This window comes from Molothrus ater, chromosome 3 (assembly GCF_012460135.2).
Source record: "Molothrus ater isolate BHLD 08-10-18 breed brown headed cowbird chromosome 3, BPBGC_Mater_1.1, whole genome shotgun sequence".
In the NCBI taxonomy this organism is placed as follows: Eukaryota; Metazoa; Chordata; class Aves; order Passeriformes; family Icteridae; genus Molothrus; species Molothrus ater.
In genome coordinates, this window is record NC_050480.2 from 16727735 (window position 1) to 16799823 (window position 72089).

Here is a 72089-nt window from a genome sequence, read left to right on the forward strand (position 1 = left end):
TGCTAGGACAAGAAACTTTGCAACCTGAACACCTGGAAATCCCTATTGAAGGTATATTTTGACTGAGGTAATAAAGGTATTTTTTTTCCTGGCAAAAAGGAAAAAAACCTTCATCCCACTGCTCAGCAGGCATGGCCTTGGAAATAGAATTTTCATTGCAAGAGTGAGATAAAACTCAACTAAATCCACCCTCCCTGTCTGTATATACACAACTGCTGTTTTTAGAAACCTGCATTGAAATCAGTGTAAAACATTGCTCCTAAATGTCTTTAACATCAGAACTCCAAATGTAAATTCCCAGGCTGGTCTTGAAGGATTTCTAAGGTATTTTCTCCCATACTAACAAAAGAGGTGGCCCAAGCATCTTTTGGCATTTGGGGAAATGCCATGACAGGCACTCAGAGACTGGGAGGCACAGAACTGAGCTCCTGAGCCCCCACTGCTGCTGCTTGCTTCAGCATCTCCCAGACACCAGCATGTAGCAACAACAACAACAACAAAAAGACCCAAACAAACCCAAACTAAACTCACTCTGATGATTCTTTATTGCTTTCACAATCTTGTATTTTCAACAGTTTCCCAAGAGCTTGTGAAAGAAACATGGACAAACCACCTCTGGAGTGGAGTAAATGCATGCTTGAAGCCCAAGACTCGTTCTCTGACTGCTTCCATCTGAACTTTCCCACCTGGACAGGCTCAGGGGAATTGTGGGAAAGCAAACAGTGCTCCTGGATGGCAGCAGTGACGTGGATGGCACGAGAGAGCTCCTGCTGCCCTCCCTGGAACTCAAACCCAGACAGCCTTGTCTTGAGCCAGGCTTTCCCAGCTGCTCTGAGCTGGAGACACCACGGCGGGCCCGAAGCTGTCAGCACGCCGCCCGTCTGACACCGGCCCAGGGGGATTTCAGCATTCCCTGGGCTTCCTTCACCTCCCTCCACTCCAGCTTTGTGTTGGGAACCTCATCCTCAGGCTCAGGCTCCTCACGGACAGGCCCCTGGGGCAGGGCCACCACGATGGGCAGGGGGCCCTGCTCCTCCCGGAACTCCACCACGTAGAGGCTCTTCTGGTCCGCCAGCTGCTGGTGAGTCTCCTGGCAGCAGGACAGGGAAAGGACAACCAAAACTAGGATGAAAACTGTGAGGCTTTACTTCAGGCCAAAACCTACACAGGATGTGGGGCAGGGGAAAAAGGCCCCAAAAAGTCATTTCCTAATAAACAGTTAAAGCACTGTGTAAATGAAATGCCTTGTCAGGTTTATCTTACAGGGCAACAATTCAGATAGCCAGACCTCAGGTACACTGATCAGCCCTGCAGTGTCATCCCAGAGGAACCTGCTTCTGGAAAGACATACCCTGCTCATAAACATGCCTGTTGGCAGGAACATCTTTATGTCTTTATGTGGATATAAATTTTGCTTTGGTAACAGAAAAGTGCCTGTTACTGCCCAGACAGGTGGCATTAACTAACATAAAGGTACACTCATAAAGATATGAATGTAACATTATTTTCAATTACACCTGTCCCTTGCCTACAAGGTGTTTTGATCTCATTCAGATTTTACAGAGTAAATGTTTACAGGTGACAGGAAAGTTTTCCTTCTCAGGGCAGTGAAGAAAACATATAAAGTGCATAACTCCAAAAGTAGTAATTTATACAGCAAACCTTTCTTCTGTTTGTTCTGTGGAAGATTCTCAGAGACATTAATTAAAAATACAATGCCAGACTTCCCCAAGTGTGACTGCCCTGAGGTATTGCTAAGCTGGGAGATCTGTGACTCCCAGCAGGCAAAGAGGATCACAACCCCCTCACCTCCTGAGGCTGAACTGATGACATTGGCCAGGACAGGGTGACAGATTTGACAGCTACAGCTCTCAGGGCTGTAGTGGCAATGGAAGCAGCTAAATCTTGGCAGCCACCAAAGCTGCAAACAAGGGAGATAACCACGAATTTCCAGAGGGCTGACTCATCCTGAGGCTGCTGTTCAAAGGATATAATGCTGCATGTTGGAGCTTCTCCACCAATTCCAGGCAGCTGGCTCAGACAGAGACATCTCCACTGTGAGCACTCAGAGGTGGAGGGAACACCACCATCTCCCTGGCTGAATTCAGAGATCTCAATTACAGCAGCAATAGAAGCAGCTGGGGCTTCAGTCCTTGCTCAATGAGAACTTGGAGCACAAACAAGCAGCAGCAACCACACCTGGCCCACAATTGCCTCTGCCCAGGATTTTTCAGTAGTCACCAAATCCCCACCAAATGAAAGCTCAGGAATTCAGATGTCCCCTGCAGACACCTGGCTGTGGAACAGGCAGAGTTACACACAGCTCTTCCTGACTGGACAACTCAATAAAACTGCTGAGGAATGACCCCCTTTGCTGATTTTGTTTGTAAGATCACCTCATTTTAAGCGTGGAATATAAACTGTTTGCCCATAAACCATTACAACATCCATCCCCTCCTGTGCCCATACCTAATGGGCACTGGGAGTGTACCCACCTGTAGGGTCAAGCCCCTAAAGAGAGCTCTGGTGATGTTAATCAAGTTTTTGGATCCAGTGACCTTGGCATACATGTCCTTAATGCCAATTAGCCTGCAGAGGGTGATAATGGCTCGGTGGCAGTGCAGACCATACCCTGGGGGGAAAACATAAATGAGCACTGTGTGATTATTTATAAGCACACAATTTACTCAGAAGAGAGCACTGAGATGTCTTTGTTGTTTTTGTTACCCAGCATGGTAGAACACATTAGATGTTGAAAATGGCTCCAGGGGCTGTGCAGAGGCATCACTTCCCTTTGCCTGGCCCAGCAATTGGAATGAGTTGGACTTTGTCATAATTTTAGTGGCACAGAGTGAAGGAGAGACAAACATATTTCAAAATCCACAAACACAGAGGTTTGTGTGTGACCTGCATCCCTCTCCATCACAGAGATGGAGATTTTATCAGCTCCAATGCATAACTGTACTACACTGGCATTAATTGCAGATGGTTTCTTACACCTGCCAGGTTTTAATGGGGGAGATATCTTTTGAATAGTCTACTTTTGATCCAGAGAGCTTTGTTTCACATGGCTTAGTCCTAGTGATCTTTAAAAACTGCAGGACAGTCTTGCTGCTGCTGAGTAAAGGACACAAAAAAGAAATAAATCCTGGGGACCAAATGGCTGGAAAGTTACAGAAAATGTTTATTTTAGTGAGGTTATCTGATTGGAGACCTTGCCAGTTAGGAAACTGAGGGGAAAAGGGGAAACCAGAAACAAAATATACAGAGACACAGATCTGAAAGAAACCCAAAGAGACAAAGAAAAGAAAAAACCACCCCCCTAACTGATGAGCTCTCATGAAACTTCAGGTGCCACTTCCAGGAAGATCAAACTGTCTTCACAACCACCAAGGCTGTAAAGGAAGAGAGACCTGGAGTGGGAGGGGTGTGAGAACTTACAGCTCTACACAAACCCACCAGTGGCTGGAGCAGGACCAGAGTCCATACCCAGGTAATTTAGGACTGAAGGAATTACACAGAGAGCTCCCACCAGTGTAAAAGGGACAAATCCCAATTTGCAAGAGCAAAGCCATGGCAGCAACAGTAGGTATTTCTAAAGAAAAATGATTGATGATTTTCAACATTTAAAACATGGTAGATTAGACACTACATAAGTTCATCAAATAAATACCAGTCAGTAATCATGAAAAATTCAAAATTTAAACTTCTTTAATTACCTTTGTTTTGTTTCTTCATGCGGATTTTTGTCCTTTTAAATTTCACAGAAATGTCATGGTAAACTGGAGGGGGGGAAAAAGGTATTATAGATAAATTCTTCCTTCTAGAAAAGCTTTAGTTAGTGCCTTCCTTTTTCTGAACTGTGAAGTTGGTTTTATTCTCCCCTGATTTCTTTAAAGAGGATGATTAGTCTAGGTACATTTCAGGAATAGATTATGAATGCTGAGATACCTGTGAATACTGTTGAAAAGTAGGTGTGCCTCCAGTGAGCCACATTTAGTTTTGACCTGAGCTCACATGACACAGTTTTACTCATATTTTTTAAATAATCTACTTTTTAACCTAAGATTTCCCCATAGGCATCAGCATTCTTGGATTTTCCATAGAGAATACTAACAAAAAACTACCAGGAAACATCAGGCTGACCCTCCAGCCCAGGCTCTCCCTGCCTGCTGGGTCAGCACACATGGACTGAGTCACAGGGAGTCATCTCCTCTGACACAGTAAGGGGAAAAGCACAGGAATTCACTGTAAAGAAAAATGCCCTGACAGTATCTGACTCCCTTAACTCAAACTGTGCCAGAAAAGATCTAATCTTGCTATTAAGAGCCTGAAATACTGTGCATGAGGTATCCAAATTTTAAGCACAGCACCATGGAATTGTTTGGGTTGGAAGGAACCTTTTAAAGGTCAGCTGGTCCAACCCTCCACAATGAGCAGGGAAACCTGCAACTAGACTAGGTTGTCAAGAATTATAATACAATGCATCAGACCAGAAAAACTTGATTTAACATTTTTTTATGCTTTGCAAGTAGTTGCAACCAGTTCTTGCTGGCATATTCAATGCTTACATTGAGAGAATAATACTTACTTGTGTGGTTCTGATACAGCTCTATAAAGTGTAAGGAACTTATTGCTTTATTCTTTGCCTAGGGAACAAAAGCAGAAAACATTTTTCCCCTTGAATTCTTCTGCTAAGCATTTGCAATTTACCATTATTCAATTAATTAGACATAAAAAAAGAAAGAAAAACAACTTAGGAAAACAGATTTGCCACATCTAAACTCTGTGGAAATGAAGATGTTTGGTCTGGAGAAGAGGAGGCTCAGGGGAGACCTTACTGCTCCCTACAGACACCTGAAAGGAGACCCCAGTGAGGTGGGGGTTGGTCTCTTTTCCCAAGTAGCAAGGGATGGGATGAGAGGAAATTGCCTCAAGTTGTGCCAGTGGAGGTTTAGATGGGAAAAATTTCTCCCCTGCAGGGGTTACCAAGCACTGGACAAGGCTGCCAGTGGAGTGGCTCAGTCACCATCCCTGGAGGTGTTTGGAAGATGTGCAGACAGGGCACTGAGGCTGCTGGGAGACTTGGCAGTGTTAGATCAACAGCTGGACTGGGTGATCTTAAAGGGCATTTCTAACCTAAATCATTCTATGATTATCTGTATCAAGACAGGCAAAGCAAACACATGGATCTACTTCTTTGCAAAGACTACAAATTATAACTGATTATTGGGGAAAAAAACCCATAAGTTGTAGGTATGAATTATTTGTAATTGTCATAAAGTAAAAAAAATTCAATCAACATACTTTCCTTAAAGCGTTTGTCCTGTCACCTGCCTTCCCTATGGCAAAACCTGCAAGACAGAAAGAGGCATTTTATTGCTGAAAAACAGATGATGCAGATGATCTTCAGAAAGAAAACTGGAAAAAACCAAAGAACTTCACAGCCAAGTTTAGCATTTAAATTTCCACTCCATTGCACAAACCATACTCAAAAAGTGGTTCAGAGAAAATCACAGAGACAAACAGTTAAGGAGTTATGAACACCTACATGTGGATGCCAACTGCTTGTTGTCAAAGGAAAAAAACAAATAATAAGGCTTAAGCTGTTTTTATGTGTTTGACCAAACTTTGTTTCAAACAATTGAGTAGTGATGACTGCTCCAGACAAAAGAAAGTCCACTCTGTTTAAAGATAAAGAAGGGAATGAAGAAAAAAAGCCTGGAACAACTTCAGTCCCATCATTTAGGACATCTGGATTACAGTGATAACACATTCCATGAAGAAGCTTTCCAAAGAAGAGGCAGGAAGAGTGCAAGCAAAATCCAGCTGGAGGAACACACAAGGCCTTGAATCTTTCACAGAAGCAAAGTTCAGCAAAACTCTGGCTGACCATGAACACAGCTGTCTTACGAAAGCTGCCACAAAACATTCCATCATCAGATGTTACCTTGTTCATACAATGATTACATACATACAATAAATACATACATACAATAAATACATACATACCTGCAGCCCCTTTACCATTCCCAACAGCCACTAAGGCACGGACTGATTTTTTTCTGCCTTCCTTTGCCTTCATACAAAACACATTTCTCACCTGAAGAAAAAAAAAAACAACCATACAAAGTTTCCTGTTATTGCCCATAGTCCAAATGGGTTGGGTTTTGTTAGTTTTTCTTTTTTTTAATTTTTTTTTAAAGAGAGTCGAGTTTGCCAAAAAAAGGTACTGGAGGTCTGTAGTGTACACTTAAAATATCTATACTGTCTTTGTCAATGGGTAGCAACTGCAGTGGGACACTGGCTTCAAGGCATTAAATACATAAAGGTTGTTAAAAATCCACACTCAGAGAGAAAGTTACCTCATGAAAGTTACCTTTCATGAAAGTAACCCCTCTGTTGTGTTCAGCTGCACAACAGATAATGCTCTAATGCTGCCAGCTTTATGTGTGATTTCAAGCATTATGAGAAAACATGGTAAAGAAATGGAAAGTAACACTAATATTGAAAAAGTGACACCAATATTGAAGTGCCCCACCTCATATTTTAACCTAATTTAGAAGCACTCTCAGGAATTGCTCAAGGTCTGTTGTTGCTCTACATGAATTAGAATTTAGGACTAAAATCTACTTGCATGCTGCAGAAGGCAGTCTCATTACAGAGATAACAGCTGCTGAAAAGGAGATTCCATTTAAGAGAGGGGAAGAAGAAGGAAATAGCCTGAAGCTCTGTCAGAGGAGCTTTAGTTTGGATATCAGGAAAAACCTTTTCACCCAGAGGGTGCTTGGGCCCTGCAACAGGCTCCCCAGGGCAGTGCTCACAGCACCAAGCCTGACAGAGCTCAGGCAGTGTTTGGACAACAGTCTGGGGCACTTGCTGTGATCCTTGGGCTGTTCTGTGCAGGGCCAGGAGCTGGACTCAGTGATCCTGATGGGTCCCTTCCAAGTCAGAATATTCCATGATTCTATCAGCAAGTCACTGCTTTACAGCCCCCACCTTAGATGGTTCAATACATCCCAAAGTGGACAAGAGACAGATGTACAGGTGGGAGGGAGAGCATATTCTGGGAAAAAGGAGGACAACCTGACCTAGAGAATGCAGAATGTGGCAAAAGGTCACTAAAATGATGAGATAAGGGGAAGAGACTGGTTACATGTCAGCCCAAACCAGCTTTGGTCTGCTGGGGTTTAGAAATACTTCAGAGTTTGTCCTTTGGTGAACCTGGCTCATTTTGATGTGTAAACCACAGCTCTGAGGCTGAGGCTACCTGCCTGTGAGTGGGGACCCCTAACACCAAACAGGAATTCAGAATGTGCTATACCCTTAAATCCAGGTGAGAGACAGCTAAGCAAGGAGCAGCTTAGCCAAGCAGTGATGTAGATTCGTGATGCAGAACTGTAAATAATCAAACTGGATAAATATGTTTGTATTTTTGGCTTTCAGTGTGCTAGCTTTACCCACAGCACCCTTGTTGGAGCAGAACTATAAATAAATCAAATGGCTCCACTGTGTGTGCACTGACTTCTTGCACACTGGGTGAGAGAACCCAATTTTGGGACAACAACCTGAGATCCTTTGTCCATCTGATCTAGCTCCCTTGGTTTGGTTTATATATTGCACTAAATGTTTATTTAAATACAGACATACAGTTTATATGCTGTATGTAGTACATGAATTATATACCAAGTATCAAAAGATAATACATAGCATACATAAAAATCCTTCTCCCTATATGTAATTCATCAGTAAGCTGCTCTGCTTGTAGTGCTATGCATCTGAAAGTAGATTATTAGAAAATACTTGGTCATGGTTTAAACATTCTTACTAAAATTCACCATAAGAAATCCAAATAAAAAAAAACCAACCCGAAACCAACAACCCCCCCCAAAATTCCAGTGTCTTCACTAGGTACAGATTATGGTTAGGGTTTCAAAAATTTCACCTTGTTTTCATCAAAATAAAGATGCTGTTTAATTCAAGGTGCCCACACATTCTAGAGAGCACTTTGAAGAAATATCAGCCTTGCCAATTGCTTATTCCAAGCTATTTTTCTTTCTTCAAACTCATTGCTGACAAGAACAAGCTAAAAAACCACACCCCATAAGATGAAAGTGCCTGTGTAAATGGGCTATTTAGAGAAAATGCAAAATAATAATGGAAGGAAAGAGAGTGAAGCAGAATCATCTCCCCAGGAGCATCAAGAGAGTACTATTTTTGCTTTGCACACACTTTTATCTTCTGCTGCCAATCTCAGTAGGTATCTGTACAAAAATAGAATCAGCACATCAAAAATAAAGGATGTAGAAATCTCCTCATGGATTATTCCTCTCCCTTTCCAGAATGTGGCAATAAAGACACATGCAAGGAGCTTCTGTGCCACTCTTCAACCAGCACAGACTCTGAAAAGTGACTGAAACCCAGGCACAACCACCTCTATGATCAGACTGCCACTCAAGTTAGACTGAAAGCCAAGTTTTAAACTTCAAAAGCAGATGCAGCACATGCTCAACCTGAATCACAGAGTACCTCAAATTAACTGTCTCCTTGTATCCAGCATCCAGTGGTGAAATGCTGCAAACTCAGCTTTCTTTCTAGACTTGAGGGAAGAGCAGCACCTCAAAACCAAAATGAAACCACCTCAAACATCTATCAAGAGGAGAAATGACAATGTGGAAGCAAGTTACACTCAAAGAAAGGCTGCTAAACATTCTTATGCTTTCAGCTCTTGCACTTGGTGAAAAAAAGGGTCAAAATCCAACACTTCCAGTGATGTTTTGTTTTTGTAAAAGCCAAATGGATGACTGGCCAACTTTATTGCCCTTGGGAATCCCTCCTTTCTAGAAATCCTATTTTAGCCATGATTTCTAGGAACCTGCCACCTCTAGGCCACACTACTGACCCTGCCACTCTTTTGCTGCTGCTCTTATGCAGAGAAATGTCTGCACAGGCTGATCCCCTCAGGGGACAGCAGCTTCTGGTCCCAGCAGCTCTCCAAGGTACAAGGGGAAATGAGATAAAATGAGAGCAGGGTGCAGTGCTGAAAGAGAAGCACTTCCATGCCAATGAGCCCAGACAGGGTCAGGGGCACAGCTAAAAGGTTTGGGAATCCAGTTACCTAAAGAATTGAGAAATCAACTTGTTAACAAAAGCCAAAGCCATGGCAGCTACATCACGTGCCCATCAGCACTCTGTGCACCAAGGGTAGAGCAGACTGGTACCACAATGGCAGAACACCTCCCAGCTGCAGTGTTTACACTGAAATGGCTCTTAACCTTGCACCCTCAGAGCAGGAGATGCTCTCCCCATCCAAGCACTCTTACAGAAAGATGGGGATGCAAGCCACACTGAGCCCTGCAAGCCAACACAACAGAAATAACAACACTCACACAAACACAAGCAGCACTAATTACCTTGTCCTGCTCCTCTCTCTCCTCTCTCTCAGTGTGGCCTCATAGTACAGCTCCCAGCTGAGTACAGATCCTTTGGACTGAGCCCCCAGTAATGCACCCTCACAGTCACTCTGCATCTGCAATGGCTTTATTTCCTTTTCAAAGGATGGGCCATAATTATGCCCAATTAAAAGTCACTCAAAAGCTTCTGGGTGTTCCAAATGTCAGTTATTTCTTCCATACAGCCTGACAGGTAAGAGATAAAAATCATCAAGTATTTATTGAACAGAACCAGTTGAGGATAGCATTCCTAAACTCTACTTTTAGGGCAGGCCAAAATCTTTTGAGTACTCCCAGAGTATCAGAAATAGTGCACAGCTCTGACCTCTCATGTTTTCCTGGGACAGGGAGTTTCAGGTGCTATGTTAAAAACTTTCTGAAATTTTCATTGCCAGTCTAAAGACACTGTCAGCATCCTCTAGGGAACAGAAGACTTCCCTGTATTCTAAAAGCAAAATTTAGAGCCTACAAATACCCCAGAAGTACTTCTGAGGCAACATCTCATTAGAAGTAAATTATTACTCAAAGAGTATCCTTTATACCATATAATTTTTTAGTCAAGGCTGTCAAACAATGGATCTCAGACACTGTAATTCATGCAGTATTTCTTTCTCACAAGCCGTTTTTTTTTTCCCTCTTTGCAAAAACAACTTCCAATGACTTATGAAGAGAAACAAAGGGGTTTAGCCCATGCAATAAAGAACATTCTCTTTGTCACAAGTAACAAGTCTACCAAGCTGAGTAAAGAAAAGGCCTGATGCAGGCAGGGAAGCAGCTCCCTCATGTCAAAGTGACAGCAACAAGGCAAACAAGATGTCCAGGAAGGAGCAGAAGCCATCATGCAGCCACTGACACCCAGGGCTCTCTGTCCCCTGCAGCCACCATCCCTTCATGCTGCGTTTCTGGCAGTTCCTCAGAGCCCCCTAACTGGTGGCAGTGGCACAGATGACATTTCCAAGCTGTGTGACATCAATGACAGAGGTGCCTCCCAGGGCCACACCTGCACTACAACAGAGGAGGAAGGAGGAACACTCTGACTGTTGGTTTGGCAACTGTTTTCCTCACAGTTATCAGTTATGAACTAGGAACTTTTCAGTTAGAAACCTCAGGAATTAAGTGAAGAACTAATGAATTCCTGTGCTAGATGAGTCAGTATAAATGGGATGGAGTGGTTGGTTGTTTTCCTGCCTAGCAAGCTCATAAACTGAACTTTAATTTACAGGTTATATTGCTCTGCAAATCTGAGTGGTCCAAATGGACTGAGACAAGAACACCTATTGCTACTTTGCATTCTGTAGTTCAACACTCAAACACAAATCTCTGACTGTTTTTGTTGGTTTATTTAAAAATGCTCCTACCATACCTGAACCATCTGGCTCAAAACCAGATCTATTCTGACCCTGGAAAGGTTGCACTGACCCTGCTAAAATGGAGCCGGGCTTGCCCAAAATTCTTCAAGTTGCCTTCACCAGAAACAGGCAATGGGAACAAAAAACCATGAACAAACCAGCAAGTGATCACGAAGATCACAGTTTTCACAACTGGTAGGAGGCAATTTCAGCATTGGACAACACCCCTTTGAGATCTGTTTTTTACAAAGGGCTTTATTTATAACTTTATCTTCTCCTTTAGAAAGCTCCCCTTAATGAGAGACTCAGAGGGCCACCAACCTCATGCTCTGTGGATTCAGGCCCCACTGAGCACAAGGTCTCACTTTCTAGTTTTAATTGCACTGCAAGGCAATTACTATTAAAGCACAGGATGTCAGGTAGGCTACTTTTTTTTTTCTATGTTACTATGTTCATTTTGGAGAAAAATAAAAGGAAAATTCATCTGAGGGTTGATGACACATGAAATGAAGCCTTAAAGTGAAAATAATAATGGCACATGTCAGCTGCACCTGTAGATTTTAATTACCACTGTGATTATATTATGTTAGAACACCAGTTAAGCATTACCATCAGTTCTATTTAAAGAGATTGTTCTTATCTCTAATATATGAGTAGAACTGGAAATGTTGCCTTAGGCTGGCAGGGAAAGTAAGAAAAGTTAACCCAAGTTGTCTACAATAACTTTAGTTCTAGTTGACATGAAAGTCTGAGCTTGTCTGTACTCTATTTTTCAGTCAGGAGAAATCAAATTACAGCTTTTCTGTTCCTACATTATAAGAAAACACTTTAATAAGCAATTTCTCTTTGTTTAGCAAAACAGCACAGCCTTTTCAGTAGCATAATCACAAGAGAAAGGGCCTATTATACTTTTGTTCATGAGGCAGTCCTTTAAAAATTGTTTTGAGTTTCTTGCTGTGAAGCACAACTTCCCAGCAAACATTTAATCTCCTGTACTGTTGTGAAGGCAAATATAATGGAAAACACATCCAGAAATAGCAGCATGTCTCTCACCTATTTAAGCCAGGAATGCTAAAATGATCTATTTATTTCAAAACTCATACTTGTTATCAGAAAATTGTAAGACTCAATTATCTTGAGCTCACTGCTGATTTTGAACAGAGAACTTTTGCTGCTGCTATTTTTCTGCAAAACCATTCCACTTTCTCAGTTCACAACTGTGGCAATCTCATGTAACAACAGAGCCCCAGCCTGCTTCTAAAAGCTTTTTTATTACTCAAATATAATAAAGCATTGAGACAGATTTCTACAGCACATGGAACCCCTGCAGAGCAACTTAGCTCTGCTGTTTGTAAATAATTCTGCCACTACAGCAGGGCAAACTCCCCTGCTCTGGCACCCAAAATGAGAGCCAGCTGTGACATGGCACAGCAGCAGGCAACATCCTCTGCTCTGCCATGAGCCCCTTCAGGCAGCAGAAGGCACTGCCAGCTGCAGGGCTTGGGAACAAAAATCACTTCTTTTAGAAACAATTCCTGTGCAATTCAATTTTTACAAATGGCCTTCAAACACAGACTCAGCTAAAGGCCAAGTGCTCCAAATGGTCTTTGCTGCATCAGTCAAAGCCCATAGTGTGGTCCAGTGCACTCCAAAAATCCACTGAGATATGAAAATGGGTTAACAGGTCACAGATTTTGTCTCCCCATCCCTTCTGACAGATTATCTAACTTGTTTTTAAAAAGCTCCAATGACAGACATTCCATATACTCCCAATCCATTCCAGTATTCAAATTCCCATTTGCAAGTCATTCTTTATGTCTAAATTTACCTTGCTTTTTATTTATATCCATTGCTTTTTATCCTTTGCTTTTTATCCTTACAGCAGACATCTAGAAAGCAACTCATGATTTTTAATTACCCAGACTGAGATTACAATACAGCATCACTGTTTTCCACATCTCAGGAGGTACCAAAACTCACTGCCACAAGCAAAGATTTGGATTTATCCAGAAAACACTCAAGCCACTGGATAGAATTCCAACTGATGGTCATCTCAGCAAAATGCAGAAAGATAATCAAGGACAAGGAAACCCATTTGCACATTACCAGAACCGGAGAGAAGCCTCAGATGCTTTTCTGGAGTACAGCTGTCAGGTAGCTCTGCTTCTGACTTGCCTGGTTATTCTTTTAACTTTCAGACAAGGAGCTGTTGTGAATCAGGCTATTTTGTTAAGAAAATGTTTCTCTTAGCCCTTCTCTCTCAAATGAAGAGACAAGGTAACTCACTTTCTCATAGGTTGTGCAGCTGAAACAGAAAACCAGATGAATTCCTACTGCTACAATACTGACTTAGCAAAGACTTGGTAAATAATTCCAAGGTCAATGTAAAGTAGTGATAATTCTTCAAAGTCCCTGGAAAGATCTGCAATGCTTACCTCAATGACTCTTGTTTCAAAATCTTCATAAGTTTCTGTAGGGAGAAAAACAGGGTGTTACATTTCCTTGTGTTCCTTCTCTATCAGCACACCCTCCTGTAGGTGGTACAAATTAAGAAGGACACAACTTCTATGGAGCTGTAATTTATAAAGCAGTCTCAGCAAGAAGTAGAAATGGTAAGATTAGAATAATTTGAACCAGCAGTGTAAACTGCCTTCTTCCCTATATACTGTTCTAAAACTCCAAATAAACCTCAAATTTCATATATACAGAGCAAAAGCTGTAAATTATTAAAATCACCAGATGGGTCACTTCCATTATGACTAAAGTATTATCCAAAATTTTTCAGAATATTCTGAAGCCCTTATCATATAATTAACAGGGATTCAAAGAGATTTGGGGTTTGGACTAGATGACCTGTAAAAAGCTTCTTCCAACTCAACCTATTCTTTGATTCTATGATTCTGTGGAAATGCAAGCACTTCTGTATCCACACGTCTGTGAAATTCCAGAAAGGGGAGGGGGGTGCATGAAACAAAACAATATATGACCACTTCAAATAACCACAGTCCTTACAAACTCTTGCTTTTCCAACTTACCCCATGAACAAGAGCATTTCAGTATAACACAGAAAACCTTTACTTTGTGTTGTTACTTGTGTTGTGAGATTTTGGAGGAAAGCTTAAAAAAGCCTTTAATAATGTAGAACTGGGGCCTCAGTCCTTGACCAAACATTGGTTTATTATCTACACAAACCCTCCAAGATGTTTATAAACATGATCATCTTGGCACAGTTTAGAGATCTGTCAGTTCAGAGATCTGTCAGGCTGCACAAAGCAGATTTCTGGCTGACAGTAAGGATATGAATCCCAGCAGGCACTCTCTGATCCCTCTGAAGCTCTTCAGGTTCTGAAGAAATACTGCAAACCTGGGAGAAAAGTAATTTGATTTCTAAGTGGAAAACACTGTTCCTTCTGCACTCCTAGCTAGCACAAAAAGTGACACCAGGGAATCCAGTCATGCCACAGTCTCAAGCCAAAAGGATTCTTTGGGTTTGGCAGTTTCAGGTCTGCTCTTCCTATCACCTTCACATTGCTTTGCATACAGGGATTGTCCCAATTCCCCTGCAAAATCATTAATCCTCTGAATAAAAAGAAAGAAACTGAAAGAACTATGGGGGCCTGAAGATCCCCAACATTTTTAGCAGACTAAAAAAAAAACCAGTGCATGCTAACCAGAAACTGCTTTTTCTCAAACTCATTTATAATACAGGCTGACAGCTTCATTCTCCTATTTTGATTGCAGTGCCCTTTCCTCTTTTTGGCAGAACTTGATCTGACTAGAACAGGCTCCACACTGCCAACTTTAATGCAAGTAATCCATATCAGTAGTACCAGCCAAAAGCAAAATCAAGGAAAACACCGGAAGGTAAAGTTCACAAATGCATAAACACTGTTTACAACAGCTGTCACTTCTTTTAGTGGGATAAACTCAACACAGTCTTGTGTTCAGAGTATGGAATTAAAACCATGGCACTTCTTGACTTGTTCCATGTTCCACCACTGACTTATGAGGAATTTGGAGCAATTAATCTCTCAGATCTCCTATTTTTACATTGACAGATTCAGTGACAGTTGGCCAAGTCCATTGTCCCATCACTGCCTTCCACAGAATATTTGCTTTTAGGGTAACAAAATGAAATGCAATAGTGCTAGAAAATACCACCTGTTTTTCTTAGCTCCTCTTACTATAAAAGTGTACAGAAAGATGTCAATAAGCAGAGTTTCACAATAAAAACTCAGCCCAACAGGAGCTGACAAGTCTTTTTAATGTTTAATTAGTTGAAAAAGATTAGGTTTCTAAATTTTAAAGCTACTGTAGAATCTTTAGTAGTCTGAATAACAGCATTGTAAAAAAGTCACCTCTCTGCTGTACATGTAAAAGCTCTAGCTTCACTATATTGAACTACTTAGGAAATAAAAAATAACTTTTATAGTTATTATGGTAGTTATTTATTGCAGCTTCTTCTAAAAGCTACATTCAAACTACATAATCTTTAACCCTATTTCATTATTTGAACTAGAATTTCAACAAGATTGATTTATCCCACAGGATCCTTTAAGAAACTATAAAAAAACCATGACTATACTTCATACTCAAGACAATTGATGGTGGACACAGAAGAACATTTCCATCCTTCAAGACTCCTGTAGCAGTCTGACAGAACAGAGTACTCTGTAATGCCACATAAAATCATTCAGTCTGTAATGGAACAGAACAGTCTAACAGCTGCAGGAAATAAAGCAGTGTTTTAACAGATATCACTGGTGTGAGCAGTACCTGCTCTTTGATTTAGCTTGCTTGCGTGTGGGCCTGGAACAAAGTACAAAACCAATTTTCAATCACAGAAAAAGTCTGGATCTCACTTTCTCCAAGTCTCCCCTCAGAAAGGTGAAGGGAGAGGCAGAAGATAATTGGTTTTCTCACCTCCATTGGGACCAGGGTCAGGAGGATCCAGAATGACACCTCCCCAGCACTTTCCACTCCATCCTCCCTCTCTCTTAATTTTTATTTTCTTTTTCTTCTCAAATGTATCTCTCTGCTGAATGATTTCAGACTGAATTCTCTCTCGTTCTTCTTTTTTTCGTTGGGAAACTTCCTGCACTTTCCCAGTTTGCAGCACAGGAGCATTAAGACCAGGCCAGAGGAAACCAGAACGTCCTTAGAAATAACAGAGAAAAATTATGCTTTGCTCCAAGTGAGAATTGCAACTCTGCACTCAGGAAAAATGCAACAAAATGGAAAATTCTCACATATTTCAAATGCATTCTATGATGCAGAATTTGTAACTGGAAAAGCAAAACCAACATTAAATAATCATATCAAGATTTTTTTGTTTAAATACAAAAATATCTCAAGCAGTTCTGGCATCACAGAAAAGAAATTTGTCCACTTATGAAATCAAGAAGCACTGTACACAAAAACATCAAGATGTGTCTTCAGCTTTGTATTTGTGATCTACCTTCACCAATCTCCTGGCCTCTATTGAGATTCTTCCTTAGCTTTTTCTTCTTTTTCTTTCCTCTTCCTTTCTTTACTCCCACGCCAGTCTCTGCCAAAGCTCCTTTCCACAGCTGATCAGCTGTCACTGAAATGAAAAACAAAACTTCCTTAAGTTATATTCAAGTACAGCTTACACTGGAAACTGAAGCTGAACAAAAAATAACCCCCAACTTGAAACCTGCTTGATCTTTGCTTTGCTGGAATTTAAACTGTAGCATTGCTGCCTTGCCAAGAAAGTAATTTCCTACTCTGTGCATATGTATTTGGTGCAAAGATGTGTCTGTACTCCTGATTACTGCACTGAGAGATGCCCACAGCCAAGGGCATGTTTTTTACAAGGTTTTTCAAAATTGATTTAAAGACAAGTAACCAGTATGGTATTCATTTCTAGGTCATGAAAAGAAAATTATTCATTAGTAACTCAGAGCAGCAATACCTTGCAGTACATATCCAAGGACATTGATCAGTGACAGTCAACTTAAATCACCCCTAAAAATATCCAGGGGCTACCCTGCTTTAAAAGCCACAAAACACAAAATAGCTGGCAAAACATAAACCTGCTGCTCTTCTCAAGTACTGAAAATATAATGTCTCCCTTATTGCCTGTGTGAATGGAAAGGAATGTAAGGAGAAAGGAATACAAAACACTTCAACAGCATTATCACAGACCTCTGGCTCTGTCAGGCCTCCTCAGGCAATGGCTGTGGGGAGGATCATGCACTGCCTTGGGGCTTCACCCAGCACAGCAGAGCAGGACTTAGGAAACATATTCAGTAATTATCTGCAAAACTCCTGCTCACCCAGCTGATGGCAATAAAGGATACCACAGCAGCTTAGACAAAAAAAAGAAACAAAACCCAAACAAAAAAAACAACAAAAGAAAAAACTATACCAAAAAGAAACTGATTCTGTGAAAAGACACCATAGATTATATTTCACAGAATCAGAGAGGATGGGTCAGGCTGGAAGGGACCACTGTGGGTCATCTGCTCCAACCTCCCTGCTCAAGCAGGGCCATCCCAGAGCACAGGGCACAGGATGGTGTCCAGGTGGTTCTTGGCTATCCCCAGCGAGGGAGACTCCACAGCCTCTGGGCAATCTGTCCCAGTGCTCGGGCACTGCACAGGGAAGCTCTTCCTCATGTTCAGGTGGAACTTCCTGAGCCTCAGTTCCTGCCCCATTGTCCCACTGCCTCTGGACAGAGCCTGGTCCATGCTCTGGCCCCTCCCTGCAGGCACTGACAGACATGGATGAGGTTCCTCCCAGTGTCTCTTCTCCAGGCTGAGCAGCCCCAGCTCCCCCAGCCTCTCCTCAGAACTGAGGTGCTCCAGTCCCTTCATCATCTCTCTGTCCCCCTCTGCTGGACCCTCTCCAGGAGCTCCAGGTCTCCCTTGTCCTGAGGATGCCAGAACTAGAGCCAGCACTGCAGACTGGCCTCCCAGGGCTGAGTAGAGGGGCAGGATCACCTCCCTGCCCTGCTGCCAATGCAGTTCCTGATGCAGCCCAGGGTCCCCTTGGCCTTCTTGTCCCCAGGGCAGGGCTGGCCCATGGACAGCTCCTTGTCCAGCAGCACCCCCAGGTCCTTCTGTGCAGAGCTGCTGCCCAGCAGGTCACCCCAGCCTGTGCTGGTGCCTGGGGCTGTTCCTGCCCAGCTGCAGGACCCTGCACTGGCCCCTGTGGAATTCCAGGAGGTTCCTCCCTGCCCATCTCTCCAGCCAGAATGCAGCAGCATCACCAAGGTTCTGTTTGCAAACCAATGCTATTATGTGCTTGACCTAGGGGCAGTGTAAATCTTGTCTTCTCTGATTACAAACTGATTTTATTTATTTAAAGCAGACAAAAAAGCTCAGTAAAAACTTTCAACCAGGGGAATTAAAATAACCATAAAATCGCTACCACTTCCCACCAGCAATTAATTATTTTCAGAATGATGTGGTTGAGAGATCCTGCCCCACAGACTGGAAAATGCTTTGGAACTGGGCAAGCTCTGCCATGCTGACAACACAGTGAGATGCCCAGAGATGCCACTGAGTGCCCAGGTTTATTTTTGTACTAAGTTTGTTTAAGGTGTCAAGGTGGTTCTTCCAAAAGTTTGACACACACCTATTCACTCAAATATCTTTTTCCAAGTAGGAAGCATAACTGATTCCTTTTTGAGACTCCTGAATCCAGCAATCAAAGCTCAGTACACAAGGAAGGACACACGACTCTGCAAGTCCAGGGAGCTACAAAATAATATTACCTCAAGACAGCCAAGAGCAGGGTGGCTTCCACATACCCAAAAAACATGGGCTATGAACAGCTCAACAAGGCAAAAGATGTAACAGGATTTTGGCTCTACTGCAGACAAGTGGAAATCTGTGTATTACAGACCAGCACAAATGCCCATGGATAACAGCAAAGTTTATCCCACTTCTTATATGCTCTGAGGCAAGAATTGAAAAGCCTCCTGGGTAGGTTTTAGTCCCTGTAAAATACAAGTTTTTGTCTGAAATTACATGCTCTTTTCTAGACATTCAAGTGAACCCCAATGTCCAGAGGTTTGGAAGTTAAAAAAAAATCCCACAAACAGCAGCTGCATCAAATGTCTTAAAACCAGGGTCAGAACTGTCAGCCACTAAAAACCTTCCAGCTGATTACAACACACCAATGCATGTAGCTGTGAGCTAAGTGTGTGGGGGAAACAAAACCAACAAAAAACCCCACCAAAACCAACAAAAACTTATATATAAAAATGCATTACCTCCCTAGTGCAAATTTTTTTGGGGGAAAAAAAAGCAAATTAAGTAGGTAATGTGTTTTTCAGTAAATTCATGCTAAGTTAACTATGGGGCTGTTCCATTAGGTGGAATGCTGATCATCAATACTGTTAAGCTTCTTAGCTGATTCAGAAAACACTGTGTAACTAGCAATTCTTTTTTAAAAATGATAATCCTGCTAGCCCGGAAACATGGAATCACAATAAAGGTACTTACATTTTTCTTTGCAAGGCTATTTTTAAGCTGGAACAGTCCCTCAATCTGCAGTTTGGGTGACCCTACAAAGGGTCAAACAGCTACAAAAGAGGCTGCAGAGGGGCAGCAACAAGCAGCTAAGAGAAAAGAGCAGTTCTGGAGCTGGTAATATATGCCAAAAAAATCCTGCTCTTTGAGCTGCACTCCAAATATACATACAATCAGATCACTTTAATTCCAATAGAGGGAAGTAGCAAAGGTCACAGAGTAAGGACATTGTGTTGCACCAGAGGAGAGCATTCAATGTCAACATATCCATGAAGAACAGGTCAGGCCAAGTCAAGCTTTGGCCTCAAGCACTGCACAAATCCTGACAAAATTAGAACCAGATGAAAACATCACATTTGGTCCCAAAGTGCAGTTCATCTCATCAGTCTATAATAATACCATCATGTGTTTGGAAAGCAGCTGCATTTAATGAAACACATCAGAAGCCTGCAGGCTGCAGAGTTCTTTATAGGATGGAGGTATCATGCTGATTTTAAGACAAAGTGACAAGAATGGGATGTGAAAGGGATAGGCTGTCATCAGGAGGATTGCAGTGGTGGGGACATTGCTTGTGACAGACAGACAACACACCACTGCAGAAAATAAAAATCTGTGTGTAAGAAAGGTCAATCTGACTTGGCAGCAAAGCACCAAGGTGATTAGTGAGCACACACACAGGCAGAAGGAGTGGATGATTTTGAGGAAACAACTGCAGACAGACAGCAGGACCAGTGCACTGCCTTCACACTTGTGGAGATGCTCTGGAATGAAGACACTGCAGCAGATATGCAGTGTCTCTGAGATTTATGGGCTTATTTTATTTTGCCTTTGTGAAAGAGGATGTTGCATGCCTTCCTCAAGAGCTAAAATAAAACCAGTCATAAAAGCCACTACACATTTTTAGTCAGTCACCCAAAAGCACAGAGCTACTGAGTGGGGGGAAAAAGTGTAATCTATAAGATTTTATTTTATAGACTAGAAAAAGATCCACTACTGAATGGAGCTGAAAGCATGCTTCCTGCAAGCTGATCACTAAGAACAGTAAGTCTGTGTGACATCACTCCATTTTGCTTAATCTACACAAAAGGTATTTGTAATACTCTGGAAAGGATTTGGGTTTTGTCTTTTTATATTATCCCTGAATAGCTGGAATGAGACAGGTAATTATCAGATTAATATTTGGCCACACCTCAGTAAACCAAAAGTACTGAAAGACTTGCTGTAAGCCCCATCAGAAACCAGTATCCTAGATACTCATTAACTGAGATTAAAATCAGATTTCTTTGTCTCCTGGAAGATGAGTTCACAGCTTGCTGAGCACACAAAGAAAGACAAAGAGCAGTAAACTGGAAAACTGAAGGGAATAAAAGGAGAAGAAAGGATCAATTTTGTAAAACAGCTACGTAGGCTCACTTCTTTCCAATACAAGTAATCTTTCCCTAAGGTTTTTGGTGACAAATAGCTTGTGGCAGCACAGCAGCAGAGATAGAAAGACATTAATATTGACATAATAAAAAGAGTAAAGAACTTGTTATAATAATCATACTTCTACTTACATTAAACAGTGCCTCAGTGCACTGCTGTCCACTAACACCATTACATTTGTGCAGCTGTACTACCTAAGGAGCTCAGTAAGGTCTTTTCCACCACTTACATTCTCTTCCAAGTTTCAGCCTGGAATACATACTTTTATTAACAGATGAAATCTTAGAAAACACCAATTGCCACCATCTCCAAACAAAAACAGGATTTAGAAAAAAATGCTTCATGCATATGAATTGTGAGCAAGCAGAGAATGTGCTGCTACAGATTTAATGATAAATTACAGTCTATAGACAGCTGCTTAATGACCACAGTGAGACATTTCTTCTTGGATGCAGGCCTTTAACTTCATTAATTTACCCCTTTTACCTAATCCAGAAGTTTAACACACTTATCTGGAACCTGGAGACCCACACACTTCCTGATTTGAAGGACTTCAGCCTTGGTCTCCCATTTTCTGCAGGAATGTACATCTCTCTGTTGCTCTACAAACACCATTCCAAAAAACAACTTTCTGCTTTCAGCTCCCTTTCCACGTGTACTTCAAAGATTCCTAGGACAGAGGCTGGCACAGAGCAGGCTACATCAACCACTCTAACCAGGATTTGGCAAAGAACTGCAATTTAAGTAGCTTAGGTTAGGAAAACGAGTGATCCAAAAATCTAAGCTTATGATGTCATATTCTCTCTCCAGCATCTTACAAAATGTGCCTGACAACAATATCCTTAACTACAAAGCATTTAGGGTAAAGCTGCTAGGAAAAAACATACACAGAGCAGCTGTCTTAAGAGCAAAACCTACAACACAATGCAGTGGCTGAACATGACTCAAATAATTTAGATGTCATTTCCAATTGCATGTATTAACATTCAACTTCAAGCTCAATTCTTATGAGTGGCTGCAGTCATTCTCACAATTACATTAAAACCTACTTCCAAAACAACAGCAGTGAACCATCCAAAACAAAGATGGAGTTTGACTTTATAGACCTTAATCATCTTCAGCTGAACTCATACACTGCTCAAAACCTGTCAACTCAGTTCACACCATCTGTTATTCCTGAGGAGTTATCTTTCTAATGAATCTTCTGCTTAGCTTTAAACATGGAAGTCTTTCATTCCAAGACCTACTCAGGCTTTGTAAAGTTACTTATGGAAAATGTTTAACTCCTCTAGGTTGAATCCTCTCCTCCATGATTCAAAAGGGAATATTCTGCAGATGAAAATACAGAGATTTATTAATGAGAGAAAAATGGAACAATGGCATTCTAATACCAGAGGGATCACTTTTAACATGTGAGATTCTACAGCAGACTCATCAACATCAGTGTGCCCATGCCAAATGAGAACTGCTCTTGCCACTTGACCTCTGCAATGCCACTGTCTGCCATCATATGACATCAGTTTCTTATTTTCTGTCTAACCCATGAGCAGAAAAGCATGGATCTATATGATCAATAAAAAATGAGATATAGTGCCAGATTATTCTCAATTAAGTCACCACACTCAAAACATTGTTTTCTTCAAAGAAAAAGACCCTTTCTCAAAAGTGCCCTCTCAGCCTTGTTAAATGGCAGCATATGATGGATATCTGATACTGAGTTCTGCTGGAAGATAATGAGAAGACAAAAATCTCCCCCTCCCTGGTGAGGCCATTAAAAACCAGGGCTGCTTAGGCAAAATACATTCTCCTCTTTGCCATTCTGCCTCCAGGCCCTGCAGATGTCATCTTCTGAGGGTATCATCTGTGAGCTCTCCAGGGCTTTCCACAAACCTGGGAAGCCCTGAGGACTGTGAAGTGTTCAGTCTGGACAGCACTGCTGAGTCCCACAGCATTAACTGGTGCAGCATCATCCAGCTGCCAGCATCTGGGCACTGGAAATGTCTCACCGGGACAAGGGCTACAGCAACACCACAAAAATCAACATGAGGCCACACAAGGAATCACTACCATGGGACAGATATAAAAATGGTTTTAGATAAAAGTTAACAGGTTAAAAATAAGAACTGCACATACCGGGTATGTTTCCACTGAAAACTTAAGCTCAGTTCTACTTCTCACTGCTAGAGGGATTTCCACAAGAGTGAAACAGGGAAAAAACCCTCATCTGCTACCAAACTTTCTCTGTTTGATTTTATTAATACAAGTCTGAAGCTCTTGGGGCTACCTATTTATTCACAGTAATTTAATAACATTGTTAAAAAATGCAAAAGCTCCAATTATGTGGATTGCATGAAAATTTTGTTTAGGTGGGTCTGCAAATTTGTTGACACAAAAAGACATCTATAGTCTAATTATTTTCCCCTCAAGATAGAATGGGAAAGTTTTGGGTATTTTCCTCAAAATCCAGAAACAAAACTTGCATCCTGATAGTACAACAAAACCTGGAAAATATTCTAAAAGATGCATTCACAGTGCTACACTGACACAGGGAATAACTCCACTTAACTGCAAGCCCTGAGCACACTTCCACAGTGCACTCAGATTAGAGTTTCATATTTTCTAAAACTGGCAATTTGTCACAATGTCAGCAGAAGCTGCAGACGTGGGATTGTCAGGTTGATTGTCAGTCTCAATTCAAACCCTGAATAAATCCAGCTACAATTCCAGCAACTGAGAAACTGTATTTTTTTTCTTCATAACATTTTATGAAAAACAAGGACCTTAAATGTGGCTAGTATATGTTGCTGTAAATGCTACTATCTTTTGAAGGTTGCTTTGATATTAAAGTTTTAGTTTTTTATTTTTAGTAACTATCATGTCTCAGTGTCACCAGATGGATATGGAGAAGAGAAATTTCAGTGAGGTTTCAGCAAACTAAACACCTTTGGCTTAGTTCAGTTCCTCAAAACAAAATGAAAATCAGGTTAAATGCCTTTGAAAAGTAGTATCATAAAACTATCAAAATAAATACTGTAAAAATAACCCAATCAAATCAAAACCCAATAGAAGAATTGTACCTCTCCAGGTACAATTAACTATAAGGCATTCAGTCCCCTTTCTTTTGACTAAAAGCAAATAACTAACTATTTTTCAACATACAGACAACTCTCTTGTAAAAGGAAAAAGCAATTTAAAAAAGCAGTGGTAGAGATGTAACTCTTTACAACCTTAATGCTGAAACATCAAAACTCCTCTTATGGTACACTGATAATGACAAGAGGCAGCTCTGTAATTATTTATCTGGAATGCTCATATTTCAAGAAAAATTCTTTGTAAATTGAAAAAGTAAGTATTTTTAAATTCTGATCATGGAGTTAGACATGGATGTCAAAATGAACAATTTATCCCAAAGAAAACTCACATAAGACTACAAAAACATGGTACAAAATGTAATTAAGGAGCAGCCTCAAGGAGCAGTGGAAGGTGTAAGAAAGGTCACAGAAGTGCCTCTGGAACAAGGTGCTCTTTAAGGTCCTTCCTACCCAAACCATGACTGGCTCCCAAGGGTAAATAATGGAATCACCTGTGAGTTGGACAGTCTAATTTTCATATAGTCCCAGTATCAAACAAAAGCTCTTTATCTCACAGGCACTTGGATCCATAACAGATGTTGAGAAAATCATGTTTCTCAGATGTTGAGAAAATCATGCTGCTTTGGATTCCTGGGGTCAAAGAAAATTCCTGAGGCTGGGAGACAGCCAAACCAGTAAATGAAAACTGAACTCCTTCCCATGGTCAGGAGGGTGGAAAGGGGAAAGAATAAGGTTGGAATAAGAAGATAATTTTACATGATTTCATTAAAAAATCACTGAAATATGTCACAGGACAGGAATAAATCCCTGTGTATGTTTTTGTGTCAGAGCTGAAGGAGAGAGCTACCTGGGTAAGGATCAGAGACAAATGCCAAGGGTAATTGCAATTCCTCCTATTTAAATGAATTCCTTCTCTTTAAACCAGTCAAACCATTAAAAATAATAGTTATGTTGGAGGTACAGATGACCCTACCAACAAGAGCATGGTGATATTGCCCAAGGAATGATGGAAGATCATTAAGCATTCACTAAGGAGAGAGACAAATCCAGTCACCCTTCCCAGGCACAAAGCTCTGTCATTTGGCTGACATTTCACTTGACAGCTACTCCACATAAAATGGTCATATCTGCATTTTAAATGTTGCCACTTCTGAAGGAACTGCACTGCTAAGAATTTGAGTGATTTATACTGTTTGTATCCACTTCATTTGAATTGTGAAGATTTTGCTTTTTACTTCTGTAAGAGAAAGTGTTCTTAGATTAACTGTACTTTGAAATACAAAACCCTGAGTCTTCTGAATCTCATGGCTACTGTCCCTGCTTCATACATAAAGGAGGTACACTTTCATTTTTCCAGGTTGCTACACCTCATTAAATAAGGCAATAGTTTTAGGTAGTTTGCCTAAATATATCAAATTTTACTAAACAACATGGATGCCATCACAGCAAATATTTGTAATTCAGTCATTTAACCAGACATCTGGAAAAGCTCCTGGTAAAACAGAGCTCATCCAGAGCTTGTGAGTATGAATACAAGTCTAATTAAGGAAATAATCTAACCTACAAATCCTAATCATGCTGCAATCATGTGGTGCTACATGTTTAATTTAAGATAAACAAAATAACAACAGAGGGTGGCTTCTTACATATTCTCATCTTGTTGCTGCTTGTCTGAATGAATTCTCCCTGCAGGTGGCAACCTTAGAAAGCCTTTTCCATGCAGAGCCTGCAGCTCACACTGCAGCCTTTCCAAAGCCTTCGGAGACCTCTCCACCCTCAATTACTTGGAATCTGCCAATGGTCAAAATTTACTGGATAAGATGAGCAGCAAGCCCAGCCTGACTGGTTAACCCCTTCTCTTGAGCAGATGTAAAGAAAGCAAATGCAGTATTCTGCACCCAGGTGTTGAGAATGGGAAGAGACCACCAAGAGAGGTTGATTCTGCAGAGCTCTTAAATTCTATGGATCAGAAACAATCAAATTTTGACTCTCTAATTGCTGCAGTTATCTCTGCCAGAGATTGTGTCCTTACCATTTCTTCTCTTCCCCTGTGGGACAGGATAAGGGAGCACAAAGCAGGTGAAAAAGGCCCCCAGGTACCTCAGCTCACAGCCCTGAGTGTGGATTTAAACAGCCAGCACTCCTCAGCTATGGCAAGCATTCCTTTCAGGGCTGAGGAAAACACTGCTCCAGAGCAGACAATCTGCAGGTTGTTATCCTTGCAGCAATTTCACCTTTGAGGCAGCACAGCTTGAACAGCAGGCCTTGCCTGTGGCTCAAAATTAACTTAGGAGATAAACACAATTTATACTCTGAATAAAGGCCTAGGAAACAGAGGCTTCCTCCTCCCATCCAATGACACACATTAGATGGAGTCACTGTGACACAAAGCAAACCCTTGTTTGCTATTAAAAGATGATAAATTGATTTTGTGCACACACTTCTGTCAACACCTGCAGCTGCCACTGTAATCTCAGGAGACACAAAAAAGTCAGCATACACAGATTTTCATGTCTCTCCAAGGCAGTGTTTTCTTTCCCTCTCCTGATGGTTACAGTTAATAATTTTTATCCACCTCAGGACTTACAGGTATTGAAGAAGCTGCTTTTCCTGCACTGCTCCAGTGTCCCAGTCCAGGGGGCAGAGAGGGAGCACCGTGTCTGGAGAGCCCATGCCAGGCTGGAGTAGGAGCTGCAACTCCCTCCCACTGGCACAGGAGCAAACCCTGGGAACAGAGACAGACAGGTGTTTATAGACAGCACATTTCCTTCCTTAAAGCTGTGGTTTCTGCAAATATAGGCATGGGAAGAGAAGCCAGTGATTTTCAAAGGGAATCAGACTTGAACCTTTTGTCTTGAAGTGCAAAGCAGAATGTGGGAGGGAAAACATTGCAACAGAAAATGTCACAAAGAGAAGAAGGCACTCTATCTTGCTGATAGAGTGATTTTAATGAATTATTAAGAAGTAGTTGCAGCCTTTTATTTTTCCTGGTTAACCTGCAATAAATTATTGGGGTTTTTTAAGGATATTCTCGTGACTAGACTGTGGAAATGTTTTCCTTCACTAAGGGCAAAACCACCAGCCTGTTTTTAAGCCCTTCTTAAAGTTCAGGCTCCAATCAGAGTTTGGCACCACTTCATTACAGATTGCCCTGAGGATGAAAAGAGACCTGAAATTCATTACCTGCTTAGATTTGGCTGAAGAAAAGAAAGGCAAGAAAGTTTTCAGAGGACTGTGAAACATAAAGATGCGTTTTCCCTTCCTTCTATGTATACTTTAAAAAATAATACATTTGAGTTTCAAAAAGTGACTGCAGAGGATCCATGTGCCCATGGATGGGGGTGTGCCCATGGATGCCTGGCTGTGCCCATGGATGTCTGGATGTGCCCGTGGATGCCTGGCTGTGCCCATGGAGAGATGTCCGTGTGTGCCCACGGATGCCTGGATGTGCCCATGGATGCCCAGATGTGCCCATGGATGTCCGGATGTGCCCATGGATGCCCAGATGTGCCCATGGATGCCCAGATGTGCCCATGGACAGATGTCCGTGTGTGCCCCCTGAGCGCGCTCCCCTCGCCCTGCGGGGATTCCCCCCGCCTCTCTGCCCGTGCCGGTGGCCGCTGCCCTCCCCGCGGAGGCTGTCCCGTCTCCCCGCTGCCCCATCACCTCTCCAGGCCGCCCGGAGGGCGCCGCGGGCACACGCCCGCCCGGCCGCCACCACCGCCGCCGCCATGCCGGGCCCGCGCCCCCTCCCGGCCGCCGTAGTGAGGTGCCCCGCGCGGTGCCTGATGACAAAGCGCAGGGAACGAGAGCGGCTGGGGAAAAAGCGGGCGGAAAGCGAAGGGCAGCGGCTGCCGCTCAGCTGGAGCCTTTTCTGCCGCTGTAGTGACGCCTCTGCTGACACTGTCCCTGCACCGTTAACAATCCCGCAGGCAGGCGGGCGCTGAACAGCCGCAAAGGGAAAGGGCCTGGCAGGTCCCCAGTGCCGCCATGGCGGGGCCCGGCCGTGCGTGCGGAGCCCGCTCCGGGTTTGTGTTCTGTGGGCACTGAGGCTTCTTTTGGAAGCGATTCTTGTTAGGTGCTTCTGTTCCAGCTCCGCTGGTGCCTCATCGTTCGAACTGCGCCTTTAAAGTTGTTAATGCTTCGTTCCTCGGTACTCAGAATAAATAGTGGCATGAGAGAGGCGTTCGGGGCTTTGCTCCCATTGCAGTGCTTCTGTTGGCCACCAACATCGCTGGGCGAGCCAATAAATACACACTCCATAGAGACATCCATTATTTATTTCAGAGTGTCACAAACCTGGGTGCTCGGTGATACTCCAAAAATCAAGGAATGAATGCTCACTGGCTACAAGTTACACAGTTCTGTTGTTAATTAGTATTCTCTATTGTTTAATGACTCTCACTTCTCAGCTGATTTGTCTGCATGCTCAGGCTTTCTCTTGCTCTGAGGTGGGCTCAGCTGGTGGCTGATGTGGAAACCCAGAGCACCGGGAATATTCCTCTGGCTGCTCTGGGGTGCCCTGACCGCCAGGGCAGCACTGACTTTGACCCTCATCCATGGAGAAAGTTTCCCGGACTTCAGGATAGACTGGAATCCACGAAAGCGTGAAATTGATTATAGAGGGTAGTGTAGGTGTATCACTTGGTTAGAAATTTGGGTTTTGAGATTTTTAGTGTGTTGTGGGTGGAAGCAAGATGGAGGGCACAGGGTGTCGTCCTGGGTTTCTTCTTCATGCTTCTTCTTCCTTCTTCTTCATGGGTTTGGGTGGCATTTTGTAACTGGGCAGAAAATTCCCCATTGGGGGCTCTTTGGGGTCAGTTATTGGGTTACAAGGGAAAATAATCTAGGTGTCAGTTCTTAATTGGATAGTTGAGTCTTAAAAGACCTTGTAACAAGAGATTGTTGGCCATTTTGTGCCTTCTAATGAAAAGCTGCCAGACTCACAGCAGTGAGACTGTTTTACTGATAAAAATAATAAACACCTGAGTCGAAACATGAGCTACTGTCTCCAGTGCCTTCAATCCAGACCCAGAGAAACCCATGGTTGTGATCTCTCCCTGCTGGAATTACCTTTTACCCAGGCAGAGCTGATTCAGCACAGTCCCTGAGTTGTCTTTATTGGTTTCTTCCTTATCTTGGGAGTTCTGCTAAATGTCCTTGGGGCCCATAAATTCTGCATTCTTTGTGTCCACTATCTGTGGTACATCCTTCTTCCCAAGCCTGGTTAACAGAAATAAAAACTGTGAAAACCTTTGCCAATCACTTGTTTTTAAAATCTAAAAAGTTTAATAGTAATAAAATGGTTATAAAAATAGAAATATAATTAGAGTAATAAAAATCTTGGACAGTTTGGATTAGGACAATTTGAGACAATAGAAACAAAGAGTTACAGACATCTGGGTACCTTTTTCTGGGCAACATAAGCCTGAAAAAGGACACACACGTTAACAGAGGATTAACCCTTAAAAACAGCAGCCTGTTGCATATTCATACACCTCATACATGATGCATAAATTCCATTCAAACACAGGATTCTGTCTGGTCAGAGTCAGCTTCTTCCTCTGAATCCTAACGGCATCTTCAGGGCTGAGCTGAGTGAGGCAGGAAGAAGTTCCCAGTTTCTTCTGATAATGGGGCAATAAATTCTCTTTCTCTGAAAGATTTAGGTGCCCTGTGGCTGCTATCTGGTGCAAGTCCTCTCCTCTCTTTAAAAAAATATCTTACATGGCATAGCTTCTATTTTAACCTTATGTTATAACCTAAAACTATATTTAACACACTACTTAAGAGAATTAATACAGCATAACTTTCTAACATAACACATACAATATTCATTTTAATATTTGTGAAAAGCCAATCATAAAATACGTATTTTTCACAAATAGTTATATAATTAGAGTAATAAAAATTTGAACAGTTTGGATTAGGACAATATAAGACAATATTAGGGATGTCTGGGTACCTCTTTCTGGGCAGCATGAGCCCAAAAAAGGAGACACGTTAACAGAGGATTAACCCTTAAAAGCAATAGCCTGTTGCATATTCATGCACCTCATACATGATGCATAAATTCCATTCAAACACAGGATTCTGTCTGGTCATTGTCAACTTATTCCTCTTAATCCTAACAGCGTCATCCTGAATGAGCAAGGCAGGAAGAAGTTAATTTCTTCTGATAATGGGGCAATAAATTCTCTTTGAAAGATTCAGGTGTCCTGTGGCTGCTACCTAGTGCAAGTCCTCTCCTCTCTTTAAAAAAATATCTTACATGGCATAGTTTCTATTTTAACATTATGTTAGAACCTAAAATATATTTAACACACTACTTAAAAAATTAATACAGCATAACTTTCTAACGTAACACATAAAATATTCATTTTAATATTTGTGAAAAGCCAATCATAAAATACACATTTTTCACAAAACTATATCTTTATAACAAAGTTACTTTAACACTACACATATAAAATCCATTTTAATATCTGCAAAAAGCCAATATTATAATATGTATTTATAACAAGCTGTGAAGAGTGCTGAGGTCACTGGTCTGAGCCTCCTTTTCTCCAGGTTAAACCCCCCCAGCTGCTCCTCACAGGACTTGTGCTCCAGCCCTTTCAGCAGCTCCATTGTCCTTCTCTGGAGTCTTTCCAGCCCCTCCATATCCATCCTGAATTGGAGGGCCCAGAACTGGACACAGCCCTCCAGGTGTGACCTCAGTGCCCAGTACAGGGGACAATCCCTGCCCTGCTCCTGCTGGCCAGGGACACTATTCCAGACACTATTCCAGATCCAGGCCAGGTGTCATTGGGCTTCCTGGCCCATGCTCAGTCTGCTGTCACCTGTGGGAAATGAATTTGTAGAGAGTTTTTCAAGTCTGCTAGAAAGTTTATATAGAATGTATTTGTATGCAAATTCTGAGATCAGAAAAATTGATTTAGAAGTGTTATTGAATAGGGTAGATATGGTTGAGAGAAAAATAGAAATAAGGTTTAAAGGATGGTTTTATAAATAAGATGAGTAATTTTGTGAAGAGTAATTTTAGATGATTAGCTTTAAAGTATTTATAGTATAGTGCAGTAAAAGTTGATAAGCTATGAAATGTTTATCATGTATTGTAATTAGGAAATTGTTGGTTTTTGATTGTAATGGTATGAATTATAATATTTGTATTATTTTTTATATGAGATTGAAAATGGAATAAAAGTTTTTAAAATGTTTTTTAGTTTAGATACTGTCTTGAGTTATCTGTGTAGTGTAAAATTTTCGATTGTGGGTGTTTTTGTTGGGTTGGAGATAAGGTTTTTGTCATGAAATATTGATAAATAGTTGGTGAGGTGTCCATCCTGAATGGAGGGCCCAAAACTGGAGGTGTGACCTCAGTGCCCAGTACAGGGGACAATCCCTGCCCTGCTCCTGCTGGCCACATTATTCCAGATCCAGGCCAGGTGCCATTGACCTTCCTGGCCCCCTGGGCACACCTGGCTCACATTCAGTTCTGCCATCCAACACCCCCAGCTCCACTTTCCTGGGCCCCTTCCCAGCCACTCTACCCCAGCCTGTGCTGCTGCAGGAGCTGGCACTTGGCCATGTTGAACTTCATCAATTGGCCTCAGCCCATGGATCCAGCCTGCCCAGGTCCCTCTGCAGAGCCTTTCTGCCCTCCAGCAACCAACACTGCCACCAAACTGGGTGTCATCCACACATTTACTGAGGCTGCTCTCAGTCCCCTCATACAGATCATTGATAAAAGATATTAAACAGGACTGGGCCCAATACTGAGCCCTGGGGACACCTCTGGTGACCAGACACATTGTGGGGGCAGAATTCCCCATTCCCCACCACACCTGGGCCCAGCCATCCAGGAAGTTCTTCTCCCAGCAAAGAGAGCCCCTGCCCAAGCTGTGGGCTGCCAGCTTTTCCCAGAGAATGCTGTGGGAGATGGTGTCAAAGGCTTTGCTGAAGTCCAGCTGGACACATCCACAGCTTTTCCCTTTTTCCCACCCACTAATTAGGTCATTTGGTCATGAAAGGAGATCAGGCTGGTCAGGCAGGACCTGCCTTTCCTAAAACCCATCCTGGCTGTCCTTGATCCCCTGGCTGAAGATCTGTTCCATTGCCTTCCCAGGCAGTGAGGTCAGGCTGACAGGCCTGGAGTTCCCCAGATCCTCCTTCCAACCCCTCCTGTGGATGGTGTCACCCTGACCAGCCTCCAGTCACCTGGGACCTCCGTGGTCAGCCAGCACTGATGGTCAATGATGGGGAGTGCCTTGGGGAGCCCTTCCAGCAGCTCCCTCAGTGCCCTGGGATAGATCTCATCCAGTCCCATAGACTTGTAAGAGTCCAAACGTGCTTTGGGATCTGCTCAGGACCCTAAAGACCCTCACAGCAAGGGTGAGAAGGTGGCCTGGCAGTTCAGCTGCACACACCTTGTCCCTTTGGGTGCAGTCCCCTTGGGGTGGGATCTGTCTCTGCACAGTGCCTGCCACTGTGGCTGTGGGCCATTGCCCTGCCAAGGGTGAGAAGGCAGAATGCTGGGGAATGAATTCTTACTCTTTCAGAACATTTTTCTGAAGGGAAAATGTTTCTGGAGAAGCTTCACAGCAGCTTTTTTTTTCCCTTGTTATTTTCTCCATTCTGTGCAGCAAAGGCAGTGGAGTTGTTGGTCTGAACAGCACCTTCCACAATACAGGCATGTCTGTACACTGCATTACCAATCTGCTCCCTGGTTTCAGAATGAAAGACTACAGGAATAACAAACTGCTTCACTGGCATCAATGAGCAGAAGCACACAGCCTACAGTGTCCTCAGTATTTGTCATACATTCAACATGCAACACAATGATTGCTTTGTACCTTATGGGACAAAAATACACCCAGAAGCTGTAAAGAAGAATTTTCTGTAGTGTTCTGGCAGATTAGCTGCTGGCAGAAAATTGATGCAAGACATAATCTTTTAAACAGGATTTTTATCTTATCTTCTGGCACTTAAAATATGCCCATTCTCACAGTGTTAAGATATCACATGTGCCAGGACATGACCCTGCAGTGTCACCCTGGATAAAACCAATTAGTCCCTCATAAATTCCTGCAGATATGTTCACTGAGCTCTTTATTTCCAGTTCTTCCTTTTGGAAGTAATTGTGTCATGTAGAGAATTAAACCCTCTTTTATATTTATGCACTGGGTGATGTAATGGAAATGCCACTTTCTGTGCATCATTTACCAAAGAGAAGGAATTTGCCTTGTACAAATTTGTTACCCAGGCAGGGAAATGGCTCTTTAGTCACTGTACCTTGTTACACTGGGACAGCTGCTCGGTGCCAGCAGTGTGAGCAGGGCTGAGTTTTCTTGTCTTGTGCCAGTAGGAATTGCTTTATGCACTAACCAGCCTCTCAGAATGCTGCATAGAATAAAAAAGATGGAGAAAAAGTAAAATACAGTCCTGAAAGCCAGTCCCTGCAGTCCAGCTTAAAGATTAAACTCAAAGAGAATGAATTTCCTCCTTCTTGAGAGTTACTACACTGATTTTCTTCCCACCCCCTCTAAAAAATGGAGCTACATTTTAAGGAAAGACTTTCTAAAAGGGTCTAAACCATCTTGGAGCAAAAGCTGCATTTAGTATCCCACTGTGTTCCTGTGAGACACATATCAGGTCTGCCCTGCACTGGAATACTTTCAGCAAAGTGATGTTAACAGCTATTTCTTTGCTGTCTTAGGGCACAGAAAACAATTCCATCATATCTGATAACTGATTTGGATCAGGATTAGTCACTGATTTGTGAAGGGTGCTGCTGCCACCGAGAGGGGCACAATGCAGGCTGATAATGGCCATAGCAGGGCAGGCTTCCTGCTCCAACAAAGAGGAATTGTGCTCTCTAATAATGCCAGCAGACAAAAATTCCAGAGATGTGATTTTGATTAGGGTTTTCCCCGTCTTTGAATAATAGCCAAGTCTCAATCTAGTTAATTTGTATCTGCAAGACTGATAATTTTAAACAACTGATAACATAAAGCCCTGGGGCTTTTTTTTTTTTTTTTTTTTTTTTTTTGCCTGGTTCATTGCTTGTCAGTCTCTGTTTTAAAGTCACTCCCCAGTGCACATTTTCCCATTGTAAAAGCAGTATCAAACAAATACCTCACACTGCTTTGGCTCCTCCTTGGTAGGAACTTCAGACATGCAGGGAGAAAGCAGAATAGATTCTCCATGGAAACCTGGAGTTTGCTTTTGTACATCTTGGGGGCTGATGGCTGAATCCTGTTTCAATGAGGTGTCATGAAAGATGCCAGACCAAGGCCATCAACAGCAGCCATGAGGCCGTGAGGGTGCACCTTGCCAGAGTGCAGATGCCTTTAGTACCAAAGTGGTTTTAGGGTTTCTGCCAAAACCCTGTTTCTCCTCAGCCAGGCAGCAGTGACTGACACACCATCTCCTAGGTGGTCATTCCTTTGTTTGGTGGCAGCAAAATCAAAATTCCCTTTGCAAATGCTACCCCTGCAGTTCCTGCCTGTTTGTGTCATGGTTTAACCCCATCCAGCAAGAGCTGCTACAAGATCTCTGAGACCAAAGACCAGATCAGGAGAATGGTAAAGCCAATACAAATCTCTGCTAATTTAGAGGTGCTGTACAACTGCTGAGAGCAGGCACCTTTCAGTAATTTGAAATCTTCAGGGGGTGTTTAATAATACACCTGCTCATTGATTTGGGGTCAGAAACATTCCTGCCCTGGTCAGTATGCTTTCTCCTCCTCTCTGTCTCTCCCCCTCTTTTTTTCAGTCCATTTGTCTCACATTTGTCTGATCACTTATTTTTTTCAGGAGTTCCAGGTACTTGACTTTTCTTATTATTTGGGCATAAGCATCAGTTTTATGGAAGTGGTGGTGACATGTGAATCCCAAGTGCTTTCATTATCAGGGATATCCACGACAGAGTTGCAGCAGCTGTAGTGATGCTGCACCCAACAGCACTGTGTGATGTGGCATCAGGTGAAACCCTTGCTGCCTCTTCCCAATAAAAAATGATACAAAAAGTTATATCAATGCTCATATCTAAAGCACTTGCTGGTTGCTCTGCCTGGCTACTCCTTCACTTTTGATACACAGCTGGTCAGCTTGGGCCTTGCAACTGCTGCTTGTGCTGGGAGTCACACGGGAAAATCAGTCACTCATAACAGTTACCCTGTTTTGAAGGCTGTGCAGTCAGAAAAATAGTCAATCAGTTATACAGACCAATAAACAAAGCAGGATCTGGCAGGCCCAGAGGCTGCTCAAAGATACCTCCATCCAGGATAACATTCATCTCAGCCCTGCTTGGCCACACATTTCCTCTGAGGTGTGAATATGATTGTTACCTGGCACCAAATGCATTGTACTTGGATTCTGTATGGCAGCAGCCAGACACTCAGGAGTAGTAAAAAAAGCAACTGATCTGCTCTTCACATTATTTGTGTGCTCTCCATCCCATTGCTGGCAGGAACAATCCATACTCCACCTGTCTCACACACATGATTTGCTAAGCAGAAGGCTGCTGTCCCCAAAAAGCAGCTGCTGGCACTCAGGTGTACAGTGGGCACATCCAAGAGCTCTGGCTGAGCTCTGCACTGGCAGCAGAGCTGGGACACACAGACACTGGAGTGACAGTGACAGCACACCTGGCCCATCCAGGCTCTCTGTACAACTCTTCTTGTCACTGTTGTGCTGGCATGAGCAGATCCCAAGAACAGGGAATCAGAGGGGTCTGGCACGCCAGGCTTCAGATATTCTACACTTGACTTCCCTAGGACCTGATGTGAAGTAGAGGGTGCAGGAATCCTACAGAATAGTGAGGAATCCTACAGGAGCAGCTGCTGCAGCTGCTGGACACTCCTGTCTGCAAACCTTCTCTTCCAAAGGCTCCTTGCCAGGGCCACTGTCACATGGCAGCAGGAAATAAAGCTGCAAGCTGTTGCTGGCAGGCTCAGATCCCTGCCTCTGGCTGAAGCATGAGTGTAGACAACAGAAAACAGAAGAGGAAACTTTGATACTGGTCACTCTGAAAGATACCAGTTACCACAAAGGAAGGCAGAAACTCTGTATAGGACCAAGGCATTCACTACCAGCACTAAACCTACAAGTTGGAACCTACAAGTTGGAACCTCTAAACCTCTAAGTAGAAACCTCTAAACCTCTAAGTTGGAATTTCTCCTTTGAGTATGTGGGGTCTTTGTTTTCCTTCTCTAAAAACCTTGTACTGAGAGAAGTAAGAGCAGTGTTTGTCATAGGTCACTTCATGAGGAATTTTTACCTCTGTGCTATCTGCCAGGATAACAGGTTATTTATTCACCTGCAGTATCTCAATTTTTTCAATGACTACAGGACTCTCTCAGGACAACATTCTCTTGCATATTCTTGGGTTGTTAAATAAGCTCTAGCAGTCAGAGCTGTCAGGAAAAGGTAGCTTAAAAGAGTTCTGCGCTTACTTGGGTTTGCCTCTCCCCTGTGCTGGTGGCAAGGCTGATCCTGCCACAAAGTTCACCATCTTTTGGACTGCACTCCTGGACTGTCCTGCTCCCTGTCAGCCCAGCACCTCACATTCACTTGTTTCCCATCTGCATGACTTGTCTGAGCCACACCCAGCTTGATTTATGGATCAAAGGCTCATTCATGAGATAGCAAATTTAGGGAAGCACCAAGCAAAAAGTCAAATCTCATGTTGCCTGCCTGCAGTAGTAGCACAAAACTGGGAGGCTGGAGTGCTCAGAGCTGGTTCTGGGGACTGCTTCTGTCCCAGCCACAATGAGCACCAGCCTGCCTTGTCTTCCTGAGGAGGAGCCCAGTGTTTTCCCAGAAGTCACTCAAGGTCTGTAGAAATCAGTCCTAATAAGAGTGACATGTTGCCAGGGACTGGGACATCTCTAGAGAATGTCAAGAAGCCAAAGGGTACATTGTGAATAACAGAGATGAGGAGTTATGGCTCAGAAAATAGATGCTTTCAGGCACAAAATGAATGTTCATTTTGCTTGAGAGGACTTTAAAGAAATTAAAGCATACTGTCATCTCCTCTTTAAACTACATCTCTAGAACAGAGGTGATGAGATTTTCTTTTTTGCCTCCCTGACAAGTCAGAGATTAAAGAAATTTAAAATTAATGCAACACTCAAAAAAATTTAAAAAATAAAAAGAAACTCCCTGTCTGCCAGTCCTGTGAGTTGGTGGAGGTGACCTGGGCCAGGGCAGCTGAGCTGGTTTGTGTCAGGGTCTGAAATACAGAACAAACAAAGGCAGAATAGCTGTCAGACAGGTCTGAACTCTCTGCCTCAGACATCCCAGCACACTGAGGGGGAATCTCAGCCCCTTCTCTCTTGGGTGGGGTAGGTAAACATGAGCACACTGTCAAAGAGGATGTGAAAGGCTACTCTGCCCGTGAGGAAAGGCTGAGAGAGCTGGAGCTGATCAGCCGGGAGCAGGGAAGGGGCTCCAGGGAGACTTTTTTACTTTATTGTGTCCTTTTAATACTTAAAGGAGCCTTAGAAGAAAGACAGGGGCAAACTTTTTAGTAGGGCAATTGGCAATTTTTTAATGTTGTTTTTTGCAATAGAATGGGGGATAATGGTTTAAAACTAAAAGAGGGTAGATTTAGACCAAGTATAAGATATAATTTTTATAATGAGAATGATAAAATGCTGGAAGAGGTTGCCCAGGGAGGTGCCTCATCCCTGAAAACATACAGGGTCAGGTTGGATGGGGCTCTCAGCAAACTGGTCTGGTTGAAGAGATCCCTGTGAATTGCAGGGGGGTTGGACTAGATGACCTTTGAAAGGTGCTTACCAACTCAAATGATTCTATGAGGGCTGTCAGGAATCCTGGCAGGTGGCTCTGGGAGGGGAGGCTGGTGAGGACAGGCTTCCATGAGGCACCTGAATCAGGCTGGGGGAGATTCACAGCAGGGACAGACAGCTGCATCATTTCTAACACAGTCCTTTGAGATGTTGTTCCTCCTTTTTATTGCTCCCTACTTAGCCGTGTTTTCCTCTCCAATACTGGTTTAGGCACAGCACGAGGCTGCCCCTGGAGGGGCCCTGGCTGATGCTGTGATGTGTTTTCCCAGGCTGGGATCCCCAGGCAATTACAGACTGACTGGAAATCAGTGGAACAACTTCACAGCCACATCCTGTCAAGATTTGATCTAAGCAATTGTACAAAAATTGAAAACTAGTATCTTCACATGCATAATGCATGCTTTGATTTTCTGCTTGCTTGGCATCCTTCTAAAGAAGCTGTTGAAATATTTCATCAACAAATAAAGATCTCAGCAGAAGCCTGAGATAACATGCTGAAGGAAAGGAAACCAAAGCAATGGGAGACACTAGATTTTCCTGAAGTCAAGTCCTGTCCTGCTCCTCAGCATTCCTGTGGCAGATCCTGACCTGTGAACAGTCCAACCACTGCTGAGGGCCCAGAGGTCAGGCTGATGTCTGGCCCTGGGGTGGACAATGATGTCCAGCAGCTGCACAAACAGCAGCAGCGGCTCCCAAGGGCACAGCTGGAAGGATGCCCACAGGAGCACATCATTGCTGAGGCCAATGTTCTCTTGCCCATAAAAGAGGCAAAGAACAAGGCAGAAACCTTTTATTTGTGCTGGGCTTTGGGAAAAAAATTAAAGCAAGAATGTTTGGAAGCCCAAAGAATGGTCTCCTAAGAAAGAGGTTTAATTTCCATGCTGAGAAGTTTCACTGGAACTCCAGCTCCTGTTACTGGGTTTTGCCAGTGTTTATAGCCAGAAATAAAATAACTACTCACAGTAGCTTCTCCCTGCCCTCCCAAGTAAAACAATGAAATTTAAATTACGTGCAGTGAAAAATTTTTAAAATACTGCAGAGAAAGTTGCTTGAACACTTGTAAGCAATTGGAAGGGATTATTTTTAGCAGTGTGTTTGGAGTGCTCTGCTCCAGAACACACCCTGTGGAATGCTATTAGCACAGTGGGCCAAACCTTTCACTGGTGGGAAATGGCATAGCCCACTAATCCCACTGACCCTACTGCTGCCCCTTCCTCCTCCTGCCTTGGGAAAAACCTGTCTGGTTTGCCAACAAAGGATACTTCAGCCTCAGAGAGAAGAGCTCTGTTACTAATAACTGAATCAAGTGCAGTCCATGGTCTGCAGTCTGTGCAGGCCTTTGAAACCACCCAGGGTGTGCAAACCCCTCCATTTTACTAGGAAAGAATCCCATAAGTGCCATGGAGTAGTTCAAGACCATGGACTGAGGCTAAAAGTTTGGGAGCTTCAGGGCCTGAAGTGCAGAATAAACTCTAGTAAGAAAATTTGGTCTTTAGGCCAGATGATCCATGATGGGACAAAGTCATTTAGCAGAGAACAGAGATCTTTCTTGATGAAGGCACGTTGTGTCCTCAAAGATCCTATTTCCAAGCAATAGGAAATCCATGCAGAGAAATCTGTTCAGTCTGTATCTTCAGGCCATCTTTAAAGATCCCCAGAAGAAACCACCACCACAGATAAAAGGTTACTGTCATTGCATGGTCATGCTACAGAAGCAAACTGGGAGCTTTATTCTCTCTTTTTGGATGGCCATTGAGAAGATATTGGCTTTAGATATATCCCTACAAGAGTGTGAAGCTGAACACCTGACTTCAGAAAATAGCAATTCTCTGTCAAGGGTAAACTGAGAGTATTTTACTTTTGGGAAGCAGAGCAATGGCTTCCCTTCCCTTCCCTTCCCTTCCCTTCCCTTCCCTTCCCTTCCCTTCCCTTCCCTTCCCTTCCCTTCCCTTCCCTTCCCTTCCCTTCCCTTCCCTTCCCTTCCCTTCCCTTCCCTTCCCTTCCCTTCCCTTCCCTTCCCTTCCCTTCCCTTCCCTTCCCTTCCCTTCCCTTCCCTTCCCTTCCCTTCCCTTCCCTTCCCTTCCCTTCCCTTCTTCTCACAAATGAAAGGCACATGGAGAAACAGCTGTTCCTTCTCAGGGTGGGAGAGGATAAACCCTTAGACTGAGCTTTTCCCCTGGCAAATATTTCCAGGAGGTGAAGGTCAGGATTGATCATGGAGGTTTCAAAGGTCTTAGAAGGAACCAAGTGTCCCGACCCTACTGGCCATCAATAAAAAATATATCTTGGAAATTGTTTCAAGAATCTTCTTTTTATTCCTCTAAATGAGGCAGTCACAGACATCCATTGCTCCATCCACAGAAAATAACACACAAAAATATGTTAATGCTGGAGACTTAAAACATTGAAGACTCCAAGGGTTGCTTAGATTTATTGCTGGCTTCAAACCAGTGCACCTTCTGCTGTATCACCAGAGTGAAATAATACTAAAAACAAAGAACAATGCTGAAAAGATAAACCATTACTGTGTTTAAATCCTGAAAATAATGCATTTTAAAGACTGGTTTAGTCATCAGACCAGCCAGAACAATGAGGAGTAGAAAAGTGAGTTATCCAAGCTGCTGGCAAAAACCGGCTCCAGGCATTGTGAGGATGGCGTGTGTTGACCTGTAGCAGGTCCACAAGAAGCTCCTGAACTAAAGGGCTCTCATGCAGAACTGTGGAGCATTTGTAAAGCTGATGAAAGCCCAGAACAACATGAGGAAGGGCATGAACTGGCAGGGATGGGCAGTGCAAGCATTGTAAAGAAAACAGACCATCCTGTTCCACTCCTAAAACCCCTTGAACTAGCTGATGAAACAATTTCCATAGGAAGAAATTGAGACTATTGCCACTGCAGCCAAAAGCCAGCAAAAGGTCCATGGTTTTGTGAAGGTTTCAGATATTGCATCTCATTGTCATGTCTTGAAACCAACATAGAATCACAGAATTATAAACAAGTCCAATTGTAACATCAATTTGCTTGAGTTTGAGCACTCCTTCCTAGAGGATCTCCAAGGTAGAGATGGAGCATACATCTGCCTAGACCTGTCCTCATGTACCTTGGGAAGCTCTTGGAGTGATCCCTGCCTTATGAAAGGGGAACAGGTTCCTGCCCAAAACCAGAAAATACTCAGTGTAAGATCCCTGTCAGCCCCCAGAGGTTCCCCATTTTGCTTCAGGGTTTTTTGTTTAAGCTGTGGCTGTCTCAGCAGCTACACGAGACTGGCCTGGATCAGCTGCTGAGGGATGTGAATGCTTCAGGGTGAGCAGGAATTGACACCCTCACTGAGCTGCCTTGGGGTTTTTTGTGTCACTTCACCCACTCAGGGTGTGCAGCTGAGCTGACTCACGTCTGGCACAAGAGCTGCGCAGCTTCCCTGTGCTCCCTGTGGGCTGCACCTGCCATGCCAGCCTCTCACCCCTCAGCCAAAGAAAATCTCAATTATTAGTGTCATCCCCACTCCCCCATCTCCTCTTGGTGTCTCTGTGGTTTTTGCTGTGTCTGCTGACACTCCCCAGGGTGCACAGTGTTAGCATGTCCCAGACCTGAGGTGCTCGCAGCATGTTTCACTTCTGGTCTCACCAACACCTGCAGTATTTACTCCTGAACCAAGGGAGGCTTTTCTCCATGCACTGCTGATCAGTCCTTCAGGGGCAGATTCCCCCTGCCATGGGACAGAAGTTCTGCCCTTCCTGTCACCCTCACCTTCTCCCAGTGCAGTTACATTTCTCTTCACAGAGAAAAGCAATTCTTCTCAAGAATATCTTTGGGATTTACATTCTCTGAACTTCAGAGAAAGACAACACAATCTTTATTATTTGCTGTCCTTGTGTTTGTGTAAAAGTAGAATGCAACATGGAGATTGTTTACCCAAAGTTATGGTATTTTGTTTTCTTGGCCTATCAGGGCCAACAGTGTGTGTGTGTCAGGACTGTCGAGTAAGAGTCACAAGACTGAGTGCAGTGTGTGCAGTTGTGTGTGGGGTTGAGTGTTAGGCAGATTCAGTTTTAGATGTATAGAATAATATAGTAAAATAAAGTAATTAATTAACCTTCTGATATCAATAGAATCAAATGCATCATTCTCTCCCCTCATCAGGGCCCTCTCAGCATTGCAATACCCCAGCCTCCCCCCTTGGCCCCAGGAGCAGGCAGAGACTGCACCATCCCCACCACTGTCACTCTCCCAGGGCAGGGCAAGACCAAAAGCTCCATGAAAACCAGAATGCACAAAGGGATGTATTGGCTAAGAGGATGAGCAGGAAACTGATTCCTGTTTCTCTGCTTTGAGTCCACCAGGAAGGCTGGAGGAGCCTCTAGAACTCTCTGTGGCTTTCCTGATTCTCTTCTCTCTGTTTCCTTCCTGTGTGGATGATGAGTTGGGCAGCATCCAGGGAATTGAACCCCGAGATCAGCCAGATGAGTGGAAAAATCCAGGACATAAAGATCAAGATGGAAAATTTGTCTGTGTTCAAATTATCATTAGATCTCACAGAACAAGAGAAATACTTTCCCTTAAGAGAGTAAATGTCTTGTTTTTGTGGGATCTGGGAGTTGTAGGAAATCTGCCAAAGAAATATTATCTCTCCTCCATTTTCTCTGCCCCTGCTTCCCCCTGCCCCCTGCAAACTTGAGTCAAGAGAGTTTGGAGGTTTCCATAGTTACACAGCACCATTAAGCAAGAGGGAAAAAGAATACCTTGGGGACCATGGAAGAAAACAAAAAATTATGTTTATTAATAAGTCCAGTTGAACTGCTCCCTGTTGGCTCCATCCCAATTAAATTAGGTGTGGAGCAGAAGGAGGCTGCTAGTGAAAATCCTGTGAATGCCCCGTTCATTCGTGGGTGTCAGACTTTGACTCAGGGTGTGATGTCTCTGGTGCCTGAGCAGATAATGACCAGCACTCGCCCAGATTCCGGCTCAACAGCACTTTCAGTAGTGACAGTGGGGACCTCTTGTGGGATCCCATTACAGCTCATCACCAACATGCAAAACGCCATTCCCCAACCCAGGGAGGGAAGCCTGGCAGCAAACTTACAGTAAATGCTCAGAAGATGAGGCAAGTTTCTCATCCTGCTCTGTTTTCTGTCTAACACGAGCTTTGCAGGCTGCATTGTACTAACAAGGCAAAGAGGTTCCAGTCTATGGCAAACTATTTGTTAGGAAAAGTGCATTGATTCAGGAGTTTTCCATCTCCCTTTACAAACATCATGCACTGGTGGAAGTGAACAAAACAAAACAAAACTTTTTGAATGACTCTAGGGCAAGGCCTAATATTTCAAAATAAGATTTATGCCAATTAACCTCCATTATCTGGTTACAAAGCAACATACAGGAAAGCTGCTAAATCAAATTATTATACTCAATTCTGTCTTGAGGTTAGGGTGTGTGTCCTCATTAAATTTAGGGAGTGTCCCATATATCTTTAGGAAATTGGACATTATGGTGTAATAAAGTACTTCATTTTTTCAGTGGATGCCATATGTTATATTAATTGCTAGGAAAAACAAAATCATATCAGCATTTATGAACAACAGAAGTGAAATTATGGCTTTGATGCTCTTCAGGTAAGGTACCTCCAGGAAGAGGCACTGTGGAACAAGGGTCAACCCATGGGGATGATGAAGAGAGAAGCAGCAGCAGCACAAAGGAGAAAATACTTGGTACCTGTGGACACAGGAGGAGAAACACAGAAGTCCAAAAGGGGAGAGCAAAATGTGGAGAAATCCCAAGACTGCTGTTTGGGAGGAGTAGGGTGGAGACAGGAGAGAGAAGGGTGGCAAGTCCAGAGCAGATGCTTGATTTGCAGGAGGACCTGAGAGGCTCAGATGGAAAAGACTGCCAGGGCCATGCAGTGGCTGCACAGGGAACATGCCCCCATCCTGTCTGGAAGTCAATCCCCCCTGCCATGCTATCAGCTGGGAGGGCACTGGATTGAGATGAATGAAAACCACTCTCATGAGGAAAGCAATATTAGTTAAAATGTCTTCTCATGCATTTAGTTAATTACTATGTGAATTGCTTTAATGCTACACAGAATACACAGCTGTGTTTAATGAGCTGCTGAAAGGCTTTCTGGGCAAACTTTAATAATATCAGTATTCTCACTGAGGAAAATGGCTGCAGGGGAAAATGCAGCTGTTGGCACCTCACATGTTCCGAGTGACAGCTCGCCAGCTATTATCTTTAGGGCACACGGGAGTCTGGTTCATTAATATGAAATGTTAAATATTTATGCTTATCACCAGTGTGCAGCCACCTGGGCACGCTGCAAGCCCAGTGCCTCTGGTGACAATTTCCAGGACAGGTTAAATAAAGCAAAACCCTCCTTTTCCCTTCTGTCACAGCTCACCCTTCCCAGGCATCAGACCTGGAACCACATCATGCTTTCCTGGGACTCTGTCCAGCAGGCCTGCATCCCCTCCATGAGGAATGGACACAGCTCATACACAGCTGACCTGGTACAATTAGCAAAGAACCAGCTGATTGATTGTTCAGGTGCAAGGAAGGCTGTGGTACATCCCAGTGTGAGGCACACCTTCCCTGGGACACACAGCTGTCCCCTGTCTGTGCCTGGGGTCCCTTCAGCAGCTCTCCAAGCCAAGCTCCTCCCCAGGGACAGCCTGCAGTGAGCTGCCCCTGTTCATGGCTCTGGCTGCAGGTGGGGAAGGGCAGTGTGGATTTGTCTTTACAAACAAGCTGTGGGTCTGCTGGTAGATAAAACTAGCACTGGGAGATAAAAGAAACAATGGGAAGGATTCCACTGATTGATGAATGGAAAAAGATATTTGCTCTTTTACAAATAAACTTTAGGTTTGCTGATAAACAAAATTAGACATTGATAGATGAAAGAAACAATGGGGAAGGAAAACCCCTAAATTCCATAAGAGTTAAAAATGAAAAGGGAGGGTTATACATTAGAGGGAAATCTTTGGTATCAGGTGTATCAGGAAGTCTGTACCTCTCAAGTACCTGAGCCAAAGGTGGAAAGAGAAGGGAAATGCCACTGGGAAATTGGGATAAAAGGGAGGCTGTGTCTGCCAAAAATTGGAGAGACCCCAGGGGAATGCCCCATGGCCTCTCCCTTTATTTGAATAAAGCCAGAAAGGACTCCTCTGTCTCCTTTTTGGACATAAACCTCTGGTGTTTGTGGATTAATTTTCCTAACAGTGCTGACCATTTTCTTCTGAGAACTTCCCCCCAGAGTCTTCTGCTGCCTCAAAGTGACTTTGGGTATCGTGATGAGTTGAGACAACCTGAAGCACTCAGAGATCTGAGAACACTGAGAGAAGCATTTGTTTATCTTTGCTTGGAAGAAGCACAGCCACTTGGGAAAGATAAATTTCAGCACTGTTTTTGACATCTATAAACAAAGTCAAATATTTTGACTGTAGCAGTGTAATGACTGCCATGCATTACAAACACAGTCAGAAGCACTTTCTGCTGAGCACTTGATCAGGCTGGTGGGTACTTGGTTTGCCCTCTTTTTCTTGCCTCATTCAGAATAAAGTACCAATGTTCTGAATATAATTTGTGAATACATTATTTTGAGCTCAGGAAATGCTTCAGTCTTTTCCGATTTTCAGAGCACTTGAAGGACCAAGTGCAAACATTCTTGCCTGTATCATTTATTGAGGAAAGAAACCATTAGCTTCAACAAGAGCAATATCTTAGCTGTGCAATTATGCTTATGGCTTGTCATCTGCCACTAATGCCTAGGGGAATGAGAGCTTTTATTGCAGAATTATGCTGAAAAAGAAATCAGCACCTGTGTGCTGGGGAAATCTTGCTTTAACTCGCTCAGCAATAGTGGCCAGCTCTATTTGCTCCTTTTCTTGATGAACATCCTTTGTGCGGGGTCATTCTGCTTGCTGACTCTTTGCTCAGGTTGCTATAGCTCACGTGTGAGGAAATGCTGTGGGTGCTCCCAGCCCACTCTGTTGTTTCCCTGGATGCCTCTGTCCCTGCCTTGCAAGAGTCCTCAGAATTGCAGCCTGCTCAGGGCATAAATGTATTTGTGAATATACATAGGGCCATAAAATCCCACTTTACACTCTGCAGTTTTTAGATCAGTGCTTTGAAGGAGGCTCACAAGATATTTAACTGGCTGAGTTGCTGGATGGAAAGTGGCTTGTGGATGGAGCTAAGAGCTTTCTGGAGAATTTTCCAAACCAGGCAATTCTTCTTTGAGCCTCTTTGATCTTCAGTAACAAGACCTCCCAGGAGACTTGCAGCTCTGCCTGGCTTCTGCCAGGCTAAAGAGAACAGTATTTTTCTCTCCCTTTTTCCTCTTATTGAAGCATTTTGCCTTCTGGGCACAGTTTTCCTTCATAATAACCTGATTTTGCTTTTTTTTTTTTTTTTTTTTTTTTTTTTTTTTTTTTTTTTTTTAAAGAAGAGATGGATTGGAGAAAAAACCAAACCAGCAAAAATCTGAGACCAGCCAAATCTTTGTCAGGGCAGATCTAATGTTATGATCTGAAAGGAGATTAAGAATGAGAATGTGTCCCTAATCAGTCCTATGGAGAGAAGAAGAGCCAAGGACAGGCAGAGGGGCTGTGCTCCTCCTAGTGCAGTGTGAGGCAGCAGCACAGTGCAGGGCTCCAAAGTTCACAACAGACACCTTGGAAGTGATGCTGGGAGTTCTTAATCTCATCTGGGAGTTCTTCATCTTCTCCTTTCTCCCAGCACTGTTCCTGCAGCAGGTGACATTGCAGAGAAAAACCAAGAGAAGCCTGGATTGTCCCCTGAGCCACCAACATGTACAAGCCCAGGACGTGGATTTCCATGGCACTCCTGAAATAACAAAGAGCACATCAGCTCCACAACAACAAGTTGTTCTCACCCCTCATGCCCAGTGCAGAAATCTTGTTTTCCTTGCTCTGCCTGTGACTCATAGAAATTTTCCTCCAAGTGTGCAACAGACACCAACAAGGAGAGGAGCTGGCTAGTGACAGTCTGTAGGATCACCATTCATACAAATTCCTGCAGGTCACTTGGACTCATGCACTAATTTAACTGCCTCTGCCTTTTTTTTTTTTTTTTTTTTTTTTTTTTTAATAAGAGAAGAGCTGTCTTGTCCAAGTAAGTAAAACATTCCAGGCCTGAAGAGGTTTGCCAAGGGAATTGAGAGCTTCCTGTAAGAGAGCACATATGTTGAAGTGCCGGAAGAAGCAGCAGGGCACCATTCAAGGAATGGCAGACATGCAGCAAGTCAAGAGAGCAGCTGTGCCATCCAGGATGGAGCACAGATCATTCCTGGGAGCTGGCAGCAGGAACTGTGAGCACTGCTGGGTGCCCATTGCTGCTGGGACACCTGGTGTGACTTCTGCCTTGGTTCCTGAAGCCAGCTGAGGTCTGGGTTGGGTTGTAGAGTAACAGTGACACAGTGTCATGGGTGCTGTCAGGAGACTTGGAATCTGTTGTTTCTAATTTTCTGTGTCCCCACAAGGAACCCTGGACAGCCACTTCTAGATGCATGCAAGTGCTGAAGAATGGGGGAGCAACAGAAATGTGTCTTTCCAGAAACCAGAAATGGTTTAAAATCAGCTTTATCCTCCCCTTTTACAGTGCCATGAGTTTTGCCACAGTCCTGTGGGCTCTCCACTGTCTCTGCCCATTTAGCCCCTGGGGAGAAATGCCTCTTCTGACAGCAGGAGCTGACCAAGGTGCCACCTCTTTGTTTGGGATGATCCGTTTGGCATCCTCCTGGCAGGGTGGCATAGCCAAGCCCCAGATCTCCCCAGAGGTGGGGACTGCCAGCCAGGGAGGCTGCCAGGACACAGGCAAAGGCATGATCTGGTGTTGGCACCAGCCCAGCTGTGCGTCAGGGGCCAGAGGCTCCATGGAGCCATTCTCATGTTAATGAAACTTCCCTATCAGAGCATCCAGGAGCCCCTCTGGAGTCTCTCCTGCACCACCTGAGCTGGGACTGAAGCCCCTTCTCAGCTACAGCCCCACCCCTCAGAGTCAGACCAGGTTTCCTTACCAGCTTGACCTCAAGTGTAAATTATGTTAATTATGTTAATTATATAGGATGGGTACTGCATGACCTTTATTCCTAGAGATACTCTGCACCTCTGCTACTTTGTGCTCTTCTCATTTGTGTACCCCCATAAATGCTTAATAGGAGATGACCTGCAGCTTCCTTGGTTACCAATGGCATGGACAGCTGAATCTGGCAGCTGTGAGCTCTTTTTCTCCAGGGACTTGTGCCTGACAAATGCTGAAAGCCATTAAAGACCAACTCACCTGAACAGATCACTTATTATTCATATATTAGAAAAATAACGACTGCCTAATAAATAAATGGTAAAGCCATTAAGTGATGCATTCTTTTTATTTTTGTAGAAAAAAATATGGGTAAAAGATGTGCACAGGAATGGATGTGTGAATGCTGTGTCCTGACCAAAAGCCAATTCCACGGAGGAGAAAAGATGGGAAAACTTGATCTGTTTGCTCTTGTGTCTCTATCTAAACAAGAGCCCTGGGGCTGGTAGCCCTCAGCAAGGCTATTTCCCACCTAGAGGAATGCTGGTGTCATTGTGTTCATTCAAACCAGAGCAAGAGCACACCAGGAGGCAGAGCTGAGTAGCAGAAAAATGCCCTGGGAGACAGCTTGGAAAAAGTAGGTTTATTCTCAGCTGCAGGACAAAACTTGTGGTCGAGCCAGCTCCTTCATCTATAAAGCAGACATCTGTGCTTAGAAAGTCAGGTGCTGGAATTGTACAGGAGCTGCTCTGTGGAAACAGACCAGCTTTAAAAAAGGACAGTTGTTCTTGGAAATAAGTCATATGTATATATATATATTTTTTAATTTATTTATACCTACCTATATTTATTTGTCTACATAAATATGTATTTGTGTACCTATATTTATGTACAAAGATGTATATTTGTTTATATATGTGGATGTATACATACATACACATATTCATGTGCAGAAATAAATTGACTCTGTGCAGGACCAGAATCTCAGCTGGTGCTATTCTCCTTCTCACTTCTCCTTCACTTTCTCCTTCTCCTCCTTTTCCTTCTTCTATAGTGAAATGGAGTGAAAAGGCTTGAAACTGTGAAATGAGTGCCAGGAGGCAGAACAGAAGGCCTCTCTATCTGTGTAAGGATTTAAATAACTCAGCTTTCAGGGGCAAGGCTCAGAAGTTTTGAATGCTGAGGGCTGGTAGATGGCCCTGCCTCTAAAAGCAGTTCTCAGGCTGCCCTTCCTGTGCCTTCCTCCAGCTGACATCTTGCTGTATTAAATCTTGCCAAATTAGGGGGAGATAAATGGTGAGGTGTACAATTTACATGGTGGTGCTTTTATGGTGGTATTTATATGGTATTTATCCCTCTGCCCTGCATAAGAGAACTTCTGGGCAGGCTTACATCAGTGACCAAAGGAAGGTCAGGGTCCCTGACATCGTGATTTGCTCTTCCTGTGATCAAAAAAACATTTCCACATAGGGACAACCTGCAAAATGCCCAGGTGAGGCATCTTCCCTTCCCTCAGCCTGTGAGGGGTTCTCTGCACAGCTGGGCTCAGATGTGCCACAGTGGTCTCACCACAGAACTACACCAGTGCTGATGTGAGATGAGTGCTTCAAGCCTGTGCTTAGGGCTTTAGGAAGCCTTTGAAGCAGTATTCCCATCTTTTAATCAATTTCAAGACCCTTTGAAAGACCTGGAATCAAGGAAAGCAAACCAGAAAACTTCATCCAGTCACTAAAATCAAAGTGTGTAACAATGGAAGAAGAGAGCAATACCACATATTGAGCTGTAAACAGCAGCATTGCACATCCAAGAGTGCCTGCCAAAACAAAGAAAAGCAAAGTGCATGGAGCAAACTCCCAGTTCTGGGATTCCCAGAGCAGTGGGTTTGGCTTAGAGACTTCCCAATGGCAGAGGAGGCAGTCAGGGGTTAAAGAATCAAATTTGTCATCACCAGCTCTTATTCCAGAGCCCAAGGGAGGAGGAGGGCTCTGGGCTCCATGCCAGGACCCCATCACACAGTAACATTATCCAAAGTTCTAGTTAGAGCTGACTGGGAAGATTTAGACCAGGCAAGAAACCCTAAGAACATGCCTTTCTGTCAAAGCTGGAAAAAAACTTGTGAGAACTGTGTGATTCTGACAAAAAACACACAGTGAAAATGTTTTGCACTTCATTTTGGAATATTTTATTGCATCTGCTGTTATTTCTTGATTTTGTTTTTAATATTCTGACATCATGGGAGAAAATATGGATTCAATATTTTTTATGGGAAAATGGCATTGTCAAAAATCCTTTTTTTTCTGTGACTCTCCATTTAACAGGGCAGTGGATTTCTCACAAAATGTGCTGGAACAGGGACCAGAGTGACTGTGGGATTGCCATCCCTGCAGATACTCAAACCTCACTGAACATGGCCCTGAGCAAACCCATGTAATTGGACCTGCTTGGAGCAGGGAGTCAGACTTGAACTCCTCCGAGCCAACCTACATTATTCTGTATTCTGTGATGCAGAGGATGGGGAGAGGCTTGCTATGACACTGGAGAATGAAAGCCTGAGGAAGATTTTTTTTTCCCCATTTCACTCTCTTCTCCACAGAAAATCATGAAGTGCAAACCATTAAATTTCAAGAACCTAAAAATACTCCATAGCACTGCCTCCTCTGGCAGAAGGGTGGTGGGGTCATTTGATCTTCTTTTTAACACAGATTTTTTTTCTTTTCAGTTTAACATCAAACAGCTCCAGTTAGAAGTAGGACCTGAAGGATTTGCCCTCCTTGGACCTGGCCTACTCCTGCAGAGCTGTGACGAGGCAATCCAGCCTGGAAGTTCAGAGTGCTGGTGGAAGGCTCACAGCAGGGATTGACAGCAGCACCAGCTCCTCTTCCTCTGCATTTCCCAGCTGCTTTTTCCATGGAGCCAAACAGGATTCTTTGCTTTTGCAGATGGATCACCACAAGTCCCTGTTCTTTCATGTTAAAGGCAATTAGTGGATATTTATAGTGCACTCCACGTGGAGGGACTGCTTTGGATTTAAGTGTGGTGGCCCAGCCCAAAGAGAGATTCGTGACTGTGGCTGCCTCTGCAGCCATGCTTTAACTTCAGATTTAGTAACCCTCAAACAGTTTCTATTTTCTCTTTCCTCGGTGCTTCCATACATCCACCTTGACATCCCCACCTCTCTGAGGCCCCAGTGCTGGTGGTTTGGGAGCCCAGGAGCTCCCAGGGTTTGGAGCAGGGGATGGAAGCAGCTGCCTGCACTGGCACTTCCCCTCTGGCACCTGCCAGACCCATCCTGTGGTGTGCCCTGGGTGAAATGTGCATGGAATATCCTGATGCAGTGCCATGTTCTGGCTACACCTTGCAGATTCCCTTGCTGGAGGCACTGATTTAAACAGACCCCAGTCTAGAATTAGTCCTCTCTCTCTCTTTCTTAATAACACTCTGTACTCCATACTGCAAATATTTCTTCCTGTGCTCTGCTACATGCAGAGAAAATGAAGCAGCACACAAACCTTTGCAGTTCAAGCGTCCCAAATACCATTACACAGCCACTTTCAAATTCTCAGCATTTGCCATCCAGGCTGCTCAGAAGGAATTCACATTACCAATATATTATAGTTAAATATTATGCAGTTAGAAAATCAAATTTCCTCCATAAGAGAGACATAAGCATTGTAGAAAAAAAAGCAGTTGATGACATTGCAATCAAGCACTCTTGTGGGGTGGGGGAGAGTGCAATAAAGTTCACACAGGCAGCATTAAATCTGTTACCTGCTAAATCGTGGATACTTGGTTTTTACAGTGGCAAACATCTTCCTTTAATGCTTTTTCCTGTTATGCATTTTCTTGAGCCACAATTTATCCTGGGCAAAAATCCCTACAGATCTCATCTCCTGTGGTTATTTCCCCTAGGACAGGTTGGGAATGGCTGGAAAGCCTGTTTGAATTATGGTTTAAAACTTCCACTTTCATTGTAGCAGGGCAGAAGGCTGATGGGCACGTTGAAGCAGATGTGGATAGAGACTCCACACAGTGAATTATAGACCCTGAGGAGCCAAATTCTGGACCTCAAATGCTGCAAGGGAACCTGTGAGGCTCCTGGGGCACCCACTGACTCACCAGCCACTGTCTCACCTGCACTCCAGTTCTTACAGCACCTCCCACTTGTTAAGGCCAAGCAACAGCTTTCTCCTGCAAATCTCTGTGCTAATCTTAGTTTAATTAAAAAAAAACCCTTCAGATTAAATTAGCAGTGCCAGTTAAGGCTTCTGCAGTTGTTAAAGCAAACATTCTCCTGATTTTAACGTGTGCCTGGCACCAGGTGCCTCTGAGAGGATGGTGGGATCTGTTCCCTTGCTCATTTGCCTGACCCTGGTACAGGGTACCAATTTACTGTACTCAATTTAAATTTAGCTCCTGAGAAGGAGGCCCAGGAGAAGCTGTCACCACCAGGCATCTCCCTGAAAGTCACCAAGCTTCCATGGTCCTGCCCTCTTATCTCTGTTCAGAATATCACAGTGACTTCCCACGGGCAAAAAGGTATCTCAGTGAGGTTTGGGAGGAAAGCTTAATTCTTGACATTCTCTACTCTCAACTTCTCCAGCATTCACAGAGCCTTTCTCTTTCTCTTTTTTGTTCACTTTGACCCTGCTCCAAAACTACTCCTACCTCTTGATGTGGAATTCAGCGCTTCCACTTCTGCCTTCTTTTCAATATCTGCCCAAATATGCACCAGCCCACATGCACAGCCACAGGAGCTCCTTTGCAGGACAACTTTGGTCCCTGAGAGAAATGAAAACTCCAATTGCTTATTCAGCCTGCCCAATACAGAGAGACTGTTCCCTGTCTTGCTTTTACTTGGTGTGAGTAATTCAAGTTTGACAATTGCATGGTCTTTCTGCTTCTGTGATTACAAGTTTGCATTTGTAAAAGCTGCATGAACTGGATGCTTCCTAATGACTGATAATATTTCTAAATCACATTAGAGCTTGGGGATGCACCCTGACCTCCTCTTTATTTTATCTTGGCCCTCCACTGTCACCATCATATTTTCTGAAAAATCCTCTTTGCCCAGAATTCTTCTCCTGGGAAGCTGAGAGGCCTCAAGAAAAAGGAAAACAATCTTATCTCATTTGCTTCTCTTGTGTTTTGCTGCTTTGGAATGTGGCTTGGAGAGTGTTTATCCAACAAGTGGTTGTTTGATTGGTTTCATGCAAATTGTTTTACCTTAATGATCAATCACAGTCAGGCTGTGTCAGACTCTGGAGAGAGTAATGAGATTCATTATCATTCTTTGTAGCTTTCTGTCTGTATCCATTCTCTATTCTTTAGTATAGCTTTAGCATAGTATAATATAATATAATATAATATAATATAATATAATATAATATAATATAATAGCCTGCTAAGAACGTGGAGTCAGATTCATTCCTTCCTGCCACAGGAGACCCCAGAAAATACCACACTGCACTTCTTATTTCGATGAGTTGCTTACATTGGACACTTCTGACATTTGAGAGAACACAGTGATACCTCTTGGAACATTCCTTTTCCTAAGCAGGCACATCACAGCCAAAATCTCAGCTGTTTATTGAACCAGCCCAGCACTGGCAGCACAAAATGATGGCTGTGTATTACCAGTAGTTATAAGTGGTGTTTTACAGAACATTTGCCCCTCTTTGCAATGTGTGTAGATGTGAAGCAAATCTGATCCCTGCTGTTAACAGGCTGGGCAACTAAACCACCTCTGTGGTTATTCCAATGGTCACCATCAGAGCTGCTGTTCCAGAAGGAAGAAAGCAAGTCTGAGAGGAATGATGCTTATCTCAGCAGGATTCCTCAGGTTTTCTTTCCTTTAATGCTCTTTTCTTTTCTGTCTCAGGAAGTAATATGTTATTAAGTGTCCTTTGTGTGAGAGTTCAGGGAATGATGGCAGAGATCTGAGTCTCTCTTTTGCTAGTTGCTAATGCAAACAGCATTTCGGGGTCGGTTATTTAAATGGAATTACTCTAAAATCAGCATTTACCTTAAAAGCATTAAAACCTTCCTTCTGAATAAATGATAGCAATAGATACTGAAAAAGCCCAACATATATTTTTGTCAGGAACACAAAGTGTTAGCTTCTGAGCACTTATGATGAACTTCACCTTCCAAATTGCTTCAAGAAATGCTTTCCACTCAGCTGCAGGACTCATCTCTCTTTATTCTCCCATTGCTTCTGTGCAGAGCAGTGCAACTAATTGATGTTTATTTCCCTGGCTGTTAAGAAAATGAAACAATTTCCATTGCTATTTTTGTTTTTAACTGAGGCCCCTATGAGTTAAAAATACGTTTCACATTGCCAATGAAGTTTAGCTGGAAAATGACTAAAAAATAAAAGTTGACAAGAATATAAATTTGCATTAAAAGTCCAACATAGTGCATTAAAAAAAGGCAAGAGTAAGATTTTCTGAGCTGCTGTGAGCAATCTGGTGAAACAGCATAGACTCCATGGGACATTTTGGTGTCAACTGAATCTGCTTTGCTGCTTTCCCATTTTTGGGAACCAATTGCACAGACTGTGGGCTGCTGCTCTGGCCACAGACTGTGTTGCGGTGAGCAGAATGCAGGTGTCTTGTCCTGAAGAGATTTATTAACTGCACTGAGCAAAAACCTTGTAATTCGGAATCTGATTCAAAAAGCAGACAGGTGTTGGTCGAGCTTTGCCTTCAGCAAAATCCTGCTGGCTGCAACACAATTGAAAATCCTCTTCAGTGTTAATGCTTGGGAGCTGATATCTGACTGCTTTGAGGAATGCTTAGTCATACTCAAATGTCACATTTGGATTCTGCTTGCATTGGTCTGGGGTGTTGCTCTGTTCCTCAGACAAAGAGTGGACAATATCTCCCAGGTTTTAAAGGGTTTTGCTCCCTGCAGACACACACAGGAGGAATAGATATAGGTTCCTGTAAAAAACATGAGCAACCAGGCCCTCAGACCCTTACAATACAGTAGGGTCTAGTGTTCACATCCCAAAAGGGTTTTATAACATGAAGTGAATTGTATCTGATGTATCAACTCCTCTGTTCTGTAGAGCTCATAATGAGAGTCTGGCAAACAATTTCTTCTGAATAATTTGCTGCATGAATCCAACCCCTTTCCCAGCTGTCAGAAGCCATGAATACTATGCAATTCCTTGAATATATTCAGTGCTGCCCAAATTAATGGAAATATGTTGTTCCCAACTTGCCCTTCTTGGTTGGGAGGTCAGGTATAAAACCAGCACTGCCAGTTCCTTGCTACTTCACCAAACTTTCCCTTCCTTTGGTGGGGAAAGGCAGCCTGTCTGTTACCCAGGTGAAGGGGACCAGGATTTCTGTGGGAGCTGGTCTCTGCTGCTTGCCTTTGGGGCAATATGAAGCACCAGCAAGGAGCAGGGTCAGTATCTGGGCAGGAAGGATCCCAACAGAGCAGGCACATTCCAGCTGCACTGCCCCCAAGTCCAGCTGCACTCTCTTAAAATCAGCCTAAAGTCACAGCCTCAAACCTTGTGCCATCCAATCCAACATCTGAGCTTTACTTCCCTCTTAGGGTAGAAAGAGACCTGGGAATTACTCTGAAGTTGGCTGCAAATAAAACTTGCCAGAACTGCAAGGAAAAAAACCCAAAAACCTCAGAAGAGGGTTATGGGGTTTTTTTGGGACTATGAAAGCCAAAATATCTTAGTAGCAAGCCCTGCTGGAACAGAACAGGTGGGTATTTTTTCCTCTCTCAGTCGACTTACCTAAGGACAGTCTTGGATCATAGTTAAGAATTGGACAGTCCTTTGCCCTGTTTTTTTTTTTTGGGGGGGGGATGTGGGTGGTATATGAAGTGGGGTTGTAGTTGGTTTTTAATTTTTTTATTTTAAACTGATCACCCTCCAAATAAAACACTACAGGAGAAGACATGTGACTTTGTGAAACATTTGGTGAGAGAAGACTGACAGAAATATTTCCTGATCCCATCAATCCTGACTAAGAGGCCAGGAGAAATTAGCTGTTGATCTTTGTAGTAGATAAAACACTGCTGCTGAAAGCAACTGCTAAACAAAGGGGCAGCTTCTTATGGAACTCTGGCTCTGTGTCTCTTTTGAACAATTACATGGTGTTGCTGTGTAAACAGCTCAGTGCCATAGCTTGTTGTGTTCTGGTACCTTCCAAAACACTGCATAAAGGCATCATAATTAACCTTAGTGATCCACCAGTATTCAAACAGCAGTGTTTTGGTTTTTTTCCCCTAGAGATTTCCTGGTTCTGTTTTACCCCATGGCAGTGTGGTTAAGAGCTAAGTTTGGGAAGATGCAGTCAGCTCCTTTCAACAGGAAGAGAAGCCACATTCTTTAGGGTAAATGGAGCATTAAAGCTCCTCACAGGCCAGTGGAAACAGAATTTCAATTGTTTTGAAACAGGTGGTTTCAAAAGCAAAGGTAGAAAAAGAATCAATGTGATTTTTCACCTGCTGCCCCCAGGACTGATAATTCAGTTTGTCGCTGTGACTTTGGGTGGAGAACAAAAAAATATTAATTTTTTCCACCTGAGTGAGCTTTACAAAATGTGCCCATTGAAGGTGTGAGAATGCCTGAAGGGATGTGATGTGTTTGCTGTGCAGAATTCATGACTGGTGATTTTATTTCCTCTTTCTGCACCGAGTTCATTCCAGCTGGTGCCTGAATCTCTCAGCACCATTCATCTTCCAGCTCACCCAGGGATGCACAGCTGGTAATCTGGCTTCTAAAAATGCCTTAAAGTCCCCAACGATACTTTAAAACAATTAAGAGGGGTGAATAATCTCTTTAATTTAGGCCATCATACTACCTGAACTAATAACTCCTTTAGCTCAGAGAGAGTTCTGCCTATTCCCTCTTCCTTCTCTTCTCTGTTTCAAACTGATGGAAGAGACTCACTTGCCTGACTCCCACACTGCTCTGCTCATTTCAGACCTGACCATGCTGCAAACATTTCTCATCACAATTATTTAATGCTTACTTTTTCCTCATAAAAGGTCATATTAACCCAATTTCTTCACAAAAGAAAAATTACCATTCTTGCAGATGCCTATGAGGTGCTGGCCAGGAGCCGTGGCAGGGTGATCACAGCAGACATAGTTCTCCTGTCTGAAAAGTCTTATCACTTTGATAAGAGTGAAGTGATATCACTTGTGAAGAGAAGAGAAGAGAAAAGAAGAGAAGAGAAGAGAAGAGAAGAGAAGAGAAGAGAAGAGAAGAGAAGAGAAGAGAAGAGAAGAGAAGAGAAGAGAAGAGAAGAGAAGAGGAGAAGAGAAGAGAAAGGAGAAGAGAAGAGATTTCAGTTGGATGGGACCTACAACGATCATTTAGTCCAGCTGCCTCAGTACTTCAGGGCTGATAAAAAGAGAATTTACAATTGGAAATGAGAAAAAAATGATCCCCATAAAAGCCATGCCATTGTGAGATGCCCTTTCAAAAAAAAAAAAAAAGTCTTTGGAGATGTCCTTGTGTTTGTCTGCCATTTCCAAGAAGTTTAGCTGGCGGATCAAAAGAGGTTCTTTCCTGTCACAGGACGTTCCTGTGCTATCACTATCAGTGATAAAGAAGGCTGAAAACCCCATTTCATTGTGATAAAGACCCATGAACCTCTTTCATCTCAGTGGAAAAGAGCTTCCTACTGCACTAATTCCAGGGCCCTTCCCCAGCACTGCCCCTGGAAGATCCCTGACATGGGGATGGAGATGCAGCAGTTGGGCACAAGCAAGAGAAGTGGAGAAGCAGGAAAACATTGGCTTCCTCTTTATGGATTCCATGCCTGAGTCCTTCAGGCCCCAGAATATCAGTGCCCTCTAGAAAACCCTGAATGTTTTGTTTTAACATTAATTACAGCCCTTCTGTACTTGCTCTTCTTGGGCAGCATCCTGCTACAAAAGCACCTAAAATGACCCAGTCTCCTTGAGGCAAGGTCCATCTCTGCTATATCTGGATAGCACCAAGCACAAAGTGGATTTTAGCCCCCAGCTGTGTATCTTTGGCACAACTGTAATAATATCCAAGAAAGAATATTTTTCAGGGGTAGAAGTAGTATCTGTGTTGGGATCCATTGATTTTTCTCCAAGCTTTCTAAACGTGCAGAGATTGCTGAAAGCCTCTAAGCTACAGCCACGTACCTGCCTGATGCAGGATGACTGTACAAAAAGTCCAATTTAGTGGGGCTTGCAATCTAAAGTTCATCTCCACCTCCCTGCTCTTGGCTGGGCACAAGGGGAGCAGCTTTCCTGTGTAAGCCTTCATTAAGATTGAAGAATTGTTGCTGTATGCAGAGATATTTTATGTAGCAGGGCTTGGCTATGACTGATGCTTTATATTAAAACTGATTAGTGTTCACAGCAGAACAGATGTGGAGCTCTGATTCCTTCCCCTGTGTTAGTTCTGCTTTTTTGATTGTGATCCCAAACAACTTTTTCCTTCTCTAGAGAGAAGGTCCATGGAACTGTCCCAGCAGCACAAAGCTCCTGGGGTACCACGCTGTGGGCAGTGGGAGAGGAGTGACAAATATGGGGCAAACTCTGTCTTCAGGGTGCCTTGGGCCAGCCCAGATCACCCAGCACATGCCAGGACAGGACACTGTGCCACCAGCAGGGCTGCACTGCAGGGTGGGAAGCAGAAGAGGAGAACAGGGCTGAAATGCTGTGCTGACTTGAAAAGAGGATCACAAGGAAGAGCTGAAATTAAAGCCCAGTATGAGCCCATTTCCCAAGGCCCCTCCACTTCCTGGGGGCTCACCATATTAGATGTAACTATTTCCCTTGGTTCATGGCAAATTAATTTCTGAAAAAATTGAGTGAAAGAATGTGGTATTTTCAGGGATCCGCATCGAAGGGAGGAATGATGAATCTGACTCCATGTTCTCAGAAGGCTAATTTATTATTTTATGATCTATATTATATTAAAGAATACTATACTAAAACTATACTAAACTATAGTAAAGAATAGAGAAAGGATATAGACAGAAGGTTAAAAGATACTAATGAAAACTCGTGACCCTCTCTTCAGAGTCTGACACAGAAACCAATGAAACAATCACCTGTTGGTAAACAATGCCTAAACATATTCCAAAGCAGCAAGACACAGGAGAAGCAAATTAGATAATTATTGTTTTCCTTTTTTTTCCTGAGGCTTCTCAGCTTCCCAGGAGAGAAATCCTGGGCAGCGATTTTTCAGAAAATATGACGGTGACAAAAGAAAAACATTTCTTGATGTGACTTCAAGCATGGTGGCATTGCAGGACAAAACTGGAGCCTTTCCTTCAGCAAGCTCCTGGGGACACTGCTGCCAGAACACTCACTGCAACATTGAGCTGAAAACATTCCTGCTCCTTGCAGGGGTTGGACTGAATGGCATTTAAAAGTTCCCTTCAAACTGAAACCCCTCTGTGATTCTATGATCCCAAGGGTCACAATCCCCATTCTGCTAGGAAAGCCAAGGAGGGAGGAAGCAAAGTGAGCTCCATCTCCACCTGTGAACAGAGAGATTCCTCCAGGGCAGTTCATTATCACCTGAAAAAACTCGACTCTCACAGAAAGTTTTTATTAATGCGACAAAATTATTTTATTACTGTGGCAAAAGCCACAGCGAACACTCAGAGCCTTTGCACTCAGCTGTGGCAGCTTGGAGAGGCACCTACACCTGGCAAAAAAAGCTCATGACTTTTTTTTATTATTCAGGCAGGTTTTTCAACTCTGTAATATTTTTCTGCACAAGCTTCTGGAAGGCATTTGGTCCCTGAACCCCAAAATTCAAATGGGCTGGGTGTCTGCTGGCTGAGCTGGGGGTGATGAGGCTTTGGTGTGAGAGTGGGTTTAGGACAGAGCACAAAGACCATGTGCTAAAATAATTACAATCTGGCTAATGTGATGAGTATCAGTGGTGTTATCCATGCTGATAACAACTTCAGATGGACAGGAACCTACCAGGAGCTCCATATAATTAGGTGCACCTATGTATAATAAATGTCTAATAGAGTACATAATGAAAATGATGGGCCACTTAGTTAACTTACACAGTAAGTACATCCCATTTAAGGAAGTGCATTTCAATTAGGGATGGACAGACAATATCCACCATGCAGGAAATGCTAGTGCTGCAATGCTTAATTTAATTATGAAGCAGAAAGAAAAGCAATATTTCGGCATCATTTCTGGAGGATCAATTCCCCCTCCTGCACAAATTCTTTTAACTGCCTTGAAGGCATGGATGGGCAAAAGTCATGCTGTGGTTTTACCAACTAAACAATCTATAGGGGTGTGGATTATGGAATACATCACTCTTTGTGAAGAGTATAATTTCTTGCTGTATTATATTAAACTCAGATTAATCAAAAGACCACATACAACTTTATTTATATGGAAGGAGAAAGGTGGGGGAATTGGGGTGAGGGGCAGCTTCTTCTTGCTTAAATTCTCAGTTGCACAGGAATGTTCTGTTTTTTCTGGTTCCAGTCTTGGTCTCTGTGGTTTTGATCAGCAAGCATTTTCAGAAGGAGGAAAAAAAATTGCCTTTTTTCAGGTCCCTGTGTTAGTGAGGGACACAGGAGCAGGAAGAGTAAAGGGGGATGGATGGGATGTAGTGGTGAGGAGGGACATTGCCACCCAGCTGTGCCAAGGAGCCTGGCCCTGAGAAGTTTATGTGCCAGGCCCAAACCTGTGTCTCTTTAAAGGCTGCTGAAAAGCTGGATAAAATCCAGAGGAGGACAATAAAACTTGGCCAGCAGCTGGAGATGATACTTTGGGAAAGAGAGCTTCTTCTGCTCCAGTTATTGAGAGAGAGAGGTGAGTGGTGCATGAGCCTTCAGGAGATGCAAGTGTTGAAAGGATTTTTCACTGAATGGGGAAAGAAAATCCTAATGTTTCTGTTTGGGATTGGACTTGGGGCTTGCTTTACCAGAGAGCAGATTCCTGAGACCAGTGCAAAGGAAATGCAGATGTTTTTGGCTGGTTTGAGGGGTGACCACTTGGTGCTGCATGCACCAAGCCAACCTGGCTTTGACAAACCAGGGGCAGCATCTGGCTGGAAATGACTCAAAAGTGGCTCCTTGATTTTTTAATGCCACTTCTACATCCCTGTGCACTGCACTGCTTCATCTCTCCCAAAGTGGGACGCGGTAAGGCTGAGCCTTCAAAACCTAAGGAGCTTTAAATGACAGTCCCGCTGCTCTTGTTTTAAACCCATTATGTAATGCTTAGATACCTTGACAGAAAGCACATTATACATTTGGATAAATACACAAACACCATGTTCCTCTGCTATGCAAGGTATCCTTGAAAAGCTTGTGTCCTTTAGCCTTTCCCTCGGAAAACTGCCACATTTTCCTTTTTTGCACCACAACTATGGTTTTCTGCCTTTAAACACCAGGCAGCTCTTTTTTAGCAGTAAAAAGAGCAAGTCCATTTCCAGGAAGCTTAAATGTACCTGCACAGGAAAATATTTAAGGGCCCAGAAAATAAGAAAACTAGATGTCAGCTTAGTTGGCAGCTATGAGTATACAAAGAAGGAAGATCTATTGTAGTCTTTGCAATGGTGTTCAATATTTAAAGTTAAATGCCCATCAATTAACTGGAGAAGAGAGGTCTAAGAACATTTCCCTGAAGTGACTATAAATATAATTTGCTGTAATTATGAAGCCCTTTCTGTTGCCATAGTGACTTAAAATGGCTTTAGTCTACCTGAGAATTTGGTTAATAGATTTTGACTTCAGCTCACTGTCGTGGTTTAACCCCAGCCAGCAGCCAAGCCCCACACAGCCACTCACTCACTCCCCCACCAGCAGAACTGGGAGAGAATCAGAAGAGTAAAAGCTGGAAAGCTCATGGCTTGAGATCAAGACAGTTTAATAGGGAAAGCTGTGCACACAAGGAAAGCAGAACAAGGAATGGGCAGGCAGAAGTTCAGCCATCTCCAGGAGAGCAGGGCGTCATCACACATAATGGTGACTTGGGAAGACAAGCCCAATCACTCCAAATGTGCTCCCCTTCCTCCTTCTTCCCCCCACTTTATACACTGAACAGGATGTCACATGGTCTGGAATATCCCTCTGGTCAGTTGGGGTCACCTGTCCTGGCTGTGTCTCCTCTCAACCTCCCCTGCACCTCCAGCCCCCCCATACCAGCAACTCCAGTGGGAAAAGAAGAAAAGGCCTTCAAGACCTGTTCAGCAGTAACAAAAACATTTCTGCATTATCAGCCCTGCATTCAGCACAAATCCAAAAGACAGGCCCACAGCAGCCACTGAGGAGAGGGTTAACTCCACCCCAGCCAAAACCAGCACATTCACGTATCCATTTTCAAGGGGCTGATGGATTATCATAGATTTTTTTTTTTGGTTATTCAAAGGTAGATAAGGACACTGATGCCTTGTGAAGGCTGACCTAGAACAGAAACTAGACAGAGCTAAAGAATAAAGCAGGGATTTATTAAGAGGCCTCAAATAGATCCATCTTGGGCAGCACAACCCAAAACGGCCACAAAATGCATGACCAGGCACAGGGTCTCACACTTTCATAAGTTTTGGTCCATTAGCATATTGGAGCTAATTGTCCAATTACAGCTTTAGCCCATGAAGTCCCATCCTTGTTTTCTCTCTTCATTCCACCATTGTTTATGCTCTTGGGCCTGAGATCTGGATCTGTTGTCCTTGGTCCCCAGCTAGAGAAGGAATGGTTTTGTCTCCCTACTCTATGAAGAGAGCTTACTCTCCCCTAATATGAAGCCCAGACTTACACACCAAAGAAGAACAGAATCTGAAAAATAGAAAAGCTAAAACCTGGGGCATCAACCCCATCTGCATTTGGTGCCCTGTGTGAGCACAGAGCACCCCAGGACAAAAGACCCCTCCAGACAGAGAGCTGGCACCCTGTGGCACTGTTTGTCCTCCTATGAAACAAATCCCTCTTTGCTTGGAATGCAGCTGGGGTTAGGCAAGGAAGGTAGGAAGGCATTCATGTTTTTTTGAGAATGCAGGGAGAATATCCATAGCCCCTGTACACTCTGTTGTGTAACCATGACCTAGATGACAACTTGTGGGCTAAGCTTTTGTCAATGCTCTGTTTTGATTTAATAGGGCACAATCTGTTTAGCTGGAGCATTTGGCTCCTAGGTATATGAGCTTGGGAAATATCTGAATGTTAACTTCCACGCTCCTGTCTGCTTTCTAAACGTGTGTGAATGCTCAAATACATGCTTGAAGTTGCCTTTATTCCAGATGGCATCTCATTGGAAACAGTCATGCCCAATGTGTGCAAACAGGCTATGATGTGCAGGAATGTTTACTCGGCAGCCATAGGTCATCCGGCTCCTCCGGCTGCTGCCCAGGGCCCAGCACTTCCTCCCAAGCAAAGGGAGAAGCTCAGTGTCTCCCTCCTCAGCTCCAGAGAGGCTCTGGACACCACAGCCATCACCAGTGGTGCACGTGGCTGGGGGTGGCCCGGTGCAGTCACCTCCAGGTCACTCCGTGTCACTGTGAGGGGCAGGGAGCCTCCTCCTCCTCCTGGGCAAGGCTCTGAAACCTGTCTCAGCACATTTCCACTGCCAGCCTGCATTTCATCCAGGAGAGGAGCATATGGAGGCAGGTGAGCACAAAAGAGCCCACCTCGTGCTGGAGGCACCAGGGCTGTGCCTCGTGCGTGTGACCGTGGGGCCAACACGCTGTAGCTACCTTGCTTGGAGGATGTGACACAGCCCATAAAGTTCCACACTGCTGAAGTGTAGGGCAGCTCCTGGGGGACCAAAAGATGTGAGAAGCAAATGCAATTGACTTTCCATAGAATATACATTCCCAGTCGCTCCAGGAGCATTTGAAAAATATCTGCTCTGAAAGCCCCTGAGCCCTGAACCAGCCTTCCCTATGCATGGATGCCCCCTGTGCATTGTAATTTCTCCTTTGACAGGAGTAACATATCAGGCCATTTAAGAAAGCTGCTATAGATTCCCCTCCATGCTTTGAAATGAAGTCTCAGGTAACCTAGGTACACACATTTTTTCCATTCTTAGGAAGGACTACAGGAAAGGTATAACAAGAGTGATTAGCCCCAGGTATAATACCTGATATTTCCATGTCTTATCCAGGGTCAGATTTCATCAGATCATTATGGTCTGACCTTGGCACATTCCAAGATTTTTTCCCCCTATTATTGTTATCACCTTCTCTGCTCTTTAAAGAAATACTCCATCCATGTTAACAAAGCATTCCACTAGTTAGAAAAGTTGGACATATTTTAAGAGCTGTGTGGCCAGGGGGTTTTTTCCAAAGTGCTCAGGTATCTGCTAGAAGTGTTCCAAAAATATAGCTCTCCACATGGAAAAATGCTAACAGCAAAATGCTGAGATGAAAATTTAAGACGTACAGAGGGGAAGATATTAAATTTCTGATGCCCTGACAGAGGTCAGGGAGTCAGAGGAGTCAATCTCAACCTGCTCAGTCTCTCTCTCCTGGAAATGCTATTGAGAGTGAAATGTTACCAGCTCATCTCATTGTGAGGCTGCTTTGTTCCCCTCCTCCTGGCTCCCCAACATTTTCACTCTGTCTTGCAGGCTCACCATCAGTTGGAACTATTTTTCTGTGCATGGGGATGAAGGTACTGATTCTTTTTAGTTTTCCCAGTGGACTATCTCCAGGAAGGGCAAGGAGCTGAAACTGTAATTTAAATGAATTCCATCTCTGATTTGGAAAATCCAACAGGCTTTATTGCTACATCCATTCTCCTTTATGTTTCAGGCCTGGATATTGCAATGGTAAATATGGGTCCCAGTTCCTTTGTTTTTAGTACTGGAAATAGCCTACCAGTGACAAGTTAATCTCACCATCTAGATATTGCTATTTTTATATATGAATATAATTCTGGTATTAATTAGTAATTTGGGCTCTTACAGCATTGAAGACCAAGCAGAGCCTAAGGGTCTTGCAAATCACACCTAAATTTTGTAGTCATTTACCAACCACATATTTAGCAGAGGGCAATGCTCACATGAAGTGGTAGGGGACTCAAAATTTGTTTACCTACCATTCTTCCAGCGCAGGATCTTCCTTTGCCCTTGCCCCCTCATGTCCTGGTGCCCTGTAGGAGATGTACAGCCCCCCACAGACGGGGCCCAGCTCTGTGCCACAATCCCTCTGAGCTCAGAGGAGCTGCTGGAGCAGCAAATCCACAGTGGCACGAGCCACATCCCAGCTGCCTGTAGCCAGCGCAGCCCGTGTGGCGGCACATGGACACCCAGCCTTGTCCCTGTCACTCCAGAGTCACTGTACACAGGAGCACTGACATCCTCTACCAATGCAGGCCATGGCCTGCTCTTCTCTGCTGCAGCTTTGCTGGGGACAAGCAAGTGGCCTCCAGGGCCACCAGCAGGTGCACAGCAGGAGCTCATCAGGGATCTCGTCCCCAGCAACATCACTCAGGCCAACAGAAGATGCTGGCTGTCCCTGCAAAGCCTTGTTCTGCTCACATGGTCAAACCCCAACAGCTGTACCCACCCAGCCATGACAATTCTCTTTATGCTCACAGGTGTGGCACAGCCTGGTGCCTCTGGGCTGCTGGCCATAGCCATTCTTCTGGCCCAAGTGCATTTGTTGTAGTCAATCACAGTGCTGGATTCTGGTGTGGACAGGCTGTGTTTCCCCATGTCCTTCCCCCTGTGAAGGACTGCAGCACAGCTCCCTGATGTTTTATTCCCTCCAGGCACCCCCTTTTGCAGGCTCTGCTGGTGATGCCCCAGCTGCCAGGCAGCTGCTCTGCAGCTCTGGGCCACCCTGGTCTCTCAGGTGCAGCTGCCTGCCAGGGCTGGGGCAGCACAGCCTTGTGCATGCCTCAGGGTGGTACCAGTGCATGGAAGCACTGGCTTCAGGAGGCTGAGACAATTAACAATTAAAGTGAATCAATTAGAGCAATGCCTGTGTTTTCAAACCAGCTTCAAACTTAATTCTCATTGATTCTAGTTTTGCCAGTTGATGGTAGAGAGGCAGTGGGGTAGAAGCATTGGTGGTGAGAAGAAATCAGTGTCCATCAAATAGACAGAGCCATAATAAATGACCAATTAAGATCAGCAAGCTAAAAATGGATGTGATTAACCAGAGGGAGTGCAAATGGGAGCTGTGAAATTGGAGTCACAATAGCAGGGCAAGGAGTTATTAATGAGATGTGGCAGCAATCAGAATGGCCTTACTGTATTAAAGCACTCTGTCTCTCATGGCTTCTGTTAGCTGACCTGTCAGTGGCATGCTGGAAAAAAGAAAAGCAAAACAAACAATCAAGCTTCATTTTAGAGGCTGGGGATTGTAACAGATGTGGTGTAAACACAGTTGCTGCAGATGTGACCACAGTTCAGGCTGCTGTTGTGATACAAAGTCTGTCTGTATCAGCCTGTGGAGGGCTGTCAGAGAAGCCATTGTGTCCTTATAAAGGCTTATAAATTTCACTATTCCAGTGAGATTATTTTCCAAGGCAAGCTGCTTTCAACCTCCTTTATGGCTTGTTCTGGTATCTTGTTCAATTTAACAGAAGCTACCATGAGTGCCGCTTCTCTTGTTAGAGCACCAGAGAAGGGGCAGAAGTGGTGCCAGTGGGAGATCTCTGCTGATGGAGACACCAGCCCCCTCCACTGGAGCCATTGCTGGATAACCCCTGCACATTTCCCACATCCAGCAGCCCCTCCATTGGCAAACCCATGGAACAAGGCCATGAATGGCAGCCAGGCACCCTTTTCCAGCTGCACTCAGAAACATCCCTGTTCAGCTCTTCTTGGCAGATGGGGAATGAATTCAACATGGCAAATTCAAGGAGTTTCACTTTCTCTACTATTTTAAGACTTCTGCAGACAAAGGCAGGTTTGCTCTGCAGGGGACAGCCAAGCATGGCTGCTAATTAGCCCTGTGAGGAAGAGCATTTTTCTTTTATGCCCAGACTGGGATAATGTAATCTATTACAAGCAAAAAAGGAGTACATTAAATAATCAAGGTAAGAAGTGGGAAAGTCTCACACAAGCACATCAAGAGTTGCACCAACTCCAGATCTGACTGATGAGAGGCTGTTTAGGCAATTAAAAAGCAGCAATACAGTTTCTGCTTTTATTTATTCCCTTTTTTTTAAATTGCAGATAAGGGATTGAATGCCTTACAATCATAAAGAGTGTTCAAGAGCTGTGCATTAAAAGGATACAGAGAAGGCCCTTGCTGTGGAAAGGAAGGAGAGGAAGGAGAGACAATTTAATCTCATCAGCCATGGGATTACTGGGCTGTGCATCTCCCATCAGTCTCACTCCTGCTGATGGGCAAGTGCAGCAGCAGGAATAATCCAGCCTGGCTCCCAGCAGCAGCTCTGCCAGTCACCTCCCTGAGCCACGTTTTCAGGCAAGGAGAAATCACAGTGCTCAGCCAGGAAAAGGGCTCCTGAGAGGAGGGAGGGAAGGGAACATCAGGTGGAGGAGCAGAAATCCTTCTGAAAGGATTTCTGGTTTGTAAGGAGCTGGGGAGAGAGACAAATCACAGGGAAGAATGGGCCAGTGGGGGTGCAAGCTCTCTCACAGGAAGAGGCAAGAGAAAAATGTCTCAAATTGTAACCCAGACCTCAGTCTCCTGTAGATTGGCAGTGACTTTACAGATGCACTTTCAGGTGAATGAGATGTCAAACTCACACACCTCTCAGCAATTACCAAGACCAGTTCTTCACTAGGGTAATGGTCCCTAGTCTTGAGTTTTTGATGTCAGATTTCAGGAGGATTCAATATTACCAGCTTGGTTGTCAGATAAAGCTAAATCCTAAGAGAAAATCTTCCTGCTGTCTTAAACTCTAGAAAAGTGCACTGTGTATTTTCCTGGGTAATTTTCGTTACATGAAAAAGTTACTCTGCCTCCCTGTAAAAGCAGGTGATGGGGATTTGCTGTGTTTTGTGATTATTAATAGGCATAACACGTTGTCACACAGAGCACTCTGAACAGTCACAGAACATAACAAGTGGAAAGTCAATGTAAATGGTGACATTTCAAATGAAAGAGCAGCTCTAGTCTAACTATAGTCTAGTTTCAGTAGTAGAGAGCAGGCCAGCTCAGAGGGGTCTTTTATCATTTCTTCCCTTTCTTTGATGTGACCTAGGCTTACAACTTAAGGAATTCCCATTGTGTTTCTAACCCCTTTCACAAGAAGGTTTTTAAATACAAGGCAAACTGAAGGCTAACTCAGTTACCTTAACCAGTTTCTTTGTGCAATGGCTTTGCAAAGGGCTTCAAACTGGCTCAGTGCTGGAGGTTATCATCCTGGGGGTCTGGTTCCCTGGACAGAAGAAAGGAGAGAAAAATTCCATCAAATTTTCATATTTCCTGCCTGTTACATGAAGATGGAGAAACACAAATGAGCCAATTTCCTAGAAAAAGCTGCAGTGCACAGAGAGATCTTGCAGGCTCACTGTTACTAAATTTGCCATGTCACTAGATGCCAAAGTCATTATGACATTACTTATTGCTGCAAATCTTACAGATGGAAAGCATGGATAAGGTTCCCTGAGACTGGATCACAAAGTTCAAAAGTTTTCCTTGTTTAGTAAGATTATTTAGAGTTATTTTGACAGAAATGCATTGTGGGGTGAAGGTGTGGTACTTAGGAACAGTGTGTTACCCTAAGAAAGGAAATGTTACAGCAAATATTAAACTCACAATAAAATTACCTTTTCAAAACTCTCTTTTAAATAAATACCCTAGGAATTGCATTTTCATGCTGTTTCAGTCAGAATATAAAGCAAGACAAAGATTAACCAGTTTTCCACAAATAAGATGTGGGTTTGGACTGCCTTGCTGTATATGTTAAAGGGCAAAGGGCAAAATTCTGATATCCCTTTGAAATCCACAGTTATCTGAACAGTAAATCTTGATGTATTTATAAAACTCCCTCCCTCCTGGGAACTGCCAACATCTGCCTTGTGATTTCTGCCCACAAATGAGTCCCACTGCTCTTGGGGTTCTTCATGAGCAGGTCATGTTTTGTCCTTTCACCTCATTCCTGGGTTAAAACCACTTTTCTCAACCACTTTCCAGACCAGCTTTTCTAATTCTTGGCTGTTTTTTCTCAGCTTCCTGGTTGTTGTTTTTTGGGGTTTTTTTGGTTTTTTTTTGTTTTGTTTTGTTTTGTTTTGTTTTGTTTTGTTTTGGTTTTGGTTTTGGTTTTGTTTTTTTTGGTTTTTTTTTTTTGTTTTTGTTTGGTTTTTTTTTAGTTTTTTCAGTGCACATGCTGCTAAAGCTCCTGAGAAAGAAACTAAAATTTGATGCTCCTTTGCCTTCTCAGACATGGAGATTGTTTTGGAGGGGAGATTAGGTTGCTCTGATGGGCTTAATTGAGATGTGTCTCTTTTACTCCCCCCTTGACTGGGTTGTCACCTGCAGGACACAAATCCTGTCCTTGGTACAAAATACTACAAAATGTGTGAGTGCCTTCAGGACAGAGTGGGTGTGCCAGGAGTCTTCTTGCAGCATTCTTGGCATGTTTTCAAAACCCTGGCCTCCTGGTGAGACCTGTCAAACCCTGCCCTGTTCTGCCAAAGGAATCACAGTCGTGTCAAAGGAAGAAAGAGGAGCTTGGTGCTCTCTTTAAGATCTCAACAGCTTTGCCTTGAATACTGAGTGTGTACATAGTGCTGGATTTCACTGGGGCTGGCAGTGACAGAGCAAGGAGCCCAATTCCACATATTTCAGAATGAAGGAAAAGCTCTCCAGGCAAAGCAGACCAGAGGGAAGGAGAGAAGAGAAGCTGAGAGGGCCTGGGACTGTGGTGGAGGCACTTTTAGCTCCAGTGAACCACAAGTGAAGAGGGTCAAGGGGACTAAACAGAGACTATGGCTACAAATCCTCTCCAGCACACCCCATGGATATTTTCATCCTACTCAAAGGCACAGACATCAGCCCTTGGTGTGATCTCCTGCACTGCTTGGCCCAGGGGCCCTTGCAAACCTTTCCTTCCCCTTTGCACCTCCTCACCCAAGGAGACCGACATCTCTCCACCCCAGGCCTTGTCAGACACCTCAGATTTCCCCCTCCCTTTCCCAGCAGCTGCCTTTCCTTTTTTTCTTAGACCTCCCCCACAGCTGTCTTTGCAGACCGGCCCCAGGGTCTGGTGTCAGCACCCTTTACTGTCACCATTGCTGCCAAGGACATTTGCCTCTGTCTGTGATTCAGGACTTTCTCTTATCTTGCATGAGGACAATTCAGTCTCTCAGAGGACCTTGTACTACTTTAACAACACAACCTGTTACTAATGGGGCACAAAAACTGGAGGATTTGTGTCATTGTGTTGGAATGGAAGACTCATGGGGGTCTTATATATTTGACACTCTCTCAGAAGAGCTGAAGATTTGCAAGTAGGTCAAAAAATTGGATTTTAACTTTGCTGTGACCAGAGATAAAAAAAAAAAAGGCTAAAAGAGTTAATTTCCACCAGCACTTTTCTATGGCAAGCAGTTTTCACTGTTGGTGTTTATAATTAGAGAATATGCAGATGGCACTGCCATGTCCCTGGTCAGGGACTCTGTCAGGACATAAAGCTGGGCTCCTATTCCACACTCACCTCCAAGCACTGTGGCACTGTGAAGGAGCCATCCCTGAGGAGGTGGCAGACACCATATCAGGATCATGAGCGGACAGGGCAAGCAGGGGGTCAAGTGCCTCCACTGCAACCTCTTTTCAAGGTACTGGGCATAGATCTCCTCAGAGCTGGGATGTGTCCCTACATCCCCTTTCTCCTCCGTTCCCCATGAGATGGAGGCTGCATCTGTATGGCAGAACACCAGCAGTGCTGTCAGCCAAGAGTTGCTAGGCAAATCTGAGCAGTGGGAGGATTTTCATATCCTGCAGCCACCTGAGCTGCTGCCTGCAACTCTCCTCCAGCTCTCTCCCCTCAGGCTTCTCAATCCCTCTTCTCCACCCTTGTGATGCCCCTTTCCAAGCCTTTTCTACTTCTAGAGCAAGCTCCTCTCTAACTCCCTCTTAAGCTTGCTCCTTACCCTTCCCCATGGGACAATGCACATGTGCAGCCAGTGAGGAGCAGCACCTTTCAGAGCTCTGAGAAAACACTCAATTTCCCCGGGTCAGTCCAGGCACCCACAGATCTCTGTGGCTGTCTTAGGTTGGAAATGCAAGGTGTGGCTGGGGGTGTGTATTCTACTGCCAGCTGTTAGAGCTGGGGCAGTTTTCTTCTGTTAATTGGGCCACCTGTTAAAATCAAGTGGGGCAGTTTTCTTTATCTGTTCCACAACCAATCCTCCCTCCATTAGATACCTTCTGTTAGTGGGCCAGTGAGTGTCACTGCATGGCTGATAAAATTACATCATGCCAGTGGAAGATGCTCTGCCCAGAGGGAGAAGCCAAGCATTCCTACTTGGATATAATCTGAGATTTGGAACACCACAGGCAGCCTTTTCCACTGGATTCCCTGAGGAGGACCAGGCCCATCTACACCACCACTGGACCTCCAGAGGAAAACTTCACACTTCTACAGGATCCCTGCTCCAACAGAACCCCATCTGTCACTCCAGGAGAGCTGCAGCCACCATTCAATGGGGCTGCTACCAACACCCTGACCCACAGGGCGTCAGGTTGTGTTCTGACTTTGTCGGTGTTGTTATGTATTACTGCATTTTAACTTTATTTTTACTTTTTTCCTAATAAAGAACTGTCATTCCTACTCCCATATCTTTGCCTTAAAGCCCCTTAATTTCAAAATTATAATAACTCAGAGGGTGGGAATTTACATTCTCTGTTTCAAGGGAGGCTCCTGCCTTCCTTAGCAGACACCTGTCTCCTCAGATCAAGGCAGTGACACTGAGGTGATGAAAAGTGGGGGTAAGGTCCCTGAGAGAGACCCAAATGTGACGCACAAAGCCCATGAGTGGAGCCCTTCTCGGGTCTGGTGGTGCCCCATGTGCTCAGGAGGCTGAGGACACAGAAGAGGCACTGCCTTCTGGAGGTGCTGGCAGAGGAGTAAAGCCCCTCTGCCAGGAAATTATCAAATACTGCAGGAGAAAAGCACCCTGCATTAAAAGTGCTGTAACTTCTGGCCAGGGGATAGAAAGCAAAAGGTGGCACAGAGTAATTAAAACCCAGCAAGTGCAGAATGGCTGAGCAGGAATCACATCCTGTCAATCCCTGCTTGTTTTTCAGTTTATTAGCAAGAGCTTAACTGAAGAGAGAGCTGGGAGATGATGAAAGAGCAGCAGTGGGAGCCTCTTTGTAGGATGCCAGCCAAAAAAGAAGAAAATTTGTAGGAGGAGTTCGAAGGATAGAAATCGACTTGTTTTTTCAGGCATAGTCTGAAAAAATAGTTCCAGGGCTCAGGGTTATGAGAGGGGTCTGCAGAGTAGAATAACCTGCTTGGCTCTAAATGGACACATTTGAAAGAAGGATACCCCC

At 43.7% G+C, this 72089-nt stretch overlaps 1 protein-coding gene across 1 annotated transcript; it reads right to left on the reverse strand.

Moving 5' to 3' along the window:
- Positions 1-522: 522 nt before the first annotated feature.
- On the reverse strand, positions 523-27565 carry MRPS5 (mitochondrial ribosomal protein S5). Its single transcript, XM_036380831.2, has 11 exons — positions 27486-27565; positions 26407-26544; positions 16260-16385; positions 15725-15958; positions 13237-13271; positions 6013-6103; positions 5308-5354; positions 4592-4649; positions 3720-3782; positions 2496-2632; positions 523-1090 (listed from the first exon to the last, which is right to left on the reverse strand). Exons 1-11 carry the CDS (start codon positions 27550-27552, stop codon positions 866-868), a joined length of 1221 nt encoding a protein of 406 aa, XP_036236724.1. The 5' UTR covers positions 27553-27565; the 3' UTR covers positions 523-865.
- Positions 27566-72089: the final 44524 nt, after the last annotated feature.

What these genes read in the sequence shown, in the direction of transcription:
- MRPS5 (XM_036380831.2), bottom strand. Translation starts at nt 27,552, where the DNA reads ATGGCGGCGGCGGTGGTGGCGGCCGGGCGGGCGTGTGCCCGCGGCGCC. An exon ending in AAGCAGCTTCTTCAATACCT is followed by an intron (nt 16,386 to 26,406) that starts GTAAGTCCTGAG and finishes TTTTCATTTCAG; the next exon opens with TGACAGCTGATCAGCTGTGG. An exon ending in GCTGTATCAGAACCACACAA is followed by an intron (nt 3,783 to 4,591) that starts GTAAGTATTATT and finishes CCCCCCCTCCAG; the next exon opens with TTTACCATGACATTTCTGTG.